At 41.2% G+C, this 72,089-nt stretch overlaps 1 protein-coding gene across 1 annotated transcript; it reads right to left on the bottom strand.

Moving 5' to 3' along the window:
- Positions 1–39,730: 39,730 nt before the first annotated feature.
- Positions 39,731–69,842, bottom strand: PI15 (peptidase inhibitor 15). The gene is made up of 5 exons (XM_089518907.1): positions 69,570–69,842; positions 44,975–45,093; positions 42,629–42,761; positions 42,396–42,511; positions 39,731–39,866 (listed from the first exon to the last, which is right to left on the bottom strand). The coding sequence occupies exons 1-5, from the start codon at positions 69,840–69,842 to the stop codon at positions 39,731–39,733; spliced, it is 777 nt and encodes a 258-aa protein (XP_089375033.1).
- Positions 69,843–72,089: the final 2,247 nt, after the last annotated feature.

The following is a 72,089-nucleotide window of genomic DNA, read 5'->3' as shown; positions in this document are numbered from 1 at the left end:
TGTGTGTGTGCCTCCTCAGATGTAAGCCCCATAGATTTTAATGGATGCTACTCCCAAGAAGATATGGAATATATATAGAATTGTTGCCTGGTATTTTTCATCTTTTAAGTCTCCGCCTAAATCCTTCTCAAGTTTCTAGTGTAGTTGTAAATGAATACATCAAGTGATGCATACAAACTAACAAAATGTGATATACACACACACACACACATTGGATATAGGGAGAATATATATATATATATATATATATATATATATATATATATATATATATAAAAAACATTCAGACTTATATGGCTCTTTCAAGAGCAGAAGGTTTTCTTTGTGTGTTTGTTAGTGAAAAGCACAAAGTTAAATTATGAATGATCAAGTTCTACTTTGCTAAAGAAAAAATATGTCTATAGATGCCTCACTCCCTCTCCTGGAAAACCCACGAATAGCAATGGTTTGTGGTGCAGCAGTGCCACTTATAAGTACATCTTTTGAAATATTCATGTTGACTTGCTCCTTAACCATTTGTTTACTTAATATATTTATAAATCTTGCACTTCGCCTTACAGGCGCCCAGGGTGATAAACAATAAAAAATACAATTTAAAACTTCACATGGCAAAACACTGGAACACCACCTTAAGTAAAATCAAATCTGAGTGCTACAATTAAAATCAAAATTAGAAAGCCAAATAAAATGTCATTCAGAATTAAAAGATGGTAGTACAGAGTAATATTTATTACTCATCTAGAATATAGCAGTGAGTGAACCAATTTCTTTTCTTGGAGAGAGTTCCACAATCAAGGTCGTGCTACTGAAAAGGCTCTGTCCAAAGTACTCACCAAACCACATTCCTGGGGCCATGGGACAAATAACAGGGCCTCGACTGAGTATTCAAAATTAGAAGCAGTCATATGAGAGGGAGGTGATTAACTCCTTGAGATATGTATGAATGTGGCAGCATCTACCATCACTAGAGGTTTTTGTTCTGAAGAGCTTTTGGGGTACATTGATTATGAATGTCTATTTGCTGTTTGTGCTTTTTCGCTGCTGTAATCTTGTTTTGCTTTTCAAATACCATTCTTTTCAGTGTTAGGTGCCTTAGATATATTATAAAGATGGAAGGACAGGATAAAAGCCCTCTACTAAATGGATTATCTGAGCAAACGCTGACTGGAATCATAGCTTAGCACGTAAGCCATCAGTGGATTTGGGAGAGGCAATCTATAGGCTATCAGCTGTTGAATCAGTCTGTGCATCTCCACCAAGCTTCAGCAAAGTGGAAAAACTGGAAAGGACCACTGACAATCCAAGGAACACATCCTTGTAGAGAAAACAATGTCAGGCTATGGAGTGCAAATGTGCACACTGCATTTGGGTGACACCCATAAGAGAGTGTGACACCACTGGGAGAAAAAGGAGGAGGAGGTGTACCGATACCTGGTTGGCAGCAGCACACCCCAAGCCCTAAGAAGGCCTGGACCTGGTTGTCCAGGGTGGTGGCAGTGGTGGTGGGGCCAGTGGCTAGTGCTGGGATACCTCTCTGCTGGACTCCACTATCTTTGTCCCACCAGCTCCCACAGTAGTGCTCTTGCTTGGGAAGGGGAGGAAGTTTCACTCTCCTTGCCCTGGCTGGGCTGGCCATGTATCCCAAAGAATATAGTATGAGTAATAGTACCCATCAAGCCAAGAAGGTGGAAGTGATTTTTATGCAGAGGAGGCTTCTCTGAGTCCCAGCATGTGCTCTTGCATGTGAAGAAGCTGGACATTGGTAGGAGGTTGTGTGGCATCATACACATGTATGTGAGCTCCCCAATGCCCACAAACACATATCTTTTTTGGCAGGTGAGAGGTGTGGCCACAGGGGGAACACCAAGAGCCACACTGTGGTGGCACCAACTCTAGTGACACAACTAATGTCAAGTACAACTAGTGTTGCCAGATTTTCAAAATAGCAATAAGGGACCATCAAAGTTCCTAACATGCAGGGTTCACAATCAGGAAGTAGCCATTAACAGGGTTGAGTTCTATCTAAATATCAATTGAAAGTATTGAATTAAGTTAAACTAGTCATATTTCTCTGTAAAATTAACATATATCCAAACTTATAAATTGTATGATGCACACATTTCAGACTTTATGAAGGGCCAATGCACCCAAACATAGGATTTTAGGGGGATGGAGCTTTTATTCAGGCTATATAAAAGAAATGCTTTCCAACCCTCAAATAGGAGATATTCCTTGCTGGGGGATTATGGGAGATGTAGTCCAAAAAGTAATATTTCAACATCTGAGTACAGAGCTTACTTTGCATACAGAAAAGCCCAGACACAATCCTGATCTCTCCAGTGAAAAGAATGGGTAGTAGATGATATCAAAATCTCTGCCTCAGCCATTAGGAGCTGATGTACTTGGTGGGTAATGTTTTATTTATCTTACATAAAGCATTATAATCCTTCTCTTCAGATAAAAGGTTTCACAGTGTCTGGACTACAAAATGCTGCACAAAAGCAAAAAGGAATAAGAAAGAGAACAGCAAGTTTATGGATATTCTTGATGAATGTAAACTAAATCTCTCTCCTCTTCACCCACTGCTTGTAAAAACAATAATTCCTTGGGGATGTTCTACATAAGTGTAACCTAACTACTTTTTTGTCTAGTGTGTTCTTGTCCAGAGTTGACTGAATGGATTACACTCTGCCTCCCAGCACCACTAACAACTTCAGCTTTAGTTCTAACCTATCCTGGGTTTCAAAATCTTTTTGAAAGGATCAAGGGTTAATTGTGCTTGTTTAAACATGTGACTAACTTCACACATAAGTTGGCTCTAAATTTCATGCCTTGCTGCTCACAGAGTTCAGTGTACATTTCTATTAGCCTTGTGGTATAGCTTTTCAGTATAGGCTTAATCTCTTCTGATGAGAAACAGAGAAGGACACAGGATAATGCCCCACTGTTTGTCTCCCAATACAATGTCCCATTAAATTGTTGACAAATTTAAAAAAGGAAACATCAGAAGCTGGAATCCATATGCAGTCTTCTGTTGCCAATGACTTCTTGCCTTTTGCAGATGAGCAAAGGAGCAGAACTGTAAAGGCACATTAAGGGCCAATTCCCACTATTGTTTAAATCGGATCGTGTCAAATCATGATCCAATTTACACTACCATGGTTCCCACTTGGGAATCGATTTGGAATCAATTCCTAAGGGAGGGGTCATGGTTTCCCCCCATTTAACCCATGCCAAAAAGGAACTGGGTTTTCCTGCTCCTTTTTGGGCTGAATTGATTGATTGATTGATTGATTGATTGATTGATTGATTAGTCTATTCAGCCCAGTGGGAACGCAGGGTGGATTTGAATCTGCCCTGGCAGCTTCTCCCTGCCATTCCTCTCTCCCTCCCTTCCTCCCTCTCCTCTTCCTCCTCCTCCTTCCTCTCCTCCTCCTCCTCCTCCTTCCTCCCTTCCTGCCCTCCTTCCTCCCTTCCCTCCTTCCTCTCCTCCTGCTCATTCTCCTTCCCTCCTTTTTACCTTCTGCCTGGGGGCCCCAGCGGTGGTGATGGCAGCGGCGGCAGCGGCAACGGTGGAGAAGGCTGCCGGCCGGGGCTCGTTGGACGTGCCTCCGTCCAGCATGCCTTAGCCCTCCAGTGATGTCCAGGACAGAGGCATATCAAAAGTCCCTCAGCTGGCAGCCTTCTCCGCCGCCCCCACTGCTGCTGCCACCACCACTGCCCTCCAGGCTCCTGGAGTCTCCCTCTCTAATGTTTTCAAATTGCTATGAACAAAGGAAAGGAGAGTGATGTCTACATGGGCCAGAATATTCTAGAAGCAGCCTGGAGTATTTTGGCTCCAGAGATGCCCCAGCTTCTCCCCATTACTTCAGGCCCTCCATTCCAATGACAGGTGGCTGTTCACACACGTGCCACACTGTGCCATCCAATATGGCTATTGCCATGGCAAATCACTTTCTCTGAGGTAAAAACAAGGTGTGCACCATCAAGCTAGTTGCCTTGTTCTAATCACAGCACAGTAACTCACCACAGCGGGATGTGCTGTAAAAAGCCACCTGGCATTACACAAGGGGGTTCTGGATCATTCAGGAACATCCAAAGAAATCCATTGCAAGGGAGTTATGTGGCACATTTGGTGCTGAACTAGCCAGTTATCATCCAAATTGTTCACACCAGAACCAGCATTTAGGCCATGAGTCATCCAAACTCCCCACTGAGAGGATGGGGAGAAGATTTTATTTGGCCTGCAAAAATAGGGCTGAGATGACTATGGAGCTTATCGCATTAAAGCTCCCCAACTTCAAAAAAGTGCTGGCTAAGCAAGACTTCGGCCAGGAATGCATCTGGGCAGTGGCATCCCACCTAGTTCAGCGGCGATTTAGGTATGATAACATCCGGGAGCATCCTGGATCCTGAATTTAAGCTGGAAGAGGAAAGCCATCTTATTTGTTAATGTGATGAGCTCCATATTCTTTCTGCTCCTCACAAACGCACAGCAAAGTTAAGAAAGGAACCACACACAGGAAACTCTGAGGGAATCCTCTGTCTGTTGGCTGTTTCTCTTTAGCTAGAGAACTGCACATTCAGAAGCATAACCTTAGCTAACCAGGATTTCTATAGTAAGGAAAGAAAAAATGGAAGTTATTAGAAATCTGAGACGTAGTTCACTTCCTTTAAGACGGGGTAGGCAACCTTTTTGAGCCGGGGTCCAGGTTGCTGTCCCTCAGACAACTGGCGGGCCGAAGCCGGGGGGAGCTTCCACCTCCGTGGGCGGGGCCGCGTGCCAGGGGTGGAGCTTCCACCCTCCAGGGGCAGAGCCGCATGCCAAGGGTGAAGCTTCCACCCTCCAGGGGCTTGGGCGCCCGTCCCAGGCCCTTCCCTTCGGCTCTTCCCTTCAGCCGAAAGGGCTCCAAGGGGCCCTTTCGGCCGAAGGGAAGGGCTTGGGCACCCATTCCAGGCCCTTCCCTTCGGCTTCTCCCTTCGGCCGAAGTGAAGGGTGGCTGCCGGAGCCCTGCTGGAGGGCTCCGGCGACCGCAGTGGGCCTCCTACAGGCCCACCACATGTCCTCTCGTGCGAGAGGCCAAAGGCTCTGCGCGTGAGGTCCTGCTGCCGATTGCCCCGCACTGGCGGCAATCGGTGGCAGGACCAGGCTGGGGCCGGACCCAAGGCCTCGGCGGGCCGGATCCGGCCCGCGGGCCGGGGGTTGCCTACCTCTGCTTTAAGATCAACACAATATCTCCTGAGCTCCAAATTCTACTTGCCCTTCAACCTTCTTTCTTATTTTTTTTTCCAGTTAAAGCTACAAAAGCAGAAAGTGAGAAAGGGAGTGGGGGAGAAGTATCTGCTTGTTCAGTGTGGCAACTATTCACTAAGCACCAGAACACAGCAAGGTCCATTGAGTCTGGAACTGTAAAACAGCAGACTTAAGATAAGACTTCTCCTTTTTTCTTTTCTTTTATTCTGCTCACTAGCTATTTTTAGTTCCTTCCACATTTAGTTCACATGGGATGTCAGCTCTAATGCAGGATTTTAAAGTTAACTGTCTCCACTGTCCCTTTTTGTAGTGAATTAATCCTGGGTTCTAAATAGTGCCTCACACCAGCCTTCTGTTTTGCAGCCATGATCTCATAGGATTTTATCAGATGGGGAAAATCGGGGCTTTAAAAAGGCATTTTCCTGGGACATTCACACAATGATGGCACAATTAGAGAGGACTTATCCTGGGAAGAACCAGGAATGCTCCAGAAACAAATCATTCATGGGGAAATCTAATGAATGATTGGTTGCTGGAACATTCCTGGTTCTTCCCGGGTTAAGTCCTCTCTAAATGTGATGTGTGGGATGTTTTTGCTGTGATCGTGTGTGAATGTCCCAGGAGAATGCCTTTTTAAATCCCCAGTTTCCTCCATGTGATAAAATCCATAGTTAAGTTACTCCACTTTTCCCTTTTGATAAAGAGTTTAAAGATGGCTTTCCTGTGTTCCTTTGTGATTCAGAGGAATTGCTTTTGTTGCTGCTGCTGCTATTACAAACCTGCTGCTATCACTCTGGTTTGAAGCCATCAGCCTGAATCCAGCTGATTCCCAACTGATCTAGAATAAGTATTGACTCACCATTTAGCCATTGATTCAATGAGAAGACTCTAATAGCAACAACCAATTGGATTCAGGTAATAATATTAAAAGTTCTTATGCCCTGGTTTTCCCTTTCAGTACCATGACCACAGGCTCTACCTAAGGCAAGTTTACCCTCTGCCCCAGCTGATAACTAGCTATCAGTTTATGTCTGTCCCATAATCATGGGGATTTTGTGATAACTTTGAAATGAATAAAACATTGCTTTAAATGACAAATACACTCTTCTTGTTGTGTGCTCTCAAGTCACTTCCAACTTATGGCGACACTAAAGTTACGTGATTACTGGGTTTTCTTGGCAAGAATTGTTCAGAGCAGGTTTGTCTTTGCCTTCCACTGAGGATGAGAGAACATGACTTGCTCAAGGTCAACAGCAAAGCAGGGATGTGAACCCTAGTCTCCCCAAGTCCTAATGAACCAACATTCAAACCACTTTGGCTGGCCTAAAAAATGCATTTCAAAGTTCTGTTTGTGATCTCTCTCTCTCTCTCTCTCTCTCTCTCTCTCTCTCTCTCTCTCTCTTATATATCAACTGCTCTCACACACAGTAGCTGAAGAATTTTCTTTCTTTCTGTGTTACTAGGAAAATAATCTCCAACCCCCATGACTGAAATTTACATGTACAGTCTGCCAAACAAAATACAAATGCATCATAGGTACATAGATACATCTACAAAGCTAAACAAAATGTAGCCTGAGAATAAATATTGCCCTTGGATGTGATATATTAAAGATGTCCAAGGAATACTTAAAAAAATTATTGCGCACACATTGGGGGGGGGGGGAGAGGATGAGTGGGGGTGAAAGTGCCTTCAATGATTTACATTTTAAATCCAAAACAGAAGCAAGCAGTCTATGATAATAAGAGACATAAAATCCATTCCTCCCAGTTCATCTTAAATTACCAGTTTTGGTACCCAATGAGGAGGCAGCTTAAAAAAAAATTAACTACATTTTGGCTCATGTTAAATGGGTTATTCAAAGGGGATTAAACATCACAGTTTGTATTGCCTACATTCTCCCTAGAAGCAAGACGGTGCACAGGATCCTGGAATGCATTCAAGATGGTTCTTTCAAAGGTTAGCCTTCTTCCAATTCTTGCAGAGTAAACAGCATGTTCGGTTGGTAGGCCAGAGTTTCAGCCTGCAGAAGGCAGGATTCTGCCAAAGCCACATGCTTTCCCAAGCTTCTGGGATTTTAGTGGGAGAGATTTGCCATGCAATCCTAACTCTAAAATGTACCAGTTATAGGAGGTTAGAATTAGCCATAAACCACTTCTGCCAGCCAAAACCTCTTGTGCTGGCTGATCTCAGAGATATGCACACAGAGCAATCTTCCAGCCAAACTGCTCTGCTGTCTGAAGTCTGCCAGTAGAAGATACAAAAGGTGGTAGGATAGGGGCAAGGCAAGGGACAAACCAAATTATGTCCAGGGACAGCTGGCACCATGCTGACACAATATTAGGTCAGGTAAAAAGTAGTCCTAAATAAGTCCTAGGCTAAGAGTGGCAGCAGACCACCCTTGGTTGTCTTAACTGCTTAGGATTGTACTTTTAAATATATTAGCACATCATTCATCTCCAGCTGTACTTTGTTTTTTGTTTTTTTATTTCTTTATTAAAAATACAATAAACATACATTCAATAAAAACCTATGGAAAAAGAAAAAAAAGAAAAAAACATATTATGAAATGAATAGGAAGAAGAATAAATTACATAGAAATTAGTCTTAACAAAGAGTACATATCATACTAATTATAATACCAAATATCGGTTATTTCTAAAGTACTTATCCAACATAATCTTCTTAACTCAACTCAACCTCTTCTTCTATCTATTCTTCTTATCATATTCTTGTTCACAATCTACTTAGATAGTTCTTGTTTCTTCTAATTCTACTCCTATCTAACCCTCCCCCCACCCCCACCCCCACCCAAAAAAAAACTTCCGAGCTTCCTCTCTAATACAGTCAGATAAGTGAATGTTTGTACTTTCTTAGTTCACATATCTGTAATCTCAAGGTTTGCCTACAACAAGGAAATACAGAATTTATTTTACATTGAGGACGGCAATATTCCCCCATGTAGATTCAAAAAAAGTTATGAGCTTACTCCATTCATCGACAAATTTATCCTCCATACCATTCCTCAACTTTTGGGTGAGTTTATCCATTTCCATCCCCTCATACAGCTTCATTAACCAGTCTTCTTTCGTCGGGATTGAATCCTCCTTCCATCTCTGAGCTAGACTTATACGAGCTAGGGATATCATGTAATATAACACTTTACCGTGTTTCTTCTCCAACTCTTCCTCTACGATTCCCAATAGGTATAAATCAGGTTTAAGCTGGATTTTCACATCGAGAATTTCACCAATCGTATTATTAATCATCTCCCAGTATTTTTTAACCTGAGGGCAAGTCCACCAGCAATGATAGAAGGAACCACGATTCTTTCTACATTTCCAACATAGAGGGTTACCATTTTTATACATTCTAGCAATTTTGTCAGGGGATAAATACCATCGAAAGAAAAGTTTATAAAATTTTTCTCTTATATTTTGAGAAACCGTATATTTAAATCCCTTAGACCATGCTTTCTCCCATTCTTCGAGTTGGATAGGATGCCCGATATTCCTAGCCCAATTTACCATTTGTTCTTTAATATAATTTTCTTCTGTATCCAGCTTAAGTAAGAAGGAGTATGTTTTTTTGATAATTTTATTTTCTTTGACAAGCATCTTGCCCAAGTCAAATTTTGAATCATCTAAATCAAAACCAAATGTTTTCAAATCCATTTTAAATCTTTCAATTATTTGTCTGTAGGTGAACCATCCTATCTCCCAACCCAGTTCTGGAAGTTGATCTTTCGTTTTTAGTTCTACATTTCCATTTCTGATCACAAGTAACTGATCATATGTAAACCATATTTTGGGTTTGGTCAGTTCCCTTCTGTGGAAGGCTTCTAGAGGAGAAACCCAACCTCTCATTTCAGGTAATATTCTTTTCTTATACTTATTCCATACCTTAATTAGGGGCTTCCTAATAGCATGGTTGTAAAAGTGTGACATATGTTTGTCTTTGTCATAGGCTAAGTAGGCGTGCCAACCTAAATTTAGACCATCTCCTTCCAGTTCTAATAGATTATCGTTTTTGAGAGACACCCAGTCTTTAATCCACCAGAAGCAGCATGCCTCAAAGTAAAGTTTTAGATTCGGGAGTCCTAGACCTCCTCTTTCCCTCGCATCTTGAAGTGTTTGTAACTTCAACTCTTGCCTTCCTACCTCTCCAAATAAAGTAAGATACGTCTCTGTGCCATTCCTTAAAAATTTTATCTGAATGTATAATTGGAAGCATTTGAAAGAGGAAAAGTAATCTTGGTAATATATTCATTTTAATCAGAGAGATTCTTCCTAACAGAGATAAATTTAGTTTGTTCCAATTGATCAGATCATTTCTAATAACACTCCACACTTTTTTATAGTTATTCTCAAATAATTCAGTATTCTTTTTTGAAAGAACTATTCCCAAATATTTTATTTTCTTCTCTACTTTCATCCCCGATTCAATTTCTAATTCTTTGTCTTCAATGGGTTTTAAATTCTTTGTTAATATGGCAGATTTATTTCTATTGATTTTACATCCTGTCACCTCTCCAAATATATTCAATAGCTCAAGTACTCTTTCAATGTTCTCTTTTGGATTCTCAATCATGATAACTACATCATCAGCAAATGCTCTGATTTTGTAATTGTTGTTTTTTATTCTAATCCCTTTAAATTCAACATCCATTTTTATTTTTCTTATTAAAAGCTCCATTATTAATAGAAAGAGTAATGGAGAAAGTGGACATCCTTGACGCGTCCCTCTACCAATTACAATGTCATCAGTTTTCTCTCTGTTGATTCTTAATTTTGCTTTTTGTTTATTATAAATTTTTTGTATCCAATTGTAAAAGTTTTGTCCAACATCAATCTTATTCAAAATATCCAATAAAGTGTCCCAATTCACCGAATCAAAAGCCTTTTCGAAATCTATAAAAAGAAGGCCTAATTTCTTTTCATTATGTTTTTCAAAATATTCTAGAATGTCAATTAACACCCTCGAGTTATCTCTCATATATCTGTTAGGTAAGAAACCTCTTTGATCCTTATCAATCAAATCAGTCAAGCATTTTTTTAATTGTTTTGCCAAAATGTTTGCAAAGAGTTTGTAATCGACATTAAGAAGAGAGATCGGTCTATAATTAGAGGGATCTTGGACATCTTTGCCTACTTTCGGAATTAGTATAATCTCTGCCTCCCTCCAAGATGGTGGTATATCTCCTGTCAGGATATCGTTCATTACCTGGTGTAGAGGGTCAATTAATTCCTCTGTAAAGGTTTTGTAAAAAATGGCCGTAAGCCCATCGTTTCCAGGAGCTTTCCCCACTTTAGATTGTTTAATCGCCTCCCTAATTTCATTTTGAGTTATTGGCTGATTCAGCATCGCTTGCTGATCTACTGTCAGTTTTTCCATTTGAACTTTTCCAAGTAATTCATTCCCTTTTTGTTCTTGAGGTGTCTGTTTTGAATATAGTTTACTAAAAAAGTTCCAAAACTCCTCTTTGATTTCCTTTTGGCTAGTTAGTATCCTATCTCCTTTTCTTATTCTATTGATCGTTCTCTTTTCCCTTTCCTTTCTCACCCTATAGGCCAACCATTTCCCTACCTTGTTTGCATGTTCAAATTGTTTTTGTTTTGCCAATTTCAATTTATAGCTAATTTCATTTAGTGCCTCAAATTCTAGTTGTTTTTTCAGGAGTTTAATTTCCTTTTGGGTCTCTTTGTCTTTCTGGTTTTTGGCTAATTCGTCTTCCTTATTCTTCAATAAGTTATTTAGATAAGAGATTTTCCCCTTCTTTTGTCTTTGGCTAACTATGTTTTGTTGTGTAAAGAACCCTCTTATTACCGCCTTGCCTGCGTCCCATGTAGTGGCTAAGCTTGTTGCTCCATTCAAGTTTTCTTTAAAATATAATTGAATTGTTTCTTTTGCCTTCTTCAACACATTTTTATCCTTTAGTAGTTCTTCATTCAGGAACCAGTTGTAGATCTTCCTTGAGTCTTTTAAAACTAACAGTATCGGATTGTGATCTGAGATCTCTCTGTTTAAAATTTCTATATTTTCAGTTTCTCTAATTATATTATTTGTTGATAAAATCAGATCTATTCTTGAAAGCGACTCATGTCTATCCGAGTAAAAAATATATCCTTTTTCATCATCATGAAAATGTCTCCAAGTATCCACTAAGCCAAAATTTTCTTTGAAATCAAAGAAAGATTTGGGTAGCTTTCCTTGGTTTAATTTGATTTTCTTTTCTGATTTTCTATCAACTTTGGGATCAATAACACCATTGAAATCTCCTAACACTATTATATTCTCGTAATCATATTCTGATAGCTTTTCTTGCAAATTTTTGAAAAATTTTCCTTTTTTTTCTTGGGGTCCATACACTCCGACCACCAAAATTCTTTTGCCCGCTCTATTAATTTCAATTCCTAAATACCATCCATTCCTGTCCTTAAAAATCTCTCTAGACTCAAATTGATCCTTAACATAGATGATTATGCCTCTCTTACTTTTATCAATGGTAGCTGCGTATTCTTTCCCTAATTTTTTATTTTTAATCAATCTGACATCTTTAGATCTCAAGCGTACTTCTTGAAGACAGACAATATCTGTCCCTTTCTTTTCTAAGTAGTGAAACACTCTCTTTCTCTTCTGAGGAGAGTTTAAGCCTTTGATATTCCATGAAAGGAATTTCATCTTTAAAATGTTTGAAGATTTGGTAAAAGAGAAGAGAGTAGGAGAAGAGAAGGGGTGGGGGAGGGGGAAGATTCCTCCAAAAAAAAAGATGTCACAAAAAAGAGGCCAAATCAGTTGGGGCTCATTTGGGGAAATATACTTTTATTCCAAAAGGGTCTAAAACATTTAATAAGCAGATTAAGTAGAGTATAAGCAGCTTTAAAAGATTGTTGATATCTTAGAGGTAATTTTAGACCTAGTAATATCCTTATCTCCATTCGCAATTTGAGGAAGAAAAAAAGGGAAAGGGTAGAAAAAGAAAGGAAAATTTCTTCAGATTTTAACTAAAAATCTTTCATCTTATTTAATCATTCGGTGCTTTAAGCCTATCTTCCGCAACATCTTCTCTCCTGTTCTCCCCTCTCCCTTCATCTCCGTCTCTGTCATTATTCTTATTCATTTCCGTTAAGAAGGCTCTTGCTTTTTCGATGGAGTTCAGTTTTATTTTTCTTTGTCTCCAGGTCAGAACCACCCCATCAATGTCTTCCCATTTAAAAGGGATCCCTCGTGCCTTTAGTTGGTCCGTTAGAAAGAAGTAGTCCCTTCTTCTTTCTAAGATTTTCCCTGGGACATCCCGTAGCACCATAATTTCTTTATCGTCAATTATCAGCTTCGTTTTAAAGCTTTGTTGAAGTATCAGGTCTTTTGTTTGTCTACGGACAAAATAAATCACCACGTCGCGAGAAAGGTTCTTTAATTTCGCTATTCTTGAATTGATCCTGTATGCTCGGTCAATCTCCCAGGGAAAATGAGCTTCAGATTCTCCAATGAAATTCGCCAATATGGGACATAGGAAGGTGTACAGATTTTCATTTATTTTTTCTGGGAGACCACGGAGTTTTAAACAGTTTTCTCTTTGTTTTAGTTGTAATCTTAAAATCTCATCTTCGCAGTATTGTTGCTCTTTATTAAGAAGTTCCATTTTCTCGTCCGAGTTTTTAACATCCTCCTCAAGTTTTGTAATCCTCCCATTGAAGGTGTTTAAATCTCCTTCAGTCCTATCCAATCTAAGAGTAATTTCATTTAGATCTTTCTTAATGTCATCGTTTGATTTCTGGATTGCTAAATTCGTTTCATGTTGTAATCTCCTCATTTCTTCCATAAGTTGTCCATTTTGTTCTGCTATTTTTAGAGGTATTTCTGATGAAGATCTACCTTGTAGCATGGCAGATGCTTGTGCAGTGGCTTTTCTTGTACTAGCAGCCATTCTAGAGAAAAGGGTTTTGAAACGATGGGAAAGGGGTGGGCAAGGGGCAGGGGGAGGCAAAAGCAAAGATAATTTAGAGCTAATTTTGTCAGGAAAGAGGCTTCCCCCCTTTTCCCCTTTCCCACAAAGGATAATAAATTCTTATTTCTTAATTATGTGCCCAAATAAAACTACTTAATCACTATCAACAAAGCCAAATATTAAAACAAAGAGAAGACTGATCTTAAATACAAAAAGAATTCTTCCAACCTCTAAAGGCTACTTTCCTTTATCACTCTCACCCTTCTTTCCCTTAATGAATTAAAGATTTTAAAAAAATTGAAAAAAGGATTTAAACTCACCCCCAGGCAAACAATAGTAAGATATGATGACCAATGGTCTCTTTTAATATTAATTTGCAAGCATAGGAATCCCCATATCCTCCCCCCAAAAAGAAATTAACTACATCGCACCTTGAGATTTCACAATTTCAAATACTTAATACTTAATATACGGTTCCTCAAAGGACAAACAAGGCGAGAATCTCTTATTGTCTTCCTTTATCTATCGTTAGAGATAGGAAAATAAATCACATCAAGGCAGTCAGCGACAAAGAGGGTACTAAAATATCTTAGAATGAAAAGTAGGTTAGAGCAGCAAACAGGTTTTCCCAATAATATTATCTTCTAAAGCATTCCCCCAAAGTACCCTTTAAATCTGCAACTCTAGTCAAATAAATCAGTTAAGATCCATTATTTCCTTTTAACAAATTCAGTGAAACAAACAGTAAGAGGGGGTGTGCAACCGGTTAAGTTAAATAGTAGAACACTTTTTACCCCAGAGAGAGGAAAACAGATCAATCATCCAGTCTGGAAGCAAATGAATCTTACTTTCTGAAGTTGAGGTTTGTACAATTGTTTAAAGTAGCTAGTTCAAGTATTCCTAAGAGAGAGGAGGTCCAGGTGTCACAAATGTAGCCAATCTCTCAGAGCAGTCAAACTCCCACTTGTTACAAGAGTTAGTTTGTTCTCTCTCTTCCTTCACTCCTTTTTTTTCAATAAGACAATCAAAACCAGATGTGAACTAAAGGTCAGGCGAAATGCAGGATCTCCGCTCCCAAAAAAGTTGGGGGAAAAGGGGGAAAGAGACAAGAACAAAGCCAAAAAGAAAAAGGAAAAAAAAAACAAGAATAGAAGTAAAATATAATAGGTACCTAACAAAGTCAGCAGTCCATAAAAAATAATAATAATAGTGTCCTCCAACCTCCAGCAAGAGTGGACTCCAAATAAACAACACAAAGAAAAAAAAACGGAGGTATTTCTTCTCTAACGGCTCCAGTCTCACTGGCAAACCAACCTCCGGATGTTCAAAGCAGTCAAATCCCTTCGTTGTTCGCGGGGCAGTCAGTTCCAGAGCTTGCTCCTCCAATAGCTTTCAGTAAATCCACAATAAATCCTGAGCTTAAGGCAAGAGGAAAGAGAAAGAAAAAGGAAACCCCAAGGGTAATGGGGAAAAAAAACAATATATGTATATAAAATAGGAAACCAAATGAGAGGTCAAATAATGGAGAAGCCTTCTTCTCAGTGTTCCGCCGCTCCACGTCGGGCTCCTCTCATGGAGAGCAGGGAGCCCGCCGGGCTGGCGAAGATTTCCCACGGTTCCTCTCCTCAATGTTAAGGAGGACAGCTCTCCTTTCTGTCCTCCATGGCAGGGATCTGTCCCGGACAGCCGGCCTCGGCAAGCCTTAGCTTTGCAGAAAGCGATTTTAACTAGGATGAGGAAGGCAGATCAAAATCCTCCCCCTCCAAATGAGGAGGGGAAACCGAAACAGTTCAGAAACTTAAAAATTAAAAGTGGTGGCTAGGGCTATGTCGCACAGTCGCGGCTGGCGACTCCTTCACGTGGACGTGGTTGCTCAAGGAGCCCTTCCGACTTCCATAAAGTTTGTTAGAAAAGACAGCCTAAAGGTTTGATCCGAAGTCGGGTACTCCTAATTTGAGCCCCTCTGCTTCCCCTTTATCGGGGTGATACGTATGAGTGTTTGGTACCTTACCCCAAACCTCCCGTCTCCGCGCTTAGCGGGCACCCTCTCAGAGCCTTCAAGAGAAGGTGTCCCTTCGTCCCACCATACCACCGGAAGCCCCAGCTGTACTTTGTTAAACCAGGCCCTAAACAGACCGGCATTTTGTGTGGTCTGGGCCCAAAAGTAGGGCTAGATAGGGCTGAGCAGTTACATGCACCCAGCCCTACTTTTGCTACCCATGTGCCATTTTGGCGCATGCCCGTCCATAGGGGGCATTCCATGATGATGCATGGGCATCCAAGTGCCCAAACAAAGCTGGCTGGAAGGAGCAATATCATGGCGCATGAGTGCACTATTGCGCCCCTTGAAAGAAGCTGCTTAGAGCTCTCGGACAGAAGGCTAAGTGTTGCACAAAACTACAGTTTCCAGAATTCCCTAGCACTGAACCAGGGCAATTAAAGCAGTCTCAAACTGGATTAATTCTGCAGTGTGTTTTGGACCTGAGTTAACTTTAATATGACTTAATCAATGGTAAGGGGCTCTACAGACTGCCCCAAAGGAGCACACGCCATGGCCTCAATCCAGTGCTTTGCTGGTGCTAAAAAGAACTCCTTTTAGCACCAGCAAAAAGATACCCTTGCCACCACGGCAGAAGCTTTTTGGTGCTCCTTTGGTGCAGCATGTCTAAATGCTGTGCCAAAGGAGTGCCATGACGCCCCTGCCATGTGATCAGGCACACAGCATGATGCTGGAATTAAGGTGGCATCAGGAGGTGCAGCATGCAGACACCACGCCCCCCACTCTGCCCCAAGGCCGGCATTAAATGCTGGTCTGTTTAGCCCCGAAGTGTCTGTTTATCGTAAGTGTAAATATAATTTTCATTTCTTGTGCTATTTTATTTAAATCTTGCAAACATGCACAGATAATGCTTCTTTTCTAATTACAGCTATTATTTAACATATATTTAATCCTAACAGTATGTTAACTATTTTTCTAGTGATTGGCAGTCTTTTTTTCCTTTTCCTTTTTTTTTTTAAGAAAAGGATAGAAAAATCAGAGGCATTCCAACAAAAGGTAAAAGAGACCAATGCTAGGAAGCTTTCCTGTGCAAGAACTGTATGAATAAGCTTTCTCACTCTTCTTCTTTGCCCTTGCAAACTTCAGTTCAGTTTAATTCTATTGGCTCTAGTACTAAAAAAAGAAGGGGGGACATAAAAAAGGGTAATGCCACCTCACAGCAAACAGAGATTTATGTTCTGTCTCTTGGCTGTTAAGGTATGGGGTACCATTTTGATATGCAGCTTGGGAGTGCTTCTGGATCCATTTTTGTCATTATTATTATTATTATTATTATTTGTATCCCACTCTTTCTCCAGAACTGGGACTCAGAGCGGCTTCACAATATTTAAAAACAATACAATTAAAAACATTAAAAAGTGATACATTAAAACATAATTAAATTTTTAGAATATTAAAATAGATTATTTAGGCCCGGTACACACAGGCAGGAAGCGGCATGCCACAGCTGATACTAGGGTTCGGAAGTGCACAGCAACCGCACACTTTGGAACCCTAGTCTGTACGGGCAGTGGCATCATGGCAGCATCCCATCCACATGGGCATCGCCATGATGATGCCACCACCGCACAGTGTCTGCTCATACATGCCAGGAAGAGATGTCATAAGGACTACAACACAGCCTTTATGACGTCTCAGGAAGGAGCTGCATTTTCGCCATGATTGCCCTACTTAATGCCTTTTTAATCCCCTGATTTCCCCCCATGTGATAGTGTAAATAGTCCAATATTCAAACCACTACACCACACTGGTTCTCACTACCATTTTACAGTAAATGTGTTATTACTAATTAATATACATTTGCCATCTGTGAAGGAACCAGAATTGGAGACTGAGGTGGGGGTCAGACAACAGAAAAAGGAAGTAGTCAGAGTTGGAGTCAGAATCGAAGGTTTGGCCGACCTACTCCATGACCCTGCCTCCAGCTGTAGCCTTTACTGGACCGGAAAACACAGCTACAGTAGTCCATGCACTGGTACCTTCTTTTTTAAACTACTGTAATCAGTGTGGCATAGTAGTTTGAGCATTGGACTATGACTCTGGAGACCATGGTTTGAATCCTGGTGTGACCATGTAAACCCATGGAGTGACCTTTGGCAAGCCACATTCTCTCAGCCCCAGAGGATGGCAATGGCAAATACCCCTCTGAAGAAACTTGCCAAAAAATACTCTGTGAGAGGTTCGCCTTAGGGGTGCCATAAATCAGAAGCAACTTTAGAGCACACAACAATAGTGCAGCCTATGTGGGACTGCTGTTGAAGGTAGCACAAAGTTCACAGCTAGTGAAATATGTGAATTCTGAAATAGAACTCTACACTGGTCTAATTCAGTAGAGGTCACTAGCACATAATTCTGAGTAACTTAATTAAACCTACACATCCCAGGATTCCATAAGATGGAGCCATAATAGTTAATGTTTCAAACTGCTAGAACCTGTGGAGTGTGGACATCTTAGCACATTTTAAACTAAATGCCTGAATAGAGTTTTTCAAAATAGTACAGGCAGTGCCAGTGCTAGGTTCATAACGTATTGCCAAATGAAACACTTTTAACACAATATTCAACAGGAAAAAGCCACCTACACCACTAATTCTCAATCAGTGCCTGCAGCTAGTGCTTTTCCCAGAAAAGATATTTAGAGGAGCTTACCAGCTGAAATAAAAGCATCGTGTCCCATTATTTCAAAAGCATTATGAAATTTGTTGGAGTAAGATTTACAAAATCAGGAACTGCTGCTACATTATTCCACCCCCACCTTTTGGTTTCACATTTCAGAAATGTACCTAACATATAATAGGAGACTTTAGCAATATTATTCCAAACAGACTGTTTTGCTCTTACCATGGAGAGTACCTTTCCTCTTTGCTTGCTTTTTCTAACTTTTTGCTGTCCCATAACTGAGGTTCCCTGGGTGGTATGCATATAATTTAATTTAAAAATGAAATGAAATACACAATAAACTTTCAGTTACAATATAAAAAGAGCAGAGCGGGGGAATTAACACTGAGAGATCTTAAGAAAATTTCAACATCCAACAAAAGTTCAAAACAGATTGCTTAAAAGCCCTTGGAGAATTTTTAAGGGTCTTCCATTAGTGCTAAAAAAAAAAAAATACAAAGTAGGCATCAGGTAAGTTTCTTTGGGGCAGAAATGGAAGAAGTTAGTTTCTGGATTACCAGTCCCAGAATTTCTCAGCTGACAGGGTTGGCAGGGAGATTCTGGGAGCTATAGTCCAGAAAGGAAGGTTTTCAGGTTCTACTTCAAGAAATGACACTCCACAATCTAGAAGATAGTGATGAGAAGACCCTTTCTCTAAAATCAGTCCTAATTAATATAAGGGTAAGTTTGACAGTGGTTAGAACCTATGAAAGCTTGCTGGTCAATATTATTTGAATTCCTTGAATTTTTATCAAGTCTGTTTTTTAAAAAGTGGTTCTTGCTTGCTGTCACAGCAGCATGTATATGAAATGTTTCCTGTTGTTCAGTGCATATTATAAAAATGCTTATGGCTCTGAGTTGTATCTTTAGTATCATTCACTCAGGTTATTCTGTTATACAAAATGAAGAAACAGTACTTGCTTTAAGTCATTTAGAATGCCAATGGCCAAAAATAGCCATGTCACTGTTTCACTCATTTGAACTGCCAGCTACACCAGCTGAAATATTTCATAACACTTTAGACTTGATTGGATTTGGTTGGCTCCAATGATCATGCTAACTGTGGCTAATGGGATCTCAAGTGCAACATTTGATGAGAAATCAAAGTTGGAGAAAGTTAAATTTAGGGAAACAGCATATCCTTCAACTGTCCCAGTTTGGCAGGGACAGTCCAGATTGATCTTCTCTCGTCCCATTTATAAGTGCTGCTTTCAAAATGTCCTAGTTTCTTTCTCCTATCCAGATTTACCCCCTTTGTCCTAAGTTTACTTCAATTGTTGCAAACTAAGGGCCTGAACAGACAGGCCAAAATAAAGCTGCTTTGGGTCACTTTGGAGGTATGCTATTTAAATGATGCATGTGTCCTAAAAGGCTGGAAGCCATGCCAAAGCCACGATCCAGTCCTAAGAATTGGAGCACAGCTTTGGCACAGTTTCTGGCCTCTTAAGATGCATGTGTCATTTAAACAGCATTCCTCCAAAGTGACCCAAAGCAGCTTTATTTGGGCCTGTCTGTTTTGCCCTTTGGTGAAAATCAGCAAGGGAGAGAGAAGAGGAGGGAGAAGAATCTTACCCTTCCAAGTAGGCTTAGGCAAAAGACAATTACTGCAGCCTATCCTCTTTTGTGTGTTCTTCCTCATTAATAACTTTCCCCATCTTGACCATGGAGAACCAGTGTCATGTAGTGGTTTGAGTTTTGGACTATGATTCTGGAGACTAGATTTTGAATCCCTGCTCCGCCATGGAAACTCACTGAAACTCACTGAGCAAGTCACACTCTTTCAGTCCCAGAGGAAAGCAGAGGAAAAGCCCCTCTGAAGTAATTTTGTCAGGAAAACCCTGTGATGGGTTCACCTTAGTCGTCATATGTCAGAAAAAACCTGAAGGTACACAACAACAAGAATTTTGGCAATATTCTTATTTGTTTAACCACATGTTCCAGTTTTCAACTGTGAAATGTTGAAAATATAAAACCCTGGAGTTGTGTTTAGTATAGCACGCCTACTCAAATTCTTCTTTCTGCATCACCACAATTGACCTGTTTATCTGTCTCTTTGTCTCTGTCCGTCTGGCTATCATCTAAAAATTTTATTTTTTTATTTATTAGAGTACTTATACCCCGCCCTTCAGCCCTAAAGGCTATCAGAGTGGCTTACAATTATTATTTTTAATTAGATGGTTCTCTGCCCTCAAGCTTACAATCTAAAAAGACATGACACAAAAGGAGAAGGGAATGGCGGTGGGGAAGGGGATCAGGTCCAGCAGTTCTTCTCTCCCTCTGAGGCCTGGACCAAGGCAGATGGACTGGAGGGAGGGCTCTCCTTCTTTGTTTGGGCCAGGCCTGATGGAGCTGGCAGGCCTCACTCTCCCTCTGATGACGTAGATGGCAAAGGGAGGGCTCATGTATTTTGCACAACTAAAATGTCTCAGGTGATAATATTTTTTAACTGAAAATAAAAACCAAACACTATATTTTTAAAAAACCAGAAAGAAACAGCCCCAATTAAGAGTATCGGACGAGGCAGAATCTTGCCTTCCCCACTAGGGGGAGGCAAAAACAAACTGCTGTAGCCCCCCTTGCTTGTCTGCTATTGTCCAGAACTGTCCCAGTTTTAATCATGGAAATGTTGGGTGGTATGATAAATAGGTTCTCTTTTTTTATTATTACAGGATAGCAACTCACTATTGGATGCTGCTGGCCTCACTGGATAGAGGATTAAAGACCATAATACAAAAAGTAAGGCCCGTTCCGCAAGGGCGTAAAGTGCGTCCTGGGGACATACTAGGGTTAACATGCACCTAACCCTAGTACATCCCCAGGACATACAAAATGGCGGCGCCCTATACACATAGGCGCCGCCATTACGACGTCACGAATGCACCGCCTCCAAACGGGGCGGCACAGACATGACGTCTTCGCGCCGCGCAAGGGCGCATAGAGTGCCCTTTCTGCGGTGCTAGAAGGAGCTCTGAAACGGAGCTCCTTCCGCGATTTGCATCATTGGCGAAGGCTTTAGACGGCTGCACCAGCGATGCAAGTGAGAAAGGGGCCGAGCAGTCTCTTTCTTCTCCTCCCCGCCGCGACCGGGTGTCCTTAGGGCTTGAAGCCCCAAGGACACCCCTTTCCAGGCTGTGGGGAAGCAGCCTGGAAAGCGGTGGATCGGGGCCTTGGAGGCTGCCACTCTGGCAGCTCAGGCCCTGATCCGGCGAGGAAAGGAGAACCTACAGGCCGCCCCAAAGGGGTGGTCTGTAATACTCCAGACTTTTCCAAATTCTGTGTGAGCCTCCACATGAAAACCCATGTACTGTGGATTCAGTAAAAACCACCCTTCATAAAGCCAAAATGCATGAAATTGACTGCCCATTCCTATATACGCAGACAGAAATTCTGACATAATTCTAATCTTAACCATAGATTCCAGCAAGTGAATTAGTGTTAATACAGCCCTCCTGGATTCAGTCCAAGTTGCTCTTTATAAATCATGAAATGGACTATTAATGTGTTAAGGGCCGGAATAGATGATTCTGTTATTTGTACTTACATCTCATATTGCCTTCACTTATACTGCTCATTTAACAATTTATAGTCCCCTGGTAATTTTGGTGGACAAATGCCAAAAATAACATCCTTTTAGTGTCAAGGAATACCCTAATGGACAAAGAAGAGATTTGCATAAGCAAACTTCACAAGCCTATGAACAGTGTAAAATAAAATAAAAAAGAATTCTGCTGGATAATGTTATATAGTTTAGTCACTAGGTGGTAGTGAACACTGGAATCTTTATGGAATCTGGAGCTTCCTGATGGTGTTTTCTTCTTGTTTGAAAGAGTCGACCTTTCTTGTTTAGCTTACTGATTGTCACATTCTTCTATCACACATTCAACTTACCTGTTGAGTGAAATAATATTTTATATTAGGTAGGAACAGCCTGAGATTTGGTATGGTGTAGTGGTTTGAACATTGGATTAGGATTCTGAAGAACAAAGTTCAAATCTCCACAGAGCCATGGAAACCCATTGGGTCACCTTGGGCTAGCTACATTCTCTCAGCCTCAGAGGAAGACAAAGGAAAACCCCCTCTGAACAAATCTTGCCAGGAAAACTCTGTGATGGGTTTGTCTTAGGGTCACCATAAACTGGAAATGATCTATAGGCATACAACAAGAAGAAGAAAAAGGAATAGTCTAGAATTTCAATTTGCCTCTCTTCCTCTTCCACATTACATCCTTTTGTGCACATTTCCTTTTAAATCCAATAGATGGCAGTGAAATACAGTGTATTCACTAGCTCATCCTTAAGTAATTATACTATTACATAAGAAATACTGGAAACATTATTATTTATTTATTTCCTTTATTTATATCCCATCGTCTCCCAGAATGGAATCTTTATTGTCTTTTATTCAAATGAAGCTTATGTGTGTTTGTTATCATTTGAATGATGTTTACATGTGATATATTCTGTTTCAGCCATGATTCAATAGTGAGTTGAATGCAAGAGTCAATTGAAATCAGCAGGCATAAATACCATTAGATAAATTTTGGATTGGGATCTTTATATACTATATATTCCTTGAAAACAGGGTTTAAATGACAAAAAGGCAGCTAAATTCTGATGCTGCAGATTTGTTCAAAGAAGCTGCTCTGGCCCTAATCACTCTGGGAGTGCAGCGACCAGATGCCACAGTCTCAAAGCCAGCTGCTGCTGCAGCAGCAATTCCAAACAGACCACCGGCAGGAGCAGCTTTTTGCTGCTCCTTTTTGGGTCGGCCTAGGCTGCCTTAGCAAGTAGCAACAGCATTAGCAAGTACATTTCTATACTGCTTATCAGTGAACTAGCACTTCCTAAGCAGTTTACAATGTATAAGCCAATTGCCCCCAACAAACTGGGTGTTCATTTTACCAACTTACGAAAGGACTGAAGACTGAGGACTTTATCGCACACGTATTTTTAAACGTTTGGGGAACTGAAGGAGGACGCTCATGTGCATGGAGCCCGCCAGAACTGGACAAGGACAGCTGCACGCTGGGGGACGGAACGGGGCCTGTTGGAGGATGTATTCGTGTGCGATAAACTCCGTTTTTGCCAGAGGCGTGCACACACAAGCGTCCTCCTTCAGTTCCCTAAACGTTTAAAAATACATGTGCGATAAAGTCCTGAGTGGACCTTGGAGCCTTCCCCTAGGATAGAACTTACAATGTGTGGCTGCAGTACCAGCATTTAACCACTGTGCCACCAGGGCTCCTCCTTGGGCAGCCTCTGAGTGACTTCTGGGCAGTTTGGGGTGTGTTATCATTTAAACTCTCAAAGCACCAGAAGGTGCTTTCTTTGGCCTGTTTCAGGCCTCGGTAAACTAGGTTTGTGTCATGGGAACCATATTGGGATGATAGGAGACCAGAAAACATAGTTATTCCATCCAAGGGTATTGAAAGATCTGGCAAATTTAATCTCAGACCCATTGGCAATAATCTTTGAGAAGTCCTGGAGAACAGGAGAAGTCCCAGCAGACTGGATGAGGGCAAATTTTGTCTTCCAAAAAAAAAAAAGGGGGGGGGGAATCCCAACAATTACCAGTTGGATTTATAATTGGTTGAGCAGCCGAACCCAAATAGTGCTCAGCAATGGCTCTTCTTCATCCTGGAGAAAAGTGACTAGTGGGGTGCCACAGGGTTATGTCCTGGGCCCAATGCTATTCAACATCTTTCTCAATGGCAGGTTACAAACTGCCATGAAGGTACACACAGAGCGCGTACTAGGGTTAGGGAGGTGCGGTGCTTCCGCACCTCCCTAACCCTAATACGCGCTCTGCGCGTAAAAAATGACGGCGGCCGTTCCAGACGGCCGCCGTCATGAGGACATCACGGCCGTGCTGCCTCTACACGGGGCGGAGCGGACGTGATGTCCTCACTCTGCACCAGGGTGCCTAGGGCGCCCTTTCCGTGGACCAGGAAGGAGCTTCGTTTCGGAGCTCCTTCCTGGTTTGTGGCGGCGCTTTGCTTCGCTGGGCGCAGCCTTCAGACGGCTGCGCCCAACGAAGCAATGGAGAAAGGGGCCAAGCGGCCCCTTTCTCCTTCTCCCCGCCGCCGCGGGGTGTCCTTGGGGCTTGAAGCCCCAGGGACACCCCTTTTCAGGCTGCGGGGAAGAGGCGTTTTGCTGCTTCCCCTCAGCCTGAAAACTGGCGGATCGGGGCCTCAGCGGCTGCCGTTCTAGCAGTTAAGGCCCCGATACACCGGGGAAAGGGGCGGGTACAATTTCCAATGGGACTCGAGCATGTTTCCAATGGGACTCGAGCATAGGCGGAATTCGCCTTACGCGAAGGGATCCGGAACGGATCCCCCGCGTAAGGCGAGGATGGACTGTACATGTGAAAGTCTCTAGGTGTCCTTGTAGATCACAAGTTGAATATGAGTGAACAGTAGCAGCTATAAAGGCCAATGTGATTTTAGGCTGCATTGATAGAAATATAGTGTCTAGATCAAGGGAAGTAATAGTGCCACTCTATTCTACTTTGGTCAAGCCTCACCTGGAATACTGTGCCTAGTTCTGGGCACCACAGTTCAAAAAGGATGTTGAGAAGCTGGAGCATGTCCAGGGGAGGGCAACCAACATGGTGAAGGGCCTGGAAACTATGCCCTATGAGGAGAGATTTAGGGAGCCAGGTATGTTCAGCCTGAAGAAGAGATGGTTAAGAGGTGATATGATAGCCCTATTTAAGTATTTGAAGGGGTGTCATATTGAGGATGAAGCAAGCTTGTTTTCTGCAGCTCCAGAGAATAAGACCCGGAATAATGGATGCAAGGTACAGGAAAAGAGATTCCATCTCAACTTTAGGAAGAACTGCCTGACAGTAAGAGCTGTTCAACAGTGGAATACACTGCCTCAGAGAGTGATGGAGTCTCTTTCTATGGAGGTTTTTAAACAGAGGCTGGATGGCCATTAGGGGTGCTTTGATTGTGTCTTTTTGCATGGCAGGAGATTGGACTGGGTAGTCTTTGAGGTCTCTTCCAACTCTATGACTCTGTGGCGTGTTACATACCGCTGGATTGCGGCAGTCTCCTGCCGCCGCCGCCACTTGCAGTGTCCGGGAGCCGCAGCAGCCAAACTGCGCGAGTCCCGGGCGCTCTAAGGAAGGAGCTCAGAAATCGCGCTTCTTCCTGGGCCCCAGATAAGACGTTGCGAGGCGCTAGTCGTGCACTCGCGGCATCACTTCTGGGGCGCCACATGCCGACGCAGAGCGTCCGCTACGTCAATATGGCGGCGCCCGTATGAACAGGGCGCCGCCATTTGTTACGGACTCTGTCCGTAATAGGAGTAGGGGCGTCTAGAAGAGACACCCCTTTTTCAAACTAGGACGTCCTCAGGACGTTCCTAATGGCGGTCTGTAACCCGCCAATGATTCCACATGCCTCCAACCTAATGCTGCACAAAGCATAGCAACTTGCCTTCTGGTATCTGTGCATACAGTGTGTATATCTGGAAGTCTAAAATTATTTTCACACCTTCCCTTTGCTTGTATGGCATTGTGGTAATATTAGCCTACCAGTGTGGTGTAGTTGTTTGAGCATTGGGCTATGAATCTGGGAACTAGGATTTGAATCCTCATCCAACCATAGAAACCTATTGGGTGACTTTAGCAAGTCAAACTCTCTCATCCTCAGAGGAAGGTAAAGGCTGAACAAATCTAATCAATAAATGGCATTAAGATACACAACAACAACAATAACAACAGCAACAACAACATTCTGTAGGTTACTTGTCGGTGACTAACAATATGTAGCTTATATGATATTCAATACAATTCAAGAGACAGATATAGGTTTGGTCATAAAAGATATTACACATTGAGCAAATTACCAATTTTCACCAACAAGGACCTGCAGTTTTGCAAATATTCTCATCAGCCCCAACCATGATGGCTAATGAGTTGTATTCCAGCAATATGTGGAGAGCCACAGTTTCCCAACTTATGATTTGCAGATTGGCTACTGTATGGAATTTCTTTTCTAACTGTTACTATTCAGTTTTCTTATGTGCTAAATCTTTGTGGTTTCCTTTGAGATAATACATTATCTTGTAGTATATGAACCTAAGTAGCAGTCTAACAAGACTGTAGGGGTCCACATTCATTCTGAAGCACATGCATCTATGTAATCAGCTCTGCTAAACTGTGTGATTATGGTATATCATGTCATCTCAAATGTATTTGAAGCATGCTTCTATTTTTAATAGCAATGATGTAAAAAAAACAAGAAAAGAAAGGAAACACAATTCAACAAAATGAAATTAAAAGCATGCACTTTCCACTAAACCTCAGAAAAATCTTTAGTCACATGGTAATAAAAATCTTATTTGTGACCACAAATGCCTGTGAATTTGGAATAAAGACTAAAAATACAGCCATAACTCATTCTGTTGTATTTAGGTATTCAACAGATGAGTGTACCTAGGCAGAATGGGGTTAGTTAAGGACCCGCCATGCAATTTGATGAATAGATCCACAGACGCAGCATTATATGTCGCCAGTCCCATTTGTGGATAGTGCTATATTAATGACACAATATTTGGTTTAGCGGCCACCACATCTCTCTGCCAGATTAAACATTTGTAATCTGGATCCAACCTTAATATATCCTTTCAAATGGGAAGGCCACAAACAGCCCTACACTACATCAACATAGCTTCCCTCCATCTATTAGCCTGTCAGAATTACAGCTGCTTCAGAGCCAGTAAAAGCAAGCACCTTCCATGAAAGCATTAATTAGGATTTGAAAGCAATGAGGCCTCTTACTGTGTACAAATTTTTATCTGATGCCGGGATAACATGCATGCACACACACACATGTACACACAGCACCAGCAAAGAAGTACTTTAGCCAAAAGCTGGAAATGTCTAATAGCAAATGAGAAACAGTTCATTTCTTCTCTAACAGCAATGCTGTATGCTGTCTCCTGACAGCAGAAATGTGAAAACTTCTCAGTCCCAGTTTCATTGTTTCTCCACATCCCAGTCGTTTTCTCATCTTGTCTTTGGCCCCTATCAAGTTGTCATACCCTATGTTTATTTCCTCCCATTTGGAAATAAAATGTATGCATTTCTGTGCACACTCTTAACATATGCATTTCCTCCTCCAAATGTATTCTTCAAGTGCATACCAGGAAGAAAATCAATTCACCTGAAATGTGAAGTTGGAGATGTTCTACAGATACCGTGGACTTCTTAAAAAAAAAAAAAAAAAAAAAAAAAAAAAAAACCAAATGTGTCATAGAGCAAGTCAAGCCTTGGATTTGATGTAATGGTTTTAATTTGTATAATTTTAATGTTTTTATTGAAGTTTTATTTATGTATTGCAATTTTTAGTCTGTATTTTGTATTTTGTTATTGCAATTTCTATCTGTACACTGCTTTGATCACTGCGGAAAAGTGATTTATAAATAAAACATAATAATAATAATAATAATAATAATAATAATAATAATAATAATAATAATGGTGAAAGGTCTGGAAACCTTGCCCTATGAAAAATGACACAGGGAGCTGAGGATGTTTAGCCTGGAGAAGAGAAGGTTAAGAGGTGATATGATAGCCCTGTTTAAATATTTGAAGGGATGTCATATTGAGGAGGGAGCAAGCTTGTTTTCTGCTGCTCCAGAGAACAGGACCCAGAACAATGGATGCAAGCTACAGGAAAAGAGATTCCACCTCAACATTAGGAAGAACTTCCTGACAGTAAGGACTGTTCGACAGTGGAACATACTCCCTCGGAGTGTAGTGGATTCTCCTTCCTTGGAGGTCTTTAAGCAGAGGCTGGATGGCCATCTGTTGGGGATACTTTGATCTGGATTTCCTGCATGGCAGGGGGTTGGACTGGATGGCCCGTGCGGTCTCTTCCAACTCTATGATTCTATGATTCTATGATTCTATTATTATTAAGCCTGAACTTTCACTGGAATGAAGATGACTAAACTGAGGTTATTGTACTTTGGACATATCCAAAGACGAAAGCCGACCCTGTCTGACTGAGCCTGAATACTCTGGGGGCACCTTGTATAATCTTGGCCTCGGAGCTTCCCAGACCTGTCGCCATTACCTGGCCCTCCATTTCCATACTGCTGTAGTGGCTGTCTTCACAGTCATCCCACTAAGCCACCTGGCATGTCCACCATGACCACAGGGGCCTAGCAAGGTGTCTTGTTCTGTCCTCAGAGAAAGTGACATGTGGCAGTACCAAATGCACCAGGTAGCTCAGTGGGATGCCACTGACAGCTGTAGCAGTGGGAGAATGGAGAGGTCCAGATCTTCCAAGATGATCTGGAGCAATCCAGGCTGTTATACCCTGGTACTGGTATAGAATGTGCTGAATGGTATTTGGACTGCTTGCACCAGAACCAGGGTTTGAGACATGCATCATCTAAACAAGACAATACCAGAAGAGGGGAGGGGGAACAGAACTTTTGGCCTGTTCAGACAAGACCGGGGAAGGCAGGAGGAAGATCACACTACAGGTGGATTGCCTCAGCCAAGGAAGCCACAGCCCTGTGTTTATGAGACTTGAACAGGACAATTAATGACCAGGGCTCCTTGAGGGCCCAACTGGTGGCCAGGGCTCTAGGGCTCATCTATTTGATGGCAAATAACAATAACAACAACAAATATATTTTAACTGTTTGTATTTTTTTAAATGGTTCCTTGGGTTTATGCATATTTTACTTCTTCAGAGTGTGGAACAAAGCTTACAAATGTGCAGACTTTGCAGGCCAGTGTGGCACAAAACAGATGAGAAGAAAGGGATGGTCAGAGGCCGTCCCTTTCTTCTGTGGATCATTGCCATAGCAACCACATGGCTGCGGCAACAATCCGGCTCAAAGGGGAGCTCCAAAACGGAGCTCCTTTTTGCACTGTCATAAGGGCTGCAACGCAGCCCTTATTATGCCGCTTCCATCTAGAGCCATTTGGGTGCTCTGACGCCCTTACGTCACCAAACTGTGCCCTGTGTGGATGGAGCCACAACCTTATGACATAACAGCGCCGATCTAAGGGCTCAGCAAATGTGGACGCTGAGCCACTCTAAGACCTTATATAGCTGCCATCACGCAGCTCCATGCCGGTATGCACCGGCCCTGTATTTCCTTTTATGAATCTTCTGAGGTATTTTATTTTATTTGAGACTATTTAACCCAACAATAAAATTCCATCTTAAAAGAGCTATCTTTTCTTGCTCTTGCTGGGTGTTGACCTAGAGCAGTTAAGATCCAAGAATTAACTCAGATTCATGACCTGAAATTCCTTCTGAAGTAGGCTTGCCATATCCCGCCTGGGGGCGGGACTTTCCCAGTTTGGGGCGGGGCCACATGGTCCCACCCTGGTTTAGCCCCTCCCCCAGGACCTCCCCCTCCCCATGGCTGTGTGCCACCCTCCCTGCCTCCCTGCCTGGCTTAGCCTAGAGAGCAGGGCTTCAAGACAGCTGCCACTCAGAGCTATTGCCAGCCCACTTGGTATATATACCCTGCAAGAGGCATTACTTTCAGGTTACAGTGAGCAAAGAAAAAAAGGCCATCAATCGTTCCTGTTTCACTGGGAGTCTAATTGCCTCATCTTTTAAATGTCTACCAAGTCAGTATTGTTGTAATTCTTTATCACAGGATCGTTTTTGAGGCCCCAAACACCTTTCCTTGTAATATGCAAATTTCTCCGGAAGCTGACCAATGGGAAAGAAGCAATCAGCCCCCCTCCACTTGGGTTGGTTTTCAATGGCTTGGTGAAGGAAGAGATTTTGCCTTGCAAGTTGCTGGTAAATAATAGAAGGCTTTGGGGTAGCAAAGGCTGCAGAAATAGTTTGACTCCCCCCTTAAACATCCATGGCTCAGTGCTATGGGATTCTGGGAATTGTAGTTTCTTGTGGCACCAGAGCTCTTTTGACAAAAGGAAGCTGAATGGTCCACAGAGGAGGCAGGGGGGCAGAGCTTCTTGCCAGCAGTCTTCGATGGAAGAGAGGAGGCTGATGGTCCTGGCCACTTCCCTTGGCTCCCTCCCTCCTCCTCCTCCTCCTCCTCCTCCTCCTCTCAGAGCTCATTCACACTCCCTGGCTTTTCTCTCCCCCCCCCTCTGCACTTTGAAACCCCTTTAACTGCCAAAGCTCAATGCCACAATAAACTACAATTCCCAGGATTCCATAGCACTGAGCCCTGGCAGTCCAAGCAGTGTGTTTTGGACATAGAGATCCTCCAAATGAATCCAGTCCCTAGCTTTTATCTCTCTCTCACACACTGCAGGAATAATAACCCGCTTTGAGACTGCTTTAACTCAGTGCTAGGGAATCCTGGGAATGCTAGTGTTTGGGAGACATTGAGACTTCTCTGTCAGTGATGGCTCTGAGGCCACAATAGACTACAATTCCCAGGATTCCCCACCACTGAGCAGTCTCAAACTGGACCATTTCCTCAGTGTGGATGCACCTGGGGAGGCATTCTGGGCACTGCAGTTCAACTACGTTTGGAGGGTTATGGGACTCCCTGTTAGAGATAGCTCTGGGGCCACAATGTACTACAATTCCCAGCATTCCCCAGCACTAACCCAGGACAGTTAAGTCACTCTCAAACTGGATTATTTCCTCAGTGTGGATGCAGCTTTGGTGAGGAACTCCGGGCATTTCAGTCCAGCATTGTTTTATTTCTGCAGTGCATTTTGGACCAGAGACAAGGTGACCAGGCATCTTCTTCCTTTTCCAGGACATGTCCTCTTCTGTCAAATTTCAAAATGTCCACCATTTGGATCATGGCTAAGAAGCATGGATTTATAATTTCATGGGTGTTTTTAGCTTTTATTTTTGGCCATGTCCTACATATTTTTGCTTGGGTGCCCTACATTTTGGGGTGAGGGCATTGGTCACCTTGGTCAGAGAGCTTTCCAGGGGTTAACTGCCATTCTGCTGTGGTGCTGGAACAAACCACCATTCCCAGAATTCCATAGCATTCAGGCAAGACAGTTAAAGTGGTCTCAAACCAGATTATTTCTCCAGTGTAGATGCAGCCCAAGCCTTTTGCCTCTCTTATGCCTGAGATTTCAAAGCCCAGCCTTGACACCACAACAAACTACAAATCCCAGGATTCCATAGGATGGAGTGATGAGAGTGAAAGCAGTGTGGCAGCAGCCTAAGTGTGCTTAATGCAGTTCTTAACATGGTGCACCTTTTGCCTACAGAGTCTCACAAGACTTTTTTGTTTAACAACTTGTACCCATTAACTCCATTTCATGTCTCCTTTATTTAGTGGGGAGGAATACAGACAAAACAAGTCAAAATGAAGGAAAACCAAAGTCCCTTGACCAAAGGGTTTGGTTGTGGAATAAGCCTCTGAAATATGCAAGAGGCAATATTAAAATAAAGCCATGTTCAATGCTCAAATGTGCTGTTTGGAATGGGGAGAGGGGGGTGGCCAGAAAGGGAAGTACATTTCCGTGATCTGTCTACGAATAATGTCAAAATGTTCTCCATTTTGATCATGCCTAAGAAACATGCATTTATATTAACATTTCAAAAAAAAGCCTCAATTTTTTGAGTGTCCTCCATTTTTATAAAATGTGTCCTACATTTGAAAACGTTGTCCTGCATTTGTTCTACATTTGTCCCGGTTTGGAGGTCCTCACTTATGGCAACCCTATTCTGAAGTGTCTCATAGGGTTGCTAATTTGTCCCTGTTGTTGTGCCCATAAGAAAAGGTTAATCTGAAATAATATGCACATCATAATTAAGCTTTGCTTAATGATTCTAGTATGTCAGGCAGAAAGGGTTGCAAGACTGAAAATGGTCAACCAGTGTTCTGTTTTAATGGTTGTGTAAAAGAGGGAATTTCAGCTGGAATTCCCTCTTCTACAAACCCCTTTTACAGTTTTCACTCTTGCAACTCTAAGTAGTCTCTAGCATATAGCCAGGGTATTTGGGGCCTGCTGTTGAAGGACAGGAAGTTGTCTTATTTACCATTTGGGATTAGAATGTTATGCTTCAAGCATAAGAAATACTTTAATTGGATTGTTTCAAATATCAAGCTATTAGAAGACCACACTGGATTTCCCCCCCCCCCCCTTTTCTGGGCCACTGGCAACTGCAGAGTGACATCTTTCAGAATGCTTGTAGCAGGAAATCAACAGGAGGATCTTCTATTTACAGTCATAGAAAATGTGAGTGTGCCGACACAAGCTTGAGACTGCCCAACTGCTCCTCCTTTCCGATTGAAAACATAGCCTCAAGATCTAACAATCTGCTGTACATAATCAGTTAACAGCCTTCACTACTGATAAAACAAATGGATTTTCCTCACAATAATACTATGGCGCTATCTGGTGGTGAAAATGATTTCTTGCATGCTGTTTTAATGAATCCTTCAGAGTTCAAAACTTTCCCCAAATTCAGTTTGTGTGTGCTGGGAAAGCTTTTGGGTTACTGAAAGGGGAAAATGGTTTGCATAAGCAAAAAAGCTATTACTTCTCAATTAGCTAAATGCTTATCATACTGTGGGCAGTACTATGAATATGAAATGATGAATATTGTAAATGATAATTATTTTTTGGCTTCTTTCAAAATAATATAATCCATATGAAAACAAAACATAATAACCAACTAGAGTTCCAAACTATGATTGTACATAATCAGGCAACTGATAACAATTCAAGATAACAAACAAGAGCTCTCCCACCACCATAGATTTATTCCTATGTGGGGGATAGGTCAAATTTCCAGTATATTAGTGCTCAGTTGGCTTTTGTCAGTGGTTCCTAATGCATTTGTAGTTGGATTAGCTGAGTAATGTGAGGGAAAGAGCTGTGGAAATAACTATGGATTTGTTCGGTCCCTTATGTAGGATTAGCAATACTGAAACATGCCAGGTCTTGTCACTGTTGAGGAAAGTCATTACATTTCAGCCAGTAGTTCCTCTCACTTGCGTTCCAGTCAATAGGCAGCTCAGACTAGAACAGCCCTACAGAAAATCCTGGGATAGTTCTGCATTGAAACAATGCACTTGGTGATTAGCATGGCAAAACAAAGAAAAATTGTCTCCAAGAGTATTATGATATTTACTATTATTTAAGATTGAACTGACTGATGTCATAGAATAATAGAATTGGAAGAGACCACTCAGGCCATACAGTCCAACCTCCTGCCATGCAGGAACACACAATCAAAGCATCCCTGACAGATGGGTAGAGAGCCAGCATGGTACAGTTGTTTGTGCATTGGACTATGAAGATTTTCATACCGGTGCTTACTGTGGGGTAAGTGCTGGTAAAACACTAGTAAAATGTGAGGGAAGCATGCCTGTATGAAAGCCTGACACGCTTCTCAAATGGCAGAGAATCGTCCCCTTGCCTCTAGCATCCTTGAATCGTTTGTGGAGCAGTAATTTCCTATGGATGCAAAGTTTCCGTGCTCCACAAACGATTCAAGGATGCTAGAGGCGAGGGGACGATTTCCTGCCATTTGAGAAGTGTGTCAGGCTTTCAAACACATGAGCTTCCCTGACATTTTATCGGCGTTTTACCAGCGCTTACTCCAATACACAAACAAATGTACCATGCTGGCTCTCTAACCAGCTCCTGAAATAGCTCCTCATAGGGCAATGAAATGTGCTCATTGTTTGATCACCAAAGTACCCAGCTTCATTTTGGTTTCAAAACCTCTCATCTCACATTATTCCAGTGCTATTTCACTTTTTTTCTTACTATTTTTTTTCTTGCTGATCTTCGGCGCAGTACAGATTTCCTAAAAATGGCGGTCTGCAGGCACCCATTTTAACTCCAGAGGGATGCTGCAGCTGGCAAACCACGTGACGTCCCTCTGGAATAAAAAGAACCCAGTTTTTCTGTGTTCTTTTAGTGGTGCAAACTTGTGATGTAACAGACATGCAGCAACATACAGATGCTGCACAGCCCTTATGTCAAGATGGCAGTGCCTGTGTGGATTGGCCACCGCCATCAGGCCGCTAACATTACATACTAGGTTTCCAGACTGTATGGTTGCTGCGTGGTCCAGAACCCTAGTATCGCTGCTGCCACACTCTTTCAGCCCGTCTGCCTCTGGCCTTCCTCTTTTTTCTCTCCAGTACTTACTCAGGCTTAGCATTGGTGAGTAATCCCTTGGTCTACTCTATGTTCTTCTCTTTTCATATGGAAATAGTAGTTCTAAAATGTAACCTTTTTCAAGCTCCAATTAAAACCAGTTCTTATACACAGGAATCTGGAAACCATTGTTGTGATTGTGCTACAATCATACAGTGGATAAATCATTTTCTGTAATCTAATGGTTGTTGTATTTTTACCCATAGAATAATAGAATCATAGAGTTAGAAAAGACCACAAGGACCATCCAGTCCAATCTCCCTACCATTCAGGAATACACAATCAAAGCGCCTCCAACAGATGGCTGTCTAGCCTCGGTTTTAAAACTTCCAAAATAGGAGGAGTGTGTTCCACTGTCAAACAGCTCTTACTGTCAGGAGGTTCTTCCTAATGTTGAGGTGGAAACTCTTTTCCTGTTGTTTGAATCCATTGTTCCATGTCCTTGTCTCTGGACCAGCAGAAAACAAGCTTGCTCCATCCTCAATAGGACATCCCTTCAAATATCTAAAGAGGGCTGTCATATCACCTCTTGATCTTTTCTTCTCCAGGTTAAACATCCCCAGCTCCATAAGTCTCTCCTCATAGAACATGTTTTCAAGACCTTTCACCATTTTGGTCACCCTCCTCTGGACACGCTCCAGTTTCTCAACTTCCTTTTTGAATTGTGGTGTCCAGAACTAGATGCAGTATTCCAGATGAGGCCTGACCAAAACAGAATAGAGTGGTACTACTACCTCCCTTGTGACCCCTCTTTACATGCACATGTTGTGTTCCCTTTGGTCGAAATAGTGTATGAATAAAAATATTTTGTTTAGTGTGCATATTTTCTTTCGCATATTCATAAATATTCATATTTTAACATTCTATAAGGAAATATCATTCAAATTAGAACAATTTTATTTAAACAAATCCAGTACTTAACACATGTGTAAGTTTTACACATAGGTTTCACAGCTACACTCAGTTGCTTCTCCTCTGTCTCCAAGGGGGTCTAGCCAGAACCAGGTGATGCTGGTCACCTTGAGCAAGAAGTGCTGCCAGCCTCCTCCTCTGCTGGAGGCCACAGTGGAAACTGGCTCTCCAGCAGCATCTCATCTTGAACCAGGGCAATGATAGGACAGATGAGGGGAAGAAATAGTGACTCAGGATGGGACCACCAGATGCCATGATCTAGCAAATCTCCTCTCTTTCCTCTTTCTCCTTCTCTTCAGGCAAAGGCGGCTGCTCGAAGTGCCCTCCTCAGCCTTCCTCTTTCCCTCCAGGACAGAAAATGTTGGGAAGTGGAGAAGGAGAAGGAGAAGGAGGAGGGGAGGATCAGGGCCTCCAAGTTTCACACACACCCTTGGACAACTCTTGTATCCCCCTCCCCCCCGGCGGTTCCTGCCCCACAGTTTGAGAACCACTGCTGTAATCTGCATGTTCTGTTTTTATTCTGATTCCCCCCCCCCCCTTGAAACTGCTGTTCTCCAAATTGTTTGTTGAACTCATTCACCAGTCGTTATTGTCTACATTTATTTGGAAAAGCTAACACAAAAATGTGCTTTCAAAAAACACTGATTCATACACATTCCAAACAGTATGTTTGTGGTATGTATTCCCACTAAGGTATGTCTATGCTCATACTTTGTACATACAGTTTCCGCTGCAAAACTGAAAACTAGTCCCAAATTTTGGAGCAAAAGACAGGTGCGGGGATTGGAAGAAGAATGATATCTATGAAATACTAACCATTTAAATTTTATTTAAATGCATTTGTCTTATAGAATCACTCAGGATGATCTACATGCTTATATTTTCATAAGTGCAAAAATAAAAAATGTACAGAATATGCAGAATACCCTTCTGTATATTTAACATAATTCATAATATCACCAAAACATGGAAAAATAAACTTATTGATTGCAGCACCCATAGTGAACAATGAACTATGTTCTCCTGTAATCTTAATAGTAAGGAAGTGTTAGAACAAAGTTAATGGAAATATGAAACAATATATTTTTGTTTTATAAATAAGGGGAGAGATACAGAGATTGCTAGTTTCATGTAAAAACAAGCATATCATCTGTTTCATTTGTGGTTTAAATCTCATCTGCTTACAATTCTGTGAACTATGTTACAACTGATAATGGCAAGATGACTCTATAGTCATGTAAGCCAATATCTGATGTAACCATAGGCCATCAGTTGAGCCTTCCTGGCTAATTAAAAAGAAGCTGCTCACATGAAATAGCTTATGTCATATGTGTTTCCTGCTTCTGTTGATCAACAGTATATTTATAATGGATAGACAGTTAAGCCTGAGCTTCATTAAAAAGAATGCAAAAAAAAAAAAAAAAGGCACTGTTTTCAATAGATCTAGAGTTTCCTCCGTTATGAGCACCTTTGTTATATCACCAGCAGTCCACAGTTTGAGTGCAAAGAGGTGTTCATCCCACCATGGTGGGATGAGGTACTCCTTTTTCCTTAGGCCATGGGTACTGGTGTGTTGTTTACTGTGAACTGACCTATGCACCTGTTTAATAATAGAAGTTTCATTGCATGTATTGTTAAAAATAATATTCCAAAAAAAGCTTATTCACAGCAATGTAAAAGAACAGGTAACAATAACATATATATGTATATGTTTATGCAAATATTACATATCTATTCTTCATAATATTTTAAGCTACAGTACAGAATCATATATTTACAATACTAGATCTCTTTAGAAAGCATACTACAGGGCTTCTGCCAGTTGCTATACAGTGGGACCTCAGTATCTGTGGGGGATCCATTCCGGACCCTCCCTCGCAGATACCAAAATCCATGGATGCTCAAGCCTGCATTGTTCTCAATGGCGGCACATGCATGCGGCTGCACCACCACTGGGACAACGGGGGCTATCTCTAATGGCAGGGCGGCCATGTGCATGCACCACCATTGGGGACAACGTGGACTTGCAGTCCGCAGATGCTCAAATACCAATATCCCATTGTACTTTTAATTTAATGATTTTAAAAAAATAAAATACGTAAGATCTGCATTTTGCTCATAATTCCTACCAGGATTCAGAAGAGAAACGTCAGAAGCTTATTTCACCATGAGCTTAGTTACCAAACTAAAGGGAGTATTACTTAATGAATTCTCCCTAGGTGGGATTCAGTACTGGGTAGGGTTACCGGACTGAAAACAAAAAATGGTTTCTCTACCTTTAATGGTTATGTAGATGTAAGAATTTCAGTAGGCATTGCTTGCGTCTCACAACCAGCTAATAAGCAACACCTGCTGAAATTTCCACTTCTATACAACCATTAAAGATACAGCAGTTCTCTCCAATATTAGTTTTAGTAATCCCATTACTGGACCAGCTTGAGGAGATTTTTGTATTTTGGTTTGGGTATGAGTTCTGTAAGATGCTGAAAATGATGAGGCCCCTTTATCTTTTTAAGGAGCTGTTGCCTGGCTACAGTGCTGCTAAGAGAACACACTAAGTGCACATACTTAGTGGTTCAATATGAAGCACAGACATGATAGTAGGCCTAAGGCATAGGTGAATAAAGTGTGTCCTGCGGGCTGCATATAGCCCCCTGGGCTATTTTTTTTTGTGGGGCCCCAGGCATGCCCAGGGGCAAAACATGAAACCAAATGCTCTCTAAGGAGTGTGGGGGCATTTTGGAGGTCCTGGACTATTTTAGGCCAGGAAAGAACTTTTTAAAAAGGAAAGATAGAGAGTGAAGAGGACTTCCTCTTGCCAAAAACACTGTCCTGGCCCTTGAACAATGGGTCACATCTTATTGTTAGAAAGGGGCTGTGCTGGACCTGAAATGATCCAGGGAAGGCTATTAAAATGGCAAAATGCCCCCATGCCTGCAATATCTTGTTTTCAGGATGTGCAGTGTACAACCCTGCAAGGTCTCCTGGAGGTCACTGCAGACCCTGGCCTGTTAGGCCAATCACAAAACTCACAAGATTTGTTCTTTAGTATTCTAGAAAGGATTAAAATACAAAGAGTCCATTTCATTATTTTATTACTGAAGACTCTCTATCCCTTTTATGTTTTATTTGCATCAAGTAAGTCCAGAACAGGGTAAATGTGACTTTCTAGGTATTGTTGGATCATAGCTCCCATAAGCCCTTAGTCAGCCTAACCCAGCCATTCCCATTGAGGAATGTGGGAAATGCCATCAAACAGCATATAGAGGGCCACACATATTTGCTTCCTGATGAAAATACTGGGGAAATACTAGGAAAATACTGCTTGTACACAGTGGGAACCAGGGAGATTCGAATCCAATTCGACTCCTCCCTGGTTCCCACTGGGCTGAATAGATTTATTTCCAAATAAATCTATTCAGACCCCAAAACACCCCATTTTACCAGTGTCTTTTTGACGCAGGTTAAATGGGTAAAAATCATGGCCACCCTTTCCGAATCACATCAGCAATTCGAATTAAGTGGGAACCATGGGGGTTTAAACCGGATCTTTTCAAATCATCATCCGGTTTAAACCGTAGTGGGAATGAGGCCATTTTAGATTAGGCACATTTTCTATGTAGCCTGAAAAAACCTAGGTCTTCCATTTGATGTTATTGCACATCTGGAGACAATCCAGGAACCTGCCTTAGTGTTACAGCAGGGAGAACCTTTTCAAGGGGACAAACAGTCCATAATGCAGCACTTTAGGACTGCCTGTGCAGGGACGTAGCCAGGATTTTGGGAAGGGGGGGCCAGACTAAGTGCCACAATTATAATGAGGCTTGGGTGCGGTGGCGCAGCTGCACGCACCATTCATTTTATCTAACGGAAGGGGGGTCCGGACCCCCCCCCCCCTTGGCTACGTCCCTGGCCTGTGGCCCCAGATAATACCAACTGGAAAGAGAAGACATGATGTAGCAAGGAGAACACTACCAGGCAGCTCTGCTTCTCTCTTGTTGTGTCTAGAATGTCCTTTTAGCAGCTTTAATCTACTGTTTATGCTATCACAGATGAATCTGAGTATGTATTTGTAAGATAAGATAGAAACTTGGCCTAGGCTCCCTTACAGTCTAGATTATGGAACAAGAAACATGCATACACCATTGCAAAATAATTTTCTCCGTTTACTAAACAGTCTGAGGACCTGTGGTCATTTTTTAAAGATGTTTTAAAGAATTCTGAAGATATCTTTCAGAAAAATATCTACTGTGTTCTATATCTGTTCTAAATCATTGTGCATTCATTCTAAGGTATGATGTGCAAAAGGAAATAACCCAGAAATAATACTGTTCTAAGGAACCAATTTATGTTAAATGGCTCATTTCGTATGTCAAATTCGACACTTTTTGTTTTTTCATGTTTACCAGAAGACATTTGTGAAATCCAAAGAATTGCCCAATTACCTGGTATTACCCCTTATTAACCTGTTTGTGGAATAATATACTACTTTGGATTTCTGGTTCTTCTTTCTCATTTCTATTCTTCTTTTAATAAATGCTGACTATCCCTACCTATAAATGTTCTGGGAGATTAACTTTACCATTGTGCCAGGACTAACGAAATCTATGCTTCCTCTAAAAAGTGATTTTTTTCAAACAATTGCACAAAGTACACTAAAGTTTAAAAAATTACAATATACATATATATACACATACATACATACATACATACAATATGTGCAAATTTCAATATACAAAAATTTTGTTACATACTCATTTAGCTTGAACAGGTATTAGAATGGTGCACAATTTTACTTAAACCAATATAAATAGTTTGATGTCACCCCTGGAAAGCAAAGATTGTTAGTGCAAGATCCTCCATAACTAGGGGGACAAGCAGAACACGGCACTCCTACTTTATATGGTGCTTCTCCGATCCAATTCCCCCTGAAGAAAAAAAAATCATATAATTTTTACTTAGAGGAAAAATGTTGAGTGCTCTCCATCAGACTAATAACTTTAATTTTTCCATTTTCCATATGTAGGGCTGATTTCACTGTGATTTAGTACCAAAAGCCACAAAATGTGAGACTTCATACAGAATTTAGCTTCATCAGATATTGAAGAGAATCCTGTTACATACCTATGTACAACTTGAGTTTATGTGCATGCATTTTGTTTTATTTTTTATGTTCACTAGCTGCTTACACAATGTCCCAAAACACCACCCCCAAGGCAGCTGTCAAGCCCCAGGGGTTCTGCCACTGCCATGTACTGGTGGTAGGGAGGTGACAAGGCAATGCATATCCCAGCACTGCAGCTGGGGAAGAGAAATGAGGTTCCTCTCCCAGTGTATTATGCTCTGTATACTTTTATCTAGGTTTGTGTGTTGTGTTGTGTGCCTTTAAGTCATTTCCAACTTTGGAGACCCTAAGGCAAACCAACCATGGGGTTTTCTTGGCAAGATTTGTTCAGATGATGTTTGCCATTGCCTTTTCCTAGGGCTGAGAGAGTATGACTTGTCCTGGGTCACCCAGTGGGTTTTATGGCCAAGCTGGGAATCAAACTGTGGTTTCCAGACATAGAGGCGGGTTACAGACCGCCGCCGGTTGGTCCGCGGGGGAGCCGGAGCCTCCACACGGCGCGGCTCCCGTGCGGACCCATAAAGAAGCTCCAAAATGGAGCTTCTTTTTGAGTCGCGTTTGTGACATAGCGAGGCGCCAGGGGCGCACTCACTACGTCACAACGCCCGCGACGCATATGGACGCTCAGCGTCCGATACGTCAAGATGGCAGCGCCCGTATGAACAGGGGGCTGCCATCTTGTACGTATTGAATACGTACTAGGGTTAGGGGGGTGCGGAAGCACCGCCCCTTCCTAACCCTAGTACGTATTCTATACATATTAAATGGCGGTCTGTAACCCGCCAGAGTCTAACACTCAAATGACTACACCATACTTGTTTTCATTATCTAGGATTGCAACCAATGAATTCAATAACTTTCTATCCCCTGTGCCTGTGAACATATGTTTGAAGTTTATGGACAAAACCTAGAGAAATCTGATACAATATTTTCCCAATGGTGACAGAAAAGCCTATGGTGATTTTCATACATCTTATAACTCATGCTTTTTCTTATCTCTGGCAGATTCACAATACATTAAATTCAGAAGCAGCAAAATTTGGGGGGGGGGGGATTATGAATTATGAAAAGAGGTATATCAAATACTATTAAATGCAATGCAAAAGTCCAACTTACTTTTATGACAAGTATTTAGCCCTTCTCCACTATATAGAGGTACAAATGTTGTTTTTTAAAAAACTGGATTCCCATAAGATTTTACCAGATGCCTTATTTAGATCTATGGAGGTATATGGGCCAACAGTCAAGAGAAAAGCACTAAGACTTAAAAACAATGAAATGCTAGGAGACTGAAAATCTACATTTGTGCTTCATTATAACTTTGTACAAACAGTTATGCAAAGCAGTTGCAAAACTAGTTGGACAAGACATTGGCCCGGTACACACTGCCAGGAAGCGGTGACCTGGCGGCAATAGTAGGGCTAGCAACTGCACACCAACCAAACGTTCCCAAACCCTATGACATGCGGGCGGCGCTATTATAGAATGGCACCACCCACACGGGGGGCATGTAGATGATGTGTGGGCATCTGAACCTCCACACGTCTCTTACAGAAAGCGGCATCAGAAAGCCCTTATCACACCGCAACAAGGAGCCACTCTAGATGGCTCCTTTTTTGCTGTGCAGCGTTTCCACATTATTTGGTTGCTGCGGCAATGCTGCACAGCAAAAGGGGGTAGCGCTTCCTCGTCTGTGTGTACAGCTCCTCAGTGACACCAGCCATAGAAGTCATTGCATTAGTGGTTATGCAAGAAATTCTCTGTTGAATACCATCCTTACATTAATTGTGAAAATTCACAACTGACAGCATGATAGGCTTTGTGCTAGAGCTGAACTGGACAACATGTAGCTCTCCAGATGGTGTTGGACTGAAACTCCCATCATCCTTTAACACTGTTTATGTACTTATACTGTAAATGTACATGGCACTAGAAAGATAAACGGAAAATGGAGTGCATTTAGATAACAAGATAAATGGATGGTCAGCCAACCAGGCTAGGGTTGCCAGATCAAGACTACAGTAGGCACTGAGATTTCAGGGCAAAAACCTGAAACCTAGGGACACCCCCCCCCCTTGTGATGTCAAAAGGACTGAGACCTGGTGACATTCCAAGAGTAATACTACAAGAGGTAGTCCCTGGCAAAGCCATTAAGCATGCTACATTAAGAATTAACCATAGTTGAAACTCTAGGTCTAACAAATGAAGAGAAGACACAAAGGCAGTGAGATGCAGGGCCAGGCCCTGAGCATTAGTACCCCTAACACAAGCAGATGTCATGTGTGCTGACACAACATGTGAAATCAGGTGGAATAAAAACAGAACAACTTACTTTGGTGCATAGTTGCATACCAAGTAAACAGCTCGTCGCCAAACTGAGCCCCAGACATTCATGTTTTGGCATGTGTGAATTGCACAGCCAATTCGATTGGAAGTAGCCCAAACCATCTGGAGAAACAGTAATATTCTTTTATTAAAAATTATATTGGAAAAACAATTCTTCCTAGCACAAAAGCTCCAGGTTTGAGTAAAAGCATGATCTAGGAAAAATGGAAAATTTATCACCTGGGTATAATGTGTGCACATAGGCCCATAGCATCTCAGTGGACACCTCGGATTACAATCCTGGGGATACGGAAAGGCATAATCTTTCACTTCATCATACCATGGCTTTATCAGCTGGAGAATGGATCGATATCTAGGTATAAAGTAAGAAAATGGGGGAGAGATATCCTCAGTATCATTGATGTACAGACCACATCTGTATTATGTACTATGAACACAAGTGAACTCTCCGTTTAAAAACTGACAGGCACTACCATTTCCACAATCATGGTATCTTGAAAAACTGAGCTCCTTTTTCATATGTTGACACTAAGAAGTACAGTACCTGGAATGAAATGGACTAATGTTGCTTAGGGGGTCACTATTTTCAATGCTACATTAAGAATGAAAATAAGAATGAGAGGGAGGGGTTTATCACACGGGGTTGTGCTGTGCAGAAATGGGATTTAAATCCCGGAAAAATCCCACAAGAGCAGGATCGTTTTCACACTACATCGGGGGCATTGAGCATTAATCTGGCATTAACCTGAACAGAAAGTGGACAAAATCAGCTGCTTTTTTCTTTTGGGATTCTCCCAAAAGTAAAAAGCAGTCAATTTGTACACTTTCTGTGTGAGATGTTTTCGCATTAATGCTCAATGCCCCTGATGAGTCTGAAAACGATCCCACTTTTGCGGGATTTTTCCGGGATTTAAATCCCATTTCTGCATGGGATTTAGGCATTTAGCATTGCATGTGATAAACTCCAGAGAGAGAGAGAGAGACAGAGAGAGATCAAATGTGTGTGTGTGTATGCCTTCAGGTCACCTGTCGATTTATGGCTACCCCATGAATTTCATAGGGCTTTCTTAGGCAAGGAATACTCAGAGTTGGTTTTGCCAGTTCTTTTCTCTGAAATACAGCCTATAGCACCTGTATTCATTGGCAGTTTTCCATGCAAGTACTAACCAGAGCTGACCCTGCTTGGCTTCCAAGATCAGACAAGACCTGGTGCCATTAGACTATTTAGGTCAGATCATCTGACATGCAAGTACAGTATAACACCTATATCCATGAAGGATATGTTTCCAGACTTCACAGATAGTGAGAATTACAGGTCATAGCTGTGGTGACAAAGAGTCCCCAGGATACACAGGATTCTTGTCCTGTCCCTAAGTCTTTTCTTCCCTCAGAACTATATCTCTAACTCTGGATCTGTCCATACTTCTTTAAGCATCTTTACTATTAAATGTTTTTAATATACTTGGTAGCGAATTTCTGATGTCATTACTTAATAATCACTTCAGGCCACTCCTTTGAGAACAAGAAGAAAATAACTTTTATTTGCAGAAAGAACTTGTGGTATTTCTTTTAGTAGTTGGTTCTCAAAGCTTGTGGTCACAAAGTGTACATTACTTCAGTGGTTACAAACTGGCTTTGCTTCAGTTCACTTAATAGTTTCAGTTACACTTACACTGTGTTTTAGTTGTTCGCATGCACCTTCCTTTAAAGCTCACTCATTAGGAGTATAAAGCCTATGAATCTTTGGCTTTATTTACAGTTCTACAGATTAATGTGGATCTGAGTCTTTCTTGGTTTTCCACTGCTCAAAGAACTTATCTCTTTTAAACTGATTTCACAGGACTCTTCGTGTCCTTCCAAAATTCCTCCTCCTTATATAGGAATCTGTATATTTATTTATTTTATAGCCTGCAAATTTCAAGGTAACTAACAATGTAATGAAATGTGAAACCATGACTATACTTAACAACTTCTGGAAATAATTTCCTCTTTCCTTGGATGTGTACAGTGGGTAGGATATTTATTTTAAAAAGAACTAACACTGTGTTGTATGAGACCACTACAATAAAAAAATATTTGAAAAATGGTTGAAGAATGGTCTGGGAAAGTCAGACAAGAAGAATCCTAAATGGCCAAGAACCTTCACAGTTTGGGACTTACTCAGAGCAAAAAACCAAATTTTTAATGGACAAAGGGGAACTTTCTGCATAGAAGACAGCATTTTCTGTCCAGAAAATAACCTTGCTATACAGAAAACAAAAGAAAATGCTGTTTCCTGTATAGGAAATACTATTTTCTGCCATTAAAAAATGTATTTTCTTTCTTTTTGGTTTTTAAAAAGTATTTCTCCATTCCTTCTCAGTCCATAGGGACACAGAATACATCCCAAATTATCTTCAAAAATGGTGCAATTTTTATTAGTGTTCGTACAGAGAAAATTCTTTATTCGTGCCTCTGACAATGAAATTTATGAAGACTTACATCCCTAGTTCATACTGAGAGTGTGCAGAACTAAGTTTATTCAGAGTTCATTAAATGAAAACCTCTTTCAACTTATCAACCTACCTTCCAGTGCGTACAGACAGATTTTGTCCCAGAAATCTCAATAAGTATGAAGGGCCATGGTCCCAAATGCAGGTAGCAGCCCATGCTTCAGCAGATTTGGCTAAATTTTCATCCCACACCTGGCAAAATACAGATTCGTTAGTTCTATTAAACACAAAGGAGGGAATAATTCAGAAATAGGAATCATATTGGAGAAAGCATGAGAAAGGAAGAGGTGGTAGCAGCTGCATGTAGTGTGACAATTGTACTGTCTAGTTGGTTGCTCCATATTGCTTACTCTCAGCCAGATGGATTGACTCATTCCACTTACCCTCAAACTGTAGCATAACATTACAACACTTCTGTGATATAGGTGAGATTAAGGGATTGACTGGTTTCTACTGATTTTTCTTAATCTCATTCAACACTAAAATTATATCTACTATATAAAGACTGCATAGAGACTTTGCTGTCTACTTGCAACTGAATGTGTAATCTCTTCATGAGATAGAGATCGTTCTGATTTTTTCAGAGATTTCTATTTCCCAAGGTATTTCTAATTTCAAAACTTTTATTCCTTTTTCTTTCCCCATAAAACCTTTGGTTCATTTGGTATGAAACTTAATACTGATGAGCCCAATTTGAGAGGCTACATATATCATGTTTGTGCTCCACTATTAAGGTATGGTCCCTCCTCAATTGGTTGGGCACAGGCAGTGTTAGCTGTTCTAACCATTTGAACTGTCAGGGATTGGCCTGGATCATGGGGATCCATATCTGGTGTGTCCTCCAGCTCAGAGTTTCAAAATCAGTGACTTGATGTGAAAAATTGAGAAGTTGGATCCAGTTACATAGCAAATGGAAAGGGCCGCACAGGTGATGAGGCTGTGGCAAAACCTTCACTTAAGCCTAAATACACATGCACAGTTTCTTTCTCATCTTAGTAAAGGGGATTATTTCTAAGGCACATGATTAAAGATGCACTGATCAGTTTCATGCAGAAGTAATATGCTGTTTCAATGGAAGAAGAGTTGTGATGGATAGGACCAAAATCCACTTCTAGCATCCCATTCCCACAGTAAGATGTCTATGGAGTAACCATAATTACCAGATATCTATGAGAAGCTCAAAAGCAGAGAATGAGAGCAAGAGCACTGAACTAACCAAAGGAAAACTGACTATGCAAAGCAAGATGGTTTTTTTTATCTTTGTCTTCTCCTGTCAGCAATGCAATGCCTACACTGTGATATTAAGTACTTTGCAACAATAGCATAAATATTTTATGGTAATATCAGTGAAAGTGAATGTACAAGTATTCCATTCCATTCATTAAGACAACCTTTCTATATGTGTGTGTGTGTATATAAAAATACAGTTAAAAGCTAAACAACTTACTTCAAATGATATAACCACACCTTTTTTAGAACTATCTTTTCAGAGTTTATACATTATTGCCTCCCCCCCCCCACCATAAAGTATACATTATAGTCCTTCATGCAGCTATACTCCATGGCATAGATACGATAAATTCTATTTTTATTGGAAGAATTCTCACATTATTATTCCAAAGCTTACATACTGCAGCATGTAAGGTCTTCACGTGTAGGAAGATTTTGACATGGGATCACTTTTTACGTGGGAAACAAATGAATAAGCTTTAGATGAGGGAAACAAACAACCTCTGTGCCCTACATACATACATCATGATGTGACAGAATGTAGTCCCATGAGAATGGTATTCTGTGAAAATGCTGGAGTGGTCTTTTCAATGGAAAAAAAAAAAGATGAGTGATTTTCTTTGCATCTTGTCTTGTTAAATTCTTCATCTATTCAGGTACGTAGCCAAGGGGGGGAGGGGGTTCTTGGGGTCCGGACCCCCCCTTCCATTAGAAAAATGAATGGTGTGTGCTGATGCGCTGCCATGCCCAAGCCCCATTATAATGGTGGCACTTAGTCTGGACCCCCCTTCCTAAAATCCTGGCTATGTCCCTGATCTATTTCAGACTAGACTTTAGAAGCAACCCAATTAACACAAGGCACAACTATCCACAGTGAAAGAGATCCATGTTTGAAAAATCTCTCCCCCCCCCAGTCTTTTTGTTATAACAGTGATAAATAACTATGGCCTTACAGATGTTGAAATCTATCACCCCAATCCCTCACCACTGGCTATTCTGACTAAAACTAAGGGGAGTTTTAGGCCAAATTCATTTGAAGCCCCGTCATAACTCATCCTCTGGAGTTGGACAATTCAGTCTCAGAGGAGTCAGATGTCCAGGAATTTACAGCTCCTGATGACAGAGGCTGAGACAATAGGAGGCCTTGATCCCCAGCAGGATGTAGAAGAAGCTGAAAGACATGCTGCCATCCTTTACAAGATTATCAAAGAGACAAGGAGAGATTACGAAGATCCTAGTGATGTCAGATAGGAAACACTGACTAATTAGGAACTACATATCTTGAGCCTACTGCCTATACTCCCAACAGCTCCCTGGTGTGTTTCTTGTTTTCAGACATCTTGTCTATGTGACTGCCAGTACTCCTTGTCATTTGTGTTTGCTTGATTTTGAACTGGATACAATTTCACAATTTTGTTTACTCCTTGCTGGCTTAATGTATCGGGACTACTGACTTGATGTAACAACTTCTGGACTGGCTAGCAACCACTTTCTTACTTCTTACTACATATTGTTTGGCTAATCTGTGATTGGCCAGGACTGGATTAACAGCTCTTGCATGCCAACCACCTGCTTTCTAGGCCTCTTGCTGACTGAAGCATAGGACAAGGCCCGTATTTCCCCAGCTAGAAGAAGCCAGGTGCCAGATGGAATTGGGACTGGAGATATAGCATGCATATTCTCCAACATTTCACATTAGAAAACCAGGACAAATGAGACCAAGCAGCAGACAGACAGGTCAGTTGCAGTGGTGTAGAAGGAAGAATACAAGCAGGTAGTACTATATCAAATAGAACTTCACCAGGGTTTCCTACTTCCAACATTTCACATATGAAAACTAGAACACATGTGGCTAAGCAACATCAGAGTGAGGTCAAAATGGCAAAAGTTATTAATAATGAACAACATACAAGAACAGTTTGCTTTTACCTGAGCCTGCTGGGAAAGGCAAGATTTCATCCAATCTTTCCTTTTCATCCTGCTGAGTGAATTGAGTGCAAACTAATTTTGCATTTTGAATTCAATGTGCAACAATTGAAACAATCTGAGAATAAAGGGTGAAAGTGGAAGGAGGAGAGGAAAACTTGAACATTTTAAAAGAAGCTAAAAACAGAGGATTATCTCTTGGACTATGGTCCCATACAGACAGGCCAAAATAAAGCTGCTTTGGGTCACTTTGGAGGTATGCTGTTTAAATGACACATGCATCTTAAGATGCCAGAAGCTGTGCCAAAGCTGAGCTTCAGTCTTTAGGACTAGAGCATGGCTTTGATGTGGCTTCTGGCCTCTTAGGATGCATGCATCATTTAAACAGAATACCTCCAAAGTGACCTGAAGCAGCTTTATTTTGGCCTGTGTGTATGGGTTCTATCTCTGCCAAACTGGGACAGTCAGAAGGTATGAGCATGGGAGAAACTGGATCTTTAATGTTTTCCTGCAGAAATTCCCTGGTTAAGTTTGATTTTAGAGGAATTATTAATTAGAAAATAAGATGCAGGCATGATGCTGTTACTCTTCTTTTTCCCAGCACCTAGAGCAGCTCAGGGAAGAGGGAGATTTTATATAGGAGTTTATCACATGGGGGAGAAAGCATCATGTTCCCGTTTTTTTTTTCTGTTACCATTGTGCAAATGCGAAGAAGATGATCACACGACGTCAGGATGATCACGTTGCCCAGAAGTTATCAAAATGTCATGTTACCGTCACATTGTATTAACTATTTAAATCGTTAATAACATCTCAAAAGCACAATCTAAATGTTATTGCCACAAGTGTGTATTTACAAAATGCTATTCGAAATAACAGCAATGACGGTTGGGGGGGGAGGGGAGAACCACCAGGATATCTCTTTAGCGCATGTGCAAAGATTACAAAAATGGAACCATAACGCTTCAGGTATGTACACTAAAAGCGCTATTCTTCTGTAATCAAATTGGAACTGCATCGTTTTTTGGTTTAGGTGTGATCATCTCCTGTTACTGTTTTGTTGCTATTGTGCATTGGTAACAGAAAAAAACAGGAGCATGATGCATTCTCCCCTGTGTGATAAGCTCCTATAGTGGGATCAATGAAGAGAAAAGGATGTTAACTACTCCCTCATACAGACCAGGGCTTAAAGCCTCTCCTCTACAGCTGTTTATTGAGGAGGAGTGACTGATCTCCAGCAAGTGATCTCCTGCACCATGTGCACCTTCACCCATAAAGAAGAAATATTAGCCTTTCATTCCTTTAAAAGGGTAGTCATATCAGCACACTCTTATTCCACTGCCATTATAAATAGGTCCAAGAAATCTTTGATGTTTATGGAGAATAAGCTTTTGCACCTTAGCTTTGACTGTTTTGGAGTTAAATTGCCTTTGATATAAAAATTATCTGTTCACCCACAGGTTGCCTCATGATCATGGAATGATAGAGTTGAAAGGAGCCACAAAGGCCATCTGGACCAAACCTCTGCTATGCAAGAATATACAATTACAGCACTCCTTGAAGATACCCTTCTAACCTTTGTTTAATGACTTCCAATGAAATTCTCTGAGACAATCTATTTTATTATCAAACAGTTCTTACAGTAAAGTTCTTCTTCATGTTTTGGTAGAATCTCTGTTCTTGCAATTTGAATCCATTGATTTCTATTCTAGTCTCTGGAGCAACAGAAAATACCATCTTCTACAATCCACTTCATCAGATATTTAAAGATGACAACCATATCACCTCTCCTTCTTCTCTTCTCTAAGGTGAACATATCTATCTCCCTAAACCATTCCTCACAGGGCTTGGTTTTCAGATCTTTAATCTTTTTGGCTGACCTCCTCCAAATACGTTTCAGTATGTCAGGGTATTCCTTGAACTCTGGTGCCCAGAACTGGACACAATACGGGTATTATGTGATACAAACATTTTCTTGATCACCAAAATTGTACACCTGTTTTTAAAGTAACTCAATTGGTACCTACAACCTACTCAGCAATCACCATATTGGATCAGAATTAAATATAGAAGAAACTGTTTCTCTATGTGCATACTCCTCCTCTCTTTTTCATACTAAGTGATGAAAACACATGAACTCACTGGAATTTGTACACACCAAGTTGGCTGCCTTTCTGTATTTATTTCAGCTATGAGATCACCTGGATTCTGAGCTATCCCTTTACAAATGCAAAAACCAGTCCTTTACCATCAAGGCTTTAAGATACAATTAGTAAAAAAAAAAAATAGTCAAGGAGCTCCTACTTTTCAATGAGTAATGCATATTTTCACGCTTATTTTTAACTCAGGAAACTATGCAACTTATTAAAAATCTATAGCTAAAGTCTTCAGCAGGATGGTATCCTCTGGTGAATTTCTCAAGTAAAGATTGTACTTATGTGACTAGCCTTTGGAGCAGAGATTAAAAATTCCATACAATCAACATGGTTCTCTGTGAATCAGCACATATAAATAACAGCACTTGGGTGAAAAAGCAGTGCTTGCAAAAAAATATGAGCTCCCAGACTTGTCGAGCTACCAAAGGCTTGATCTCCAAATCAAGATCTCTGAATTCAGTTGAATATAAACCAATTGTCAATATTTAAAAAAAACAGGCCTTGTCTGCACTGTCCTGACCTGCATGTTAATGCAGCCTCTGTTTCCGTGCCACCATGGCTGTCTGTAGAGGCATCCTGCCGAGTCACCATCACATCCACTGTTACCACAGGTTGCTCACTTCTGAGGTCAGGACAAAGCATCCAGCCTTGATTAACACATGACTGAACACCTCATTCTGACCTCAGAACAAGTAACACGTGGCAGTGGCAGTGGCTGCAGCATGGAAACAGAAGGCTCTGCGTCTTCCTGGATGTTCCAGGCTAACAGGTCAATTTGTAAAATTGTATTAAGTTTATTAAAACCTGTTTCTTGTGTGTAACATGCCAGACAGCATCCAGATTGCTCAAACCAGAACATTTTAGCAGTCCGTAGTATCTGTGAAATATATGGACCATATTTAAAATGGATTGATTCTCTTCCTGTTAGCTTTCTTCACTGTTCAACTTTCACAAGCACACTTAGAAATTAAAAACAATGTGTCCTGGTTGATCCCAATCTTGGTATTTAATATGTCTTCATATTTAATTACTGTATTTTCTGGCATATAAGACTACTTTTTAACCCAGGAAAATCTTCTCAAAAGTCGGGGCTCATCTTATACGCCGGGGGTCATCTGATATGGTAGGTTCTGAAACTTCTGAGCCAGACTGGAGAATCTGCGGTCGCCGCATATGGTAGGGGGAGCTCAAAAACGGCTGCGGGGTATGGAAAAAAGAGCTGTGTTTGCACTACCAGTCTGATAGTCTTGGAGACAGGGAGGGCTGGGCAGGCAGGGAGAGCTGACCAATGCAAGTAGGTTTTGTATACAACAGGTTTTCCTGCTAAGTACTTGCATGTCATAAGCATTTGAATTAAAATTACCATATTGAATTCAAATCTGATATTTTTTTAAATTTTTATTTGGTGGGCGTTGGAAGAGGGGTAGTCTTATACGGTGAGTATATCCCAAACTCTATATTTTAACTGGAAAAGTTGGGGGTCGTCTTATATGCTGGAAAATATGGTATATGTATTTACAAATGAGGATCTTATCTAGTTTCTTCATAGCTGTTTTCTGAAATCTTCGTTTTTTATGATTTTTTGACTATTCAATTTTTATTAATGACTAAGCCAAGGTGTATTGTCCTCTCTTTAATGGCACAACAAGACCATCCTGTTATCCCAAACACACTCAGTCTTATATAATTTGCTTATACATAAGTGGAAATAATCTTGCCTAAAACCCTGGGAAAATCCTGGTGTCAATCAAGAGTTGAGCTTATTGAGCTAAATGGTCCAATAATCTGGCTCATTGCAAGGCAGTTTCTGTTCTCAAGTGTTAAATGCTACATAGAATGTCCTTTAACCCCCAAACTGACCTAAGGAATAGTGGGGGCAGTGATGAGTTAAAATTCAGTCCTAATTGGTCCTGTACTTACAGTGGGGGAGCACCATCTTATCCTCTATCTACAGCTCACAACTACTGAACCATTTTATATAAGAGACCTAAATAGTGCACAGGAGATTTCAAGAGAGCCCTCCAGCTGCCTGCTCCCACCTTCAAGGTGGTGACATTATGTTCCTGGTCAGTTGTTCACATCTATCTCCAGTCTCACAGATGTACATGCTATTGTGGTGCTGAAAATTTCAGATTTTTGAGCATTTCAGAATTACAGTTAAAAGAGACTCAACCAGTAGTAACATCTCAAAGAACAGAACCTTTCTGCATTTAGATCTAATTTTGGTACTTGGGTAGTAATGAACATTAACATATGCCTAATTCTGATTGCTGGCTTTCAGAAGAGGTCTGGTTGCATTTATTTTGGGGATGACTTTTTTAAAAAAAATGTTTTCCACTAATATTACATCTGCATGCTGTACATATTCATCTAGTCAAATCAGTTCTATGAAAACTAGAAAGTACTCATGCCAAAACCATTTTTAAAAGGCCATTACTTTCTTTTTCTAGAACTTCAGGAAGTCCTTTGCACTAAGAAGATGTTTATTTATCATTCAAATGATTTCTGGCTTGATTTTTTAAACAATTAAGTAATCAGTTTTTCTCAGACTAATGACCGCTTGTTGCACAGAAATTCATTATGTACATTATCTCATTTAGGGACATGTAGGAAAGACTCAACTTAGGGCTTTTCACACTGCACAGTTATAGCACTATGTCTCTGTTTTAACTGCCATAGAAGCATCTTATGGAAACCTGGGATTTTTAGTTTAAGGAGAGGTATTGAGAATTTTTACCCTGAGAGTTGTAGTGCTTCATCAAACTACAAATCCCAGGACTCCCCTGGATGTTGCCATGACAGTTAAAATGCAGTAACTGTTTGCAGTTTGAATTTTTTTTAAAAGCTGCATTTTTAAAGAATCCGACTTACTCCTGCTGTGTTGAAGTCTATTTCAGGATGCAATCAGGTATTATCACAGGGGAAATGCCACCATGCCACCACTCAACTGCATCCAGCCTAAAACCCACTTACAAGCCATGCTTAGATGGCCACTTTACAAAGTCAAGAGTTTCGTAACTTTGCAAATTGGCCAGCCGAGGGCAGCAATTCGCCAGCTGAGGGCGGACTCTAGCCAGGTTTTAGGTGAGATGCATTTAGACAGCAGCATCAGCGACATTTTCCCTGTGATAATACTCGGCTACATCCCAAAACAGACTTCAATATGGTAGGGTAATTAGACTTATTAAAAAATGAGATAAGTTCCCTAGTTATGTTTCTTGGTTGATATTGCTCAGAGGGAGCAGCTTCTAATATTACATTTCCCCTTTACAAATATAATGAAACCTTGTTGGATTAAACCAAAAAGTCTATCAGCAGCATTTTGATGCAGTGGCCAACCAGATATTTATGTGAAGCCCCAGCATTTGGAAGGAACAAATTACAAGTTACCTACCATGTTTCTCTCTCTTATTAAGAGTGTGACTATGGCTCGGTACACACCGCCAGGAAGCGGTGTCCTGGCGGCAATAGTAGGGCTCAGGGCCACGCACCAACTGCATGGTCCTGAGCCCTACTATGTGCAGGCAGTGCCATAATTGCACGGCACCACCCACACGGGGGGCGTGTCTATGACGTGTGGGCGTCTGAGCGCCTACATGTCTTCTAGAGGAAGTGCTGCTCTAAGCAGCTCCTTTTTTTGCTGCGCACCCTGCCATTTGATTGCTGCGGTAACACTGCACAGCAAAAAGGGGTGGCGTTTCTGTCTTGGTCTAAAGTTACATGTTAAACCAATGCAATCACATACCTTCCATTCCACAGATGGAAACCAAGATACATGTGGCCAAGCAACATGAGAGTATTATCATGTTGGCAGAAATTATTCAGAGCAAGGTCACCTATACAGTTCACACATTAGACACATGACAGTCATCTAAAGAATGCAAGTGTGATTTCCCCAAATCAAGTCCAGGTGTCCAGCATTCTAAGTGATAAACGACACTAACTCTCAAGAAACTACAGCAACCTTTGAATCTTTTGAATCCAATGGGATTGCCAGTGGGATTGTTCAGTGTGAACTTTTTAATTTCTTTTGGGGGAGTTTCTCCAGTGTCTCCAGTCATTTCAGTTGCCTTTTCTACTCTTTTCCCACTGTATAATATTCTTTTTGAGTTATGGTAACCTCATATCAAATGCCACTGGGCTGAATTTCTCAAATAAATAAGAAGCGGCTGAATTATGTCCCTCAGAAGTGTTATTTTTAGAATGCTGGAAGGCTCTTAAAAAGTAACAGTAAAAGTAAAGTTTTAGTCATGTCTTATAACTAAATTTTAAAACCATTCACTAAAATCCTATATGACCTGTTATTTGGCATAACTTTACATATACCCAGCTATGTAGCAGAGGCACTAAGAAACCCCTTTAGTGAATTGCAAAGAGGCATAGTGCAACACCAGCAAGAGTACCCAATGTGCATGAGTATCTAATGTGCATCAGAATGCATCACAATGCAATGTGCATCAGGACCAATGCTTCTACACAGACCCTCATAATCCCTTATGATACTCTAAAGCTGTGGTCCCAAAACTGTGCTCTTTAAGGGGCTTTGGACTTCAGCTCCCAGAATCCCAGTGTATTGGTCAACATGGCTCAGGCTTTTGGGAGCTGAGATCCAAAATCTCTTAAAGGGCACAGTTTGGAGGCCACTGCTCTAAAGGCTGTGCCTTGCAGTAACATTGGCTCCCATGTGGACCAAAGGGAAAGGGTAATGGTCAGTAGGCTTAACAGGTCTTGTCAGACTCGCTGTTACATCATGGACATTTGCCCCAGAGAGACAACACACCTCTCAAGACATCTTGTCAGGCCTACAAATCACTGTTTCTGTACCCCCCAGCAAGGAATGTCCCACCACCACTATGCATCTCCTCCAAGGGTTGGCAACGGCCATTCCCTGTGCTGATTCTAACAAGGTCTCCTCACTTTCCCTGAAGATTGGCCCTGCTGTTCCCCCTCATTATACTTAATAAGGGAAAGAGCTTCAAATCGGTTCTGTACCTGCAAGATCAAAGAACAATCCCTAATTTTCCTACTTCTGTGTGTCACATTCCCCCAACTAACTCCTGCGTATGGTAACTGACCTCCTCCCCATAAACTTCCTCTATGTGTTCCCCATCCAGTCTGTTCTGCTCTGTCCAGGAAAGCCTTTCTTCCTAATATGATGAAGTGTGTATACCCAGGCCTCCAGTTGCTGGACTTTCTTTTCCAACAACTTGCTCTTCGTGCTGGTGACGTTACCCACATCCTTTGACAAGAATGCAAAGACACCACAACTGTTTCAGTTGACTGCAGCAGCTCCCTCACTGTCCATATTCAGTTGTCTTATTAAGGCACTGAAACAGGACTTTAGGCTGCCACCTCAAAGTCCTCGCCTGAAAGAAAAAGAGCCCTCCTTCCGACCACCATCTTGAGGGGGAGAGAGGCAGGCCAGCCACAACAGGCCTCGCCTGAAAGAAGAAGAGCCCTCCTTCTGACCACCATCTTGAGGGGGAGAGAGACAGGCCAGCAACAACAGGCCTCGCCTGGAAAGACAAAGAGCCCTCCTTCCGACCACCATCTTGAAGGGGAGAGGGGCCTATGTGAGAGAGCAGATGAGTTGGACTTTCCCCCTTCCTTACTGTCATTCCCTTCTCCTTTTGACCATCCATTAAGAACCCAAGCCCTTCCTCCATTCCATCTGCCTTGGTCCAGGCTTCAGAGGTAGAGAAGAACTGCTGGACCTGATCCCCTTCCCCACCACCTCTCCCTTCTCTTTTTGTGTCATGTCTTTTTAGATTGTAAGCCTGCGGGCAGGGAACTGTCTAACTAAAAGGTTGTATGTACAGCGCTGTGTAAATTTATAGCGCTTTATAAATAAAGATTAATAATAAACACCCATGTGAAACACCCCTGTTTTCCAAACCTGTTCACCAAGCTCCAGAGTCTTAGGCTGCAGCTCCCTTCTTCTCAGCCAAAGTCCTGCTTCCCTAAGACCAGGTGCTCAGGAAGGGGACCTGGAGCTACACCTAATAGAACAATAGACTGCCAACAAGAATACAATCACACATCCACTCAGGTCACACAAACAATCAGTCTTGACTCAGTATATAAAAGTTCACCAAACTATAATAGAGCAATAGACGCTCACACAAGGAAGTTTTCATTAGGCTCAAACAACCCAACAAAGTCATCCAAAAGACTCTATGGGACTGGGGAGGTTTAACCCCAATTATTATTATTATTATTATTATTATTATTATTATTATTATTATTCCTTACCTGCCTCTCCCCATTGATCAAGGTGGGGAATCTCACTTACATCACACCCAGGCAAAACATCCTGTTCACCAAGCCTCAGAGACTGAGGCTGCAAGGCTCAACTCACTTCCTCTGAGCAAAAGCCCCATCACCATACTCTCATGGGGGCTACAACCAATAGAACAATAGAGTGCTAATGAGCGCACAATCTTGTGTATTGAGTTTAGGAAACTATGAAAAAAAGGTGGGGGAATTCCAAATCAATAAATACAATACTTTGCATGTATACATGTATGCATACAGAATGATTAAAAATAAATATATTACAGTCGGCCCTTCTTATACACGGATTTTTTATACACGGATTCAAGCATACACGGTTTGAAAATGTTCCAAAAAAGTATAAATTTACCTTGATGTTCCATTTTTTATTAGGGACACCATTTTGCTATGTCATTATACTTAATGGGACTTGAGCATACACGGATTTTGTTATACACGGGGGATCTTGGAACCAAACCCCAGCGTATAACAAGGATCCACTGTATACAGTTGATTATTCTAAAATAAAAATGTCTTTATCAGAAAGTTCAAAAGTACTGCATTCTTTTAGATTTACTATGTTGATATTCACAACCTCTGTCCAAAGTAAATCACACTTCAGTTCAAATCTGAGCTTCCCCATACCATTATGTTGTCACCTTGAACCAGTCATAGTTTCTCAGCTGAACCAAATTCAAAGAGTTGTTATTAGAGGCGGGATACAGACCGCCCAAAAAGGGCAGTCTATCCGCGCTTTGTTTTTCTGCACGAGTGAGCCGCAGCGGACAAATTGCGTGGCTCCCTCGCACAGCAAAAAAGACCCGCAAAAAGTGGGTCCTTCTTGCGGCGCCATAAGGACATCGCAGTGCGCCAATGGCACACTCATGATGTCCTTATGACACCAGGACGTGCAGACACTAAGCGTCCATCGCATCAACATGGCAGCGCCCATGTGTACAGGGCGCTGCCATTTTGACGCCCCCGTCATGTGCTAGGGGTGAAGCCAATATGGGAGGAGTGCCCTCGGCCAACCCCTAGCATGTGATGGGGGCGCCACAAAGGACCGTCTAGATCAGGCCAGAATGAAAATAAGGAAGGGGAAAATAATGTGCAATACTTTGAGTTTCAGGAGGTAAATTTAATGCAATAAGTTAAGAAAGATCCAGGCCCTGTCTGCACAACCCAAATAAAGCATCCCCCCATCTTTGGGGTGGGGGGTGGGGGTGGGGTGGAGGCAGACCAGACAATGCACAGCCCAAACCCAATGTCTGGTGTAAACAGACTAGGTGACACATTATATTCCTTTACTCTGGATTATCCTTTGCACTGGATCTTCCCAGATCTTCCTGGAAGATCTGGAGCCCTCAGTTCTGATGCTGAGCAGCTTTTAAAAATATGTCCCACTGAGCCACCTGTCACATCCACTGCTATTTACAGTCACTCGCTCTGATGTCAGAATGAGGCATCCAGCCACGTGTTGGCCCTGGGATAATCTGGACAGTATTTGTTGTTTAACCTTTGGGGCATAAGTTTATCACTTCTTAAAAGGGGGTGCTAGAAGGGACATGGTGGCTTAGTGGTTAAGATGCCAATTCTAACAATCGTAAGGTTGGAAGGTTGGCAGTTGAGACCCAAGTGCTGCATTACGGGGTGAGCTGCCATCACTAGTCCCAGTTTCTACCAACCTAGCAGTTCGAAAGCATGTAAAAGTGAAAGTAGATAAATAAGTAGCACTTATGCTGGCTACATGGCCATGGAGTCATCTTCGGATAATGCTGGATCTCTGGCTTAGTAAAGGAGATGAGCACCATCCCTGACAGACAGTTACAACAGACAGTTACAACTAGACATTCATGTCAAGGGAAACTTTTCCTTACCTTAAAGGTGGATGCTGGACATCATTAGCTAAAGGACTTGACTCCTCCCTCTGCTCCAGACCACTTTCTGCATTATTTACCACCAAAAATCTTTTTTTATAATAGTGTGTGACAGTTCTGGGTACTAAACAAATTCTCAGGGAAGCCTAGAAATGCAGCTAGCTCAGATCATCCACTCTATTTTCTATTCAAAATCAGATAGTGTTGCTGATAAGAGTCTTACTTTTGGGGAAAGAATCAAATGTTTCTCTGCCTCATTATGGAAAAAGTTGAGTGTGTATTTTATATACAATAGGAGCTATGTTTAAGCAAGTTATTTACAAAAAAACCCCGGTCAAAATTATATACATGGTATAGAAAAGCTGCTATCATCCCTATGCTCTTTTTCAAGCCAATAGGCTTCCTCTTATGTGCTTGTTAGCAATCTGTAGTAATCCAAGATGTGTTAGTGACTTTAAGATAAACCGCATTCTGTCATAATAAAACAATGGCCCTTTCAGAACGATATGAATTCTTCACTCAGTTGCCTATTTGCAACATTAAAATGCATTCAGTGAATACTGAAATGGAATTTTATATTGTAGTGCTGCTGTAGAACATAGTAATTCATCTCCAGAGGGCTCAGCTGAAAGGATCACATTACTGGCAGGTGCTCCAGAATGTGCATTGGCTTCTTACAGCATTACAGGAAGAACTTAAGATGCTGGTCATAACCAATAATACTCTAAAGAAATTAAGTGCTACATATTGTGAATGTTAACGCTTTTCTCATAACTGTGGATAGAGCGTGCCCAAAGAAGGGTGACTAAAACGGTGAAGGGTCTGGAAACTATGCCCTATGAGGAACGACTTAGGAAGCTGGGGATGTTTAGCCTGGAGAAGAGAAGGTTAAGAGGTGCTATGATAGCCCTGTTTAAATACTTGAAGTGATGTCATATTGAGGAGGGAGCAAGCTTGTTTTCTGCTGCTCCAGAGACTAGGACCCAGAGCAATGGATGCAAGCTACAGGAAAAGAGATTCCACCTCAATATTAGGAGGAACTTCCTGACAGTAAGGGCTGTTTGACAGTGGAACACACTCCCTCAGAGTATAGTGGAGTCTCCTTCCTTAGAGGTCTTTAAACAGAGGCTGGATGGCCATCTGTCGGGGATGCTTTGATTTAGATTTCCTGCATGGCAGAATAGGGCTGGACTGGATGGCCCTCGTGGTCTCTTCCAACTCTATGATTCTATGATTCTATGAAATCAATCTATGTCTGGTCTTGGTCAATTTCACATCTTAAATCTAGTCCATCTAATTTCCACATTATAAATGCCCCCAATTTAACCTTTTTCATATGCAATTTCCCTAAAATATGAATGTAGCATGCTGTTTTCCCCCAAATTATTCACATTTTGAATGCAGTTTCTTCTGATGTGCTGTTTTTTAAACAATATTTGAGATGAGGCATGCATTACAAATAAGTGTCTACTAATACGTATTATTAATCTTTGAAATACAAATTCCGTTTATTTTAAAATAAACTGACTTAATTTGTATTTCAAAGATTAAATAAAATTTTGCCCTACTCCTATTTATAATATTTTCTACGGTTACATAAGAATCTTATTAACTACAATTCCTGTGTGTCAAGTGGCCACACTACTGGGAGAATTCTAGTTTAAAAACTTCACTTTTCCAAGCTCTAGGGAGATTATCGCACATCAAATCCACAACAGGATAGACACAGGCTGTAACTGTCACCAATGGATCTTCCCATTCTTGAAAAGCAGCAGGAGAAGCCCGCATTGGATACAGGCTGCCTAGACTGATGGTTACAGCCCGGCACTGTTTTCGTGTGTGATAATCTCCTAGATTGTGAACAATAATATTGGCCAAAATCTAATTATGACCGTGGAAAAGCAAGTGTTGGAGAAAAAGATGCACAGGAAAAGAGGGAAGCAGGTGCTATGGTGACTGGGAGATGGCAGAAAAAGCCATCTTTGTCAGCAGATTAAGCTGTCATGCTAGTTCACAGGTTTCTCTTCTGACAGAGAAGACTTTCTCCACTATCCTCCAGCTTTACTACACCATGGTAGAAAACTGACTCACACCAGCACAAATGAGACTTCCACCAGCTCATGTCATCAACAAGATTCCAGACGTGTTTAGTAGCTGCTATCCACATTTGTGAAACATATTTAAGAGTTGTGGTGATGAGGAGACCCTAAAGCATCCACTTCAATTATTTAAAGGCCAATATGTTTCAAGACAGATTTCTATCCCCCTGGAACAACTCAAGGCCCAAAACAGACAGACCAAATAAAGCAGCTTCTGGACACTTTGGGGGGCATGATGTTTAGATGATGCCGGAAGCTGTGCCAAGGCCACATCGAGCCGGTGAGAGCCAGCCAAAAAAGAAGCAGATTTAATTTGCTCCTGCCAGATGCCGACTTGGAACTGTAGCAGCAGCCTGCTTCAGGAGCAGGCTGTGCAGTTTCTGTGATCCTGGCCCAATTGGGGCTAGAGCGGCCAGAGGCTGCTCCTTCCAGGCTATCTGCTTCAGCCCTCAAGTTACTGAACTCGTTTCACCAAGATCTCATCTGCATTGCAGAAAGAATGCAGTTTGACAGTACCTTAACTACCATGACTAAATGCCATGGATTTTTGGGATTTGTAGTTTTGTGAGATATTTAGTTATCTCTGTCAAAGAACTCTTGTGCCACAAGAAACTACAAATCCCAGAATTCCATAGCATTAAGCCATGGCAGTTAAAGTGGTGTCCAACTGCATTCTTTCTGCAGTGTAGACTAAACCCAAGTCAGGAGCTGACTTCCTATCCATCCCACATCATTGTAGACTAGGAAAGGCAAGAGGAGTGAAGTAAGCAGGGCTACAAATTTCACTGATCTCTGTCCATATCCAGTTTTCATTTCACTTTTATTTTTGGCATTTCTGTGTTGAAAGTCAAAATTGGCTCTCCTATCCTTTGAAGTTGTCTGCTTCTGAAGCAGAAGAACGTTACATACTACCTGCTGTTTTGGATAGGATTCAAAGGGACCTTTGAACCATATCCAAGGGATCTGCTACTTTGGATAGGGTTGTATCAGGAGAAAGTATGCAGAATGTTCATGTTTAAATTAGTTACATTACATCTCAGTAAAAGGCATTTGACTCAAAATATATTGGGTCTCAATAACCACCAAGTCTCTCTTTTGAGGCTTCTCTCTATCTCTTGATCATGTTCTTTTTTCTTAATATCAATAAACTGAAAAGTTTTCCATAACAGTCTACAGTCTTTTTATATGGCTTAAAACAGATGTGGGCAACTTGTGGTCCAAGGGCTACTGGCATCTCTTTGGCTAATTTTTGAAAGTCCCCTGTAAGCCATGAATTCAGACTAAAAATTACATTAATACAGAGACATGCAAACAACAAAATTATGGGAGGTAGACAGGTACCATAATTCTCTTCAACTCCTTCATTAGGAAACTACTCAGACTATCTGGTACTTGCAATGATTGTATCTGCTCAGCCTGCATGCGAATCCACAGCTAAAATTAAATTGTCTATTCTGGTTTTGATTTAAAGTTTTTCCATGGAAAATTCATCTGTATTTTTGAATGTCATCCAGCTCTACTGGTGTTGTTACGTTGGTTACTACAATCTATGTTCCCAGAATTTTGTTTAAAGGGGCATGTTTTGCTTATGGGTATTTTGCATCATAGTACCTGTAAGCAAAGCATGGAGACTTTTTTGGTCTTAATGCTGGTTCAGTCCAAAAGACTTAAATGTCATAGTAATGCTGATGGTGTGATACAAGCATTAGAGTGAATCTGTCATAAAATATATTAATTCAATAAATGCTATTATTCAATGAATTTCTGCCTCTTTCTGCATATAAAAATCTGACAATGATGGAATAAAATAGTTGGGTTATTGTATTCATATGGTCCAAAGGGAGGGAGGGAGGGAGGGATATTAAAATGCATTACTGGCTACCTGATACTTTTGCTCCACACTCCAGTAGATAAGAAATGATATGTTTGATCTCAAAAATGCCAGCAGTAAGAGTTTGGCCTGGTATTCTGCAAAAGTATTGTGTCCCATATCAATCCTGCATGTGTATGAAAAAAAGAATCCTAGCTTTGAATTAAGAATTTCCAAAGTCTAATAATAAATTATTGAAGCAGATTACTGGAGCTAATGTCTGTGAGTGTCTGGCTGAGGTTAAGCACTGAAAATTATTCCTTAATTATTCTGTTAGTAACAGACTAGCCCTACAATTAGGCAGCGTAAATTGGATGTCTCACATAGTATATTTGAGGTATCATGAAATGGCAGCTAATTATATATTGTTGTGCTTTTCCTACTAGGAATACATAGTTGTACTTGGGGTATTTTCCACTTCAAGTACCCAGATATTTGCCTAGCTTGGATGTTATGTGTCTTGGTTTTGGTTGCTGGGGATGTTTGTTGCTTTACCTCAGGCAGCATAAATTCTAGGTCAGTGAAAATCTACAGACCATTAGCATTAATCTTGCAGAAAGATTTATTTTGCTTTCTTGATTGGAGGGGAAAACTACAGGACATATTCATTTTGCATTTATGAATAACCCTGCAGGAAATATGTATTATTTCTATACCACATATGGAAAGAATATTCATAAACATTTGAATCCCAGATGCAGGTTTCTCAAGTGTCAGGAAACCTTTATGAGATGAATTCTGGATGTACAAGAATCTTTGTCATTTGGGTCTCATTTGGGCAGCTGATGACTTGTTTCAGTGGAATGGTGAATCTATTCTGGAGTTGAGTTCAGACTTTAAGGGAGTGATTCTTAATTCATGAATTATTCACGAATGTAGTTTTGGCAGCAGGGTTAAGCACCTTGGATAGATCCTTCAAGATTTGGATGAAAAGCCAGCTGCACTAACAGGAAAACAGCCAGCCATTATCACTGTCTACTTGAAGAAAGGAAGGAAAAACTGCAGTCTCTGAAACTTTTCTTAACAGGGTTTTTGTCTGAACGTCCATTGACAAATAATATAATAGTGTAGCCCTCATCCCTAAAAAAAAGTTAAGTCTCAAATTATATGTAGGTTGAGTATCCCTTATCTAAAACCCCAACATCTGAAATGCTCCAAAATCCAATATTTTTTAAAGAGGTGGTTAAGATAATGATACCTTCACTTTCTGATGCTTCAGTGTAAACAGACTTGTTTCATGTGCAAAATTATTTTAAAATATTGCATACCATCTCCAAGATATCTCATTATATATATGCAAAAATTCCGAAATTTAAAAAAACTCCAAAATCTCAAACATTTCTGGCCCCAAGCATTTCAGATAATGGAGACTCAACATATGGTAACTCTGTGGCTGAGCTTGGACAACACTATTATTATTATTATTATTATTATTATTATTATTATTATTATTATTATTGAACACAATTCCCTGAATTACCCAGCCAGCCTGTCCATTGAGAGTTGAAATAAAAAAGTAACTTTTTAAGCTCTTCTACCATATAGTCACCACTTTTCCAATGTTGCAATACTACTGTATATATGGCTTTTCTCCTTACCTCAAAAAACAGTGCTTATAGGAAATTCGGATGATGCTTCCACAAGGCCAAATAACTTATGAGGAGGGTTGCAGCACATATGGTCTTTTGCAACCCTCAGTTGCATGTCTTCATGATTACATGAGAAATGATTTGATGTGACTACATTCCCTATGATGTATGATCTGAAACATCCCAAAGACAGGGTCAACCGGAGACAGTACCATGAAGGATGGTGGCAGTAGAGGGCAGTGTCAGGCTGCATAAACATGTGATATCTCTTGTATTCCTTGAATGTATATGTGTGTAAGGGGGGTCATCTGAATCCCCCTCCCCATCACCAGATCATTATGTAATGAAAGCAGAAGCAGTATATTTTAGCTGCTCAGCATGGAGGTGAAACTCAAAATCTGTCATGCACATGATTCTTCATGCACTGAAACAAGCAATCATCAATAAAGTTGCATCTAAGATAGACAGAAAAAATATATTAGCTTGCATATCCATTTGTCCCTCCATTGCTCTTCGTATGGTAGATTTTTGTACTAGTTAAGATTGTGGGATGCATGGTAAAAATCAGGTTTATCTCATCCACATCGGTTAAGCTCACTTTGGTTTATGTTCTTATTTTCCAGTGTTGTGTTCATTCTATCTTGTTTTTGGTGAATTTTTATGTATGCATTTACCAAAGGTACAAATTTTCAAGCAATTTTCCAGTGAATGAAGCATACTGGTTCATTGTGCCTTCACGTTGTTTCCGACATATGGAGACCCTAAGGTGAACCAATTATGGGGTTTTCTTGGCAACATTTATTCCAAGGAGGTTTGCCATTGCCTTCTGAAGGCTGAGAGTATGTGACTCACCTAAGGTCACCCCATGGCCAAGCAAGAGATTCAAACTCTGGTCTTCACAGTCATCGTCCAACACCTAAACCACTACACCACACTGACTTTCATTTTGTACCTACTAAACCCTTTTATTTAATTTCTTGCAAAATGCATCACAAATTTTGAAGGAGTAAAACGTTTGTGATCTACATGAATTCCAGTTCATGATTATGCTCTGAGGATCTAAAAATGATATATAGGAACACATTTCAAACCCATCCCATGTTTCATTATGCTTGGGATCCTGTAGGCTTCTTGGTTTGAGGCAGTTCAGCAGAGGTATTCCATCCCTTAAAATCCACTAAGTTAGTAATTGGCTCTATTCCAAGAATACATTCACTTACAGGCTCTCTGAAAGCATACTTTTAGTGTTATCCATTCTGGAGCCAAATGTCTGGCACTAAGGGTTTGAAAGTTTGGACACAAATTTTACACACATCTGAAAAAAAATCTGGAATCCATTCTTAGAAAGCCTTGACTAAACACTTAGGCTACTGAGATATCTGGAAGTCTTTCCCGCTCTTTCCTGTTCCATTCCCCCCCCCCCGCACCCCATCTTCTCATGTTATTGTGGGGGAAATCATAACTGAATACTGCATGGATAGTACCATAAAAATGCAAATTTATATTTGCATTTGCTGGAAATAGAGACCATATTATTGAAAAGGGCAGGGAAAATCTGTTATCAGAAATATATTCTTCTCTGCACTGTTGATATTCATTTAATATCAGTAAAACATGTAGGGTACATGGTTCATATGACCTGTGACCTTCATTGGGTACTGCAGGTATTGGAATTTACATGTGATTCATCCATCTCATATGTTCCTTGGGCTTAGATGTTGCTGCTGTGATGGTGAAATGCAGCCAGAAAGAAACAACAGCTGGCTCTTAATAAATTGGATTTAAAAATGGCCAGTAAAAGTAATCAGGCCAAGACACCATCAACACAGAAGTTCCTCTACGAGCTGAAAGTTTTATCTTCCAGGTTTCTCCTTCTCTGTTATGTTCAGAAAAAACAAATTGTTCTCATGTGTGTTTTGGGGGAGGACTCATATTGAATATAATTGAAAGGATGTCATATTGAGGAGGGAGCAAGCTTGTTTTCTGCTGCTCCAGAGAACAGGACCCGGAACAATGGATGCAAGCTACAGGAAAAGAGATTCCACCTCAGCATTAGGAAGAACTTCCTGACAGTAAGGGCTGTTCAACAGTGGAACACACTCCCTCGGAGTGTAGTGGAGTCTCTTTCCTTGGAGGTCTTTAAGCAGAGGCTAGATGGCCATCTATTGGGGATGCTTTGATTGGATTTCCTGCATGGCAGGGGGTTGGACTGGATGGCCCATGCGGTGTCTTCCAACTCTATGATTCTATGAATTCCATATGTTCACAGACCATTCTGCCTTAATCGTGTCTATTCTTCTCTCCATTTTTGTCCTGAAACTATTTATATCAATTTTAATTATCAATACTTTAAGATTCATGGACCTATATATATATCTCACAAAAGCAACTGCCCTGAGCGTTCAAAGTAGGATAGGATGTGAATATAGGCACAGAAGCTGTGTTCAGAGAGAATTTATTACCTGATACTAAGACTGCATGTGTGAGAGTGTATAAAAACAGCACTCATACAGACTGCATCTGCACTGAAGAAATATGCAGTATGACTCCACTTTAACTGCCATGGCTCAATGTTATGGAATCCTGGGATTTGTAGTTTGTTGTAGCACCAGAGCACTGATAGAGAAAGCTAGATATGTCACAGAATAACAAATCCCAGAATTCCATAGTCATGGCAATTAAAGTGGTACCAAACTGCTTTATTTCTGAAGTGCAGACAAGGCAACAAACAGGCTTACCATAATAATGGGGCTGTGCAAACAGCCCCAAAGGGGTGGTCTCCAGCTGCCCCTTCTTCAGCAAAATTGAGGCCGCAGAAACCTATACGGGGCATCTTCAGTGCTGCGTCATGCAAATGCAGTACCAGAGGAACATCATGATGCCATGTACCATGTGGTGCAGCACGTGGCATCACAGTGTCCTGGAGGTGGAGCCAGGGCATGCATCGTGTAGACGCTATGCCCCAATTCCACCCCCAGGCCAGCCCAAAGTGCTGGTCTGCACAGGACTGATGTGACTATTATATGCTGAGGCTACAATCCCATACACAAAAAGGAAGCTTCGTACTGAATCCAGCAACACTTACATCTGAAAGCCTACGATTACATTATAAATTAGCTTGTTTTGGAGACTTATTAGGAATTTCATATTAGGATCCACCAATGTGAGAGTATTCAACTAAGGGTGGTAAGACCAGGAAGATTATTGCATATCGTTCTCATAACGTTACGAGATGGAACGTTCTGGGAACGGGTATTATCACATTCAAGAAAGTAGAACGTGATGGGAACGTAACGGGAACGCATTTTACCGCACAGCGCATCCCTTTTTCTTGAGAACGTTCCCATAACGTTTTGCTGTAGCGCATGCGTATTTCATTTTGAGGACTGTGTAAAGATGACGTCTCCACTCTGTGGTTGTTTTGACTCCGTATAACTTTGCTAACTTTGGACTTGTAAAGTTGCTGTTATGAATTCTATCTATATAAATATGTGTCTGTGTGTTTGTGAGTGTGCAGAGAACACACAGACACACACACACACACATATATGCACACATTAGCCATTTTATATATAATTTGTGTTTGTATAAGTATATATATATATTTGAGCGTCTGTGTGTGCAGAAAGCAGACACATACAGAGTCCCTTGGGAGGATTCCCTTGGGAGGGAAGGAAGGCAAGCCCCGCCGGAGCTTGTCCTCCCTCCCAAGGGAGTCCGAAGATTCCCTTGGGAGAGAAGGAAGGCAAGCCCCTATAAAATGTTGGGGCATCATATGCTGACATGTTTGTAGAAAATAGGATAAAACCTAAGTTACTTTTGTCAAAGAGGGCGCCGCATCATACCTGGGAGAGCAATAAACATTTTTGCATGCTCTGCGACTTTGGAGAACTAAAGAGAAGGGCATTCTTTCAGCCAATTAGGAGACGGAGGAATGAGAAAATGGAATTGGGAACAGATAAGAATACTGCACAGACTTCTTATGGAACGTTCTGAGAACGTTACAGCTCGCTGGGAACACATCTAATCTGTCCCCATCCTGGAAGGCATGTGGAACACATCGGGAACGTTCTAGGAACCCGATGGGAACACATACATGCGGTAAACTGCGATGCATTCCATTCCCATTGGGTTCCCAAAACGTTCTCAGAACGCTGTGCGATATTCTTCCAGGTTTCAAGACGCTACCTGGGCTTCAGTCAGTCAGAGGCAACTCAACGAATCCTACAGGCCTGTTGTGAGGATAAAAACAGGAAGGAGGACCTTCTATGCTACCTTAAGATCATTGGAAGAAAGGCAAACTATAAATGAAACAAATAAATAATATGGCAGAAGCTTTTATGAAGAGCAGCCTATTTAACTAGGCCTAGAGACAATATCCATTAGGTCAGTGGTTCTGCATTAGATAAAGAAGGTTACCGCACCGGGGATAAAGCGTTCCCTGATGCGTTACAACGGGCATGAGCAGAGCCGCGCACGGAGCGTGATGGGAACCCGATGGGGCCCAGAACACTAGTTTACTGCACAGGGAACACTGCCACCGCCGCCACGCATTCCCATCGGGTTCCCATCGGGTTCCAGGGGACGCCATTTCTGAGGATGGTTTCGAAACAGTTCCCAGAAATGGCATCCCCTGGAACCCAATGGGAACGTGATGGAAACGCGCGGCAGCAGCGATGGCGTTCCCTGTGCGGTAAACTAGCGTTCTGGGCCCCATCAGGTTCCCATCACGCTCCGTGTGCGGCTCCGCTCATGCCCATTGTAACGCATCAGGGAACGCTTTATCCCCGGTGCGGTAACCTTCAAAGAGATTTAGAGGATTTTGTACTAACCCACTGTGACCATACATTGACTTTATGAATTTATTTATATGTGACACTTTTGATCCACCCAATAAGAAAAGTTCTTTGGGCCTACTACCCAAAGTTAAATAAAATTAATTTTAAAAATGTAATAAATGCATGGTCATATCAAAGACAAAGAGTACATGAAAATATATATTGAAAACACCCATAAAAACTATATATTAGAATGAGTGAGGAGGAAATGAATGGTCTTTGCCAGATGCTCAGAAGATGACACTGTCATTTCTGAGTCAGCTCTTCATTCAATACAGTATTTATTATCTATGTTGTATTTATGGCTGGATCTGCACTGCAGAAATAATACAGTTTGCCACTGCTTTTACTGCTTTGGCTCCATGCTATAGAATCCTGGGGTTTGTAGTTTGTTCTGGCACCAGAACTCTCTGACAGAGAAGGGTGAATATCTCACAAAACTACAAATCACAAAATTCCATAGCATGGAGCCATGGCCATTAAAGTGCTGCCAAATTTCATTATTTCTGCAGTGTAGATGCCATCCATGAGAGACATTACCTTCATTCAGAATATGCACACCTCCATAAAAGCCTATGGAAGTGGTAAGGCTCCTTTTGTCACAGCATGAATGTCTATGTCATGTGTGTAGGGAGACAGCACTGGAGTTACTCAGCACATGCAAAACAGTACAGTGGTTTCAAAAGCCATTGGCTTCAAGAGGAAAACGAAATTGCATGGTATGGTAATATGAAACCTGAGCTTTTTCTTTTTACTCCACAAGCCCTAAAGTTCAGAAAAGAGTGCAGGACAAAATGAATGTTTACTTACGATATATTCCATGTTAGATGCAGGTGGGAAGACTTTGCCTCGTACTTGATTGTGATAATCCAGAATGGCAATCATGTCATTCTGCGAAATGTATCGTTTCCTTCTGGCTTTGGGGAGGCTTGTTGAATCCAGCTGAGTGTTCAAAGCTGCTTTAGCACTGGTGTAATTATTGGCTGATGGGAACATGTCAGTGGAATTGGGTAATTCTATGGCACTCATGTCACAGAAAAAGGAAATTAAGAGGGCACCACCAATGGCAGAAATTACTATCATTTTAGGGCCTATGAAGAAAGAGAGAGTGCTACTTTAAGACAGGTAGTTTGGAAGATCTGTAAAAAATAAAGAAGAAGAAGAATATAATTGGGATGAAAGTGAATTAGTTTTTCTTTATATCCTCTACTGCTTACCCAAGTTTATTAATGTAAGAAACAAAATTCAAAATATAATGTTTCCCAAGTCAAATAAAGAATCACTGTATCTCAAATCACCTAGCAACAGTACATACAAAATTTCCCTATGACATACAACTGAATTTATTCATACTGACCCTCTGAATGCAACTTGAAGGGGCTGCAAAGAGCAACTAATGTTCTGAAGAGGAAAAAGATAACATCCCTGCTGACTGTTAATGAATAGCTTCTGCACTCATTCTAGCCTAATATAAATTCAAAAGCAGATCAGCAGACAAGAAATGTGGGAAGACATGGAACAAGAGTTATCTCACTTGAACAGTTTAAAATGAGCCCAGCAAAATAGGATGTGTATTAATAAAAATGCATGCAAAGCAAACTGAGCTCAATGGCTTACCTCTTTGCAGAACCAAAAAGCCTAGAGCATTGTTCTTCCAAGTTAAACAGCTCTTTTCTGTTTGCTTGTGCAAACCCTTGGAAAGAGGAGTGTGTCTTATTACAAACCCTCAAAGGAAGAGAAGGAAGGAAAGAGAGAGAGAGAGATTGAAAAAACTGAGCTTTCTAGCTGCTGGCTACAGGAGCTGCTAACAGCTTTTATATGTTACAGTAAGCTACAAAGGGTAACTCTTTCCAAGAGTCCTTTGTACAGCTCAAATGAAAGGGGGTGTGGTTTTGCACAGAAAACACAGTGATTGGGTGCCATCTGTTTCTTACTCAAGGATATTAGAGATATTTTTTCACACCCCTTTCTCTCAAACTATGAAGAAGCAAAAACAAAAGTTTTCCTTTCCCCAGTTTTCTTTTATTTTCTTTTATCCCTTCCTTCTTCTTCTTTTGACAGTTGACATTCAGAGTGATTCCTCTGTTCTAATAATTGCCTACATAAAAATACCTACACATACATGCACACACACAAGAGCCAGCATGGTGTAATGGTTTGAGCATTGGACTATGTCTCTGGAGATCAGGGTTCAAACCCCTGCTTGGTCATGGAAATGCACTGGGTGGTCATGGGCAAGTTATTCTCTCTCAGCCTCAGAAGAAGGCAAAGGCAAAGGCAAAACACATACACACAATCATTCAGCAGATGTCTTTACATAGTGAAATTGTAAGATATGAAGCCATTAGTTCAAAGCAAAAAAGAGAACCATTTCATAGGTCAGTCACAACTGTCTGAAACCAACACTTCAGACATTGCCACTAACAGTTTATTTGCATGCATACAGAAATGAATAAACTGGTAGCATGGGCAAAAGGTTGGTCACCTGAATGCCTGTCTAGAGAAAGAAACAGAAGCTGCTTGCTTTGAAAATGACAAAAGGGGGTCAGGGATACATCTGGTTCCCATTTAGCTGAATAGAGTTGGAATTATTTAAGCAGGGAATAGTTCAGGCACTTATACAGCAAAAGCTGAGGGCATAACACCAGGACTATGAAGAATGCAGCAGCAGCAGTAAGGGCCGCCAATGACCCAGAGCCAGCAATCCCATATTATGGGGTTACAGATTGGAGTGCTTTCAATATTAGACTGAAGTAATGCCAAGTCTGGGAGGCCTGAGGAAATCTTCAAGAGCAGGCCCCTCAAACCTTCAATAAAATATTTTGTGATGTCAGTGGAATGAGGCTATTCAAAAAAGAAACCATCTGAAGCAAAGGGGGGAAAGGCCCAGGTTATCACAACATACAAACAGACTCTCCTACCACATGCTAGGGCATTTGGCCTTATACAAAGTTTCACTTGTTAACAAGATGGAAGGATGTGCTGTGATTAAAGTAATAGTCTGACCCAAGACATTTTGCTGCCTGAAGTCAAATGCTATCACTCACTCAAATAACAATGTGTGGGTATTATAAATGCTGGTCAAGTTATTTAAGACAGAAAATCCTCACAACTACTTCCTTCCCCTCCAAATCAGGCCAGATACAATAACAACAAATTGAATAAATAAACTAATTGGTGCCCATTCAGGACTCTCCAAAATCTACTGCCTGGCTCTGCTTAATCATAGACTGGCTGAAAGCAATGGCATCCAAATTCTGCCCATATATATTTCAAGATACACAAGAAGCTTAAAGCATGATACTCAACATTTATGACTACATAAAGTTT

This window comes from Sceloporus occidentalis, unplaced genomic scaffold (assembly GCF_023333645.1).
Source record: "Sceloporus occidentalis isolate IW3139 unplaced genomic scaffold, rSceOcc1.0.p SCAF_3, whole genome shotgun sequence".
Taxonomy (NCBI): domain Eukaryota; kingdom Metazoa; phylum Chordata; class Lepidosauria; order Squamata; family Phrynosomatidae; genus Sceloporus; species Sceloporus occidentalis.
The sequence above is the reverse complement of the archived record's forward strand: the minus strand, read 5'-3'. Positions and strand labels throughout refer to the sequence as shown.

What these genes read in the sequence shown, in the direction of transcription:
- PI15 (XM_089518907.1), bottom strand. Translation starts at nt 69,842, where the DNA reads ATGATAGTAATTTCTGCCATTGGTGGTGCCCTCTTAATTTCCTTTTTC. An exon ending in CATCTAACATGGAATATATC is followed by an intron (nt 45,094 to 69,569) that starts GTAAGTAAACAT and finishes GTATTTTGCCAG; the next exon opens with GTGTGGGATGAAAATTTAGC. An exon ending in TGTGCACACATTATACCCAG is followed by an intron (nt 42,512 to 42,628) that starts GTGATAAATTTT and finishes CTGTTTCTCCAG; the next exon opens with ATGGTTTGGGCTACTTCCAA.